The sequence below is a fragment of the Thalia democratica genome, chromosome 1 (assembly GCF_965202585.1).
Source record: "Thalia democratica chromosome 1, ktThaDemo2.hap1.1, whole genome shotgun sequence".
In the NCBI taxonomy this organism is placed as follows: Eukaryota; Metazoa; Chordata; class Thaliacea; order Salpida; family Salpidae; genus Thalia; species Thalia democratica.
Genome location: NC_139165.1, coordinates 42592583 through 42664671, shown reverse-complemented (window position 1 = coordinate 42664671; position 72089 = coordinate 42592583). Strand labels below are relative to the sequence as shown.

General features: G+C 26.8%; 6 protein-coding genes and 1 pseudogene across 7 annotated transcripts; 6 read left to right on the top strand and 1 right to left on the bottom strand.

The window, feature by feature from the left end:
* The first annotated feature begins 16976 nt into the window (after nucleotides 1–16976).
* LOC145836160 (uncharacterized) lies at nucleotides 16977–17447 on the top strand (annotated as a pseudogene).
* Nucleotides 17448–19988: 2541 nt separating this feature from the next.
* On the top strand, nucleotides 19989–20645 carry LOC145836150 (prostamide/prostaglandin F synthase-like). The gene has a single exon (XM_082943965.1). It carries the CDS (start codon nucleotides 19989–19991, stop codon nucleotides 20643–20645), a length of 657 nt encoding a protein of 218 aa, XP_082800091.1.
* A 1419-nt stretch (nucleotides 20646–22064) lies between these two features.
* Nucleotides 22065–23913, bottom strand: LOC145837034 (fibrinogen C domain-containing protein 1-B-like). Its single transcript, XM_082944834.1, has 6 exons — nucleotides 23892–23913; nucleotides 23571–23633; nucleotides 23286–23356; nucleotides 22946–23042; nucleotides 22315–22411; nucleotides 22065–22146 (listed from the first exon to the last, which is right to left on the bottom strand). The coding sequence occupies exons 1-6, from the start codon at nucleotides 23911–23913 to the stop codon at nucleotides 22065–22067; spliced, it is 432 nt and encodes a 143-aa protein (XP_082800960.1).
* A 23817-nt stretch (nucleotides 23914–47730) lies between these two features.
* LOC145842955 (uncharacterized) lies at nucleotides 47731–48818 on the top strand. Its single transcript, XM_082950432.1, has one exon. It carries the CDS (start codon nucleotides 47750–47752, stop codon nucleotides 48581–48583), a length of 834 nt encoding a protein of 277 aa, XP_082806558.1. The 5' UTR covers nucleotides 47731–47749; the 3' UTR covers nucleotides 48584–48818.
* A 157-nt stretch (nucleotides 48819–48975) lies between these two features.
* Nucleotides 48976–50511, top strand: LOC145833335 (uncharacterized). The gene has a single exon (XM_082940521.1). The coding sequence runs from the start codon at nucleotides 48987–48989 to the stop codon at nucleotides 49980–49982; it is 996 nt and encodes a 331-aa protein (XP_082796647.1). The 5' UTR covers nucleotides 48976–48986; the 3' UTR covers nucleotides 49983–50511.
* Nucleotides 50512–51308: 797 nt separating this feature from the next.
* On the top strand, nucleotides 51309–54478 carry LOC145835025 (SUMO-conjugating enzyme UBC9-like). The gene is made up of 3 exons (XM_082942593.1): nucleotides 51309–51510; nucleotides 52229–52336; nucleotides 53884–54478. Exons 1-3 carry the CDS (start codon nucleotides 51395–51397, stop codon nucleotides 54134–54136), a joined length of 477 nt encoding a protein of 158 aa, XP_082798719.1. The 5' UTR covers nucleotides 51309–51394; the 3' UTR covers nucleotides 54137–54478.
* A 1345-nt stretch (nucleotides 54479–55823) lies between these two features.
* Nucleotides 55824–59150, top strand: LOC145828846 (ER membrane protein complex subunit 2-A-like). Of its 2 annotated transcripts, none has more exons than XM_082936601.1 (5): nucleotides 55824–55960; nucleotides 56742–56991; nucleotides 57321–57552; nucleotides 57994–58149; nucleotides 58628–59150. In XM_082936601.1, exons 1-5 carry the CDS (start codon nucleotides 55865–55867, stop codon nucleotides 58758–58760), a joined length of 867 nt encoding a protein of 288 aa, XP_082792727.1. In that variant the 5' UTR covers nucleotides 55824–55864; the 3' UTR covers nucleotides 58761–59150. The 2 variants fall into 2 exon arrangements, with proteins under 2 accessions (XP_082792727.1, XP_082792723.1); XM_082936597.1 differs by having other exon boundaries at nucleotides 58625–59150.
* Nucleotides 59151–72089: the final 12939 nt, after the last annotated feature.

The following is a 72089-nucleotide window of genomic DNA, read 5'->3' as shown; positions in this document are numbered from 1 at the left end:
AAATTTTATATAACTTTTATCAAGCTTGATTTTTTAAATGATTTTTTAAATACTTTTTTAAATTCACATTTCAAAAAGTATCAAAGATAAGTATAAGTAGTGCACTAATAATAGAAACTTTTTACCTTTATATTCTTTAAGTTGCAGATTGTATACTCCGTTATAACTTATTAATGAAATTGTTTGTTGAATTCCAACCAAACTAACTTGAACGTTTTCTCCTATAGTTTTAGATAAAATTAAAAACTATAAAATGTTTTGCTTTCTAAACTTTTGATGACAAAAAGTATTGGATCAAAAGCTTAGCCTATGATAAGTTTAAAACAAAAATATAATTTATAGATTAAATTTTTACTAACTAGGCTTAGCTAAAGAGTTTCAATATAACATTAGAGTGATGTTAGGTTGTATTCTAAAAATCTAAATGTTTTAGTTATTAGTTTTATTTTATAAATTAACAGCTACAGACAAGTTAAGCTTATTTAAGATAAACGTGTGTAGTAATTTATCAAACATAATTATAAATTATTAGGATTGAAAATGTGTTTTGGATAAAATGTAACGTTTTAAGACTCATTACTGCTCAGTTTTAATACTCAAATATAAGTGTTTACTTATTTTTCTATTTTTTTAAGTTTCAACTTAAGTAAAAAAGACAACTTAATTTATTAGAGTGTACAACCTTAGTCTTATGTTACGTCTTAGTTTCAAGCCTTGGTTTAGCAAAGTTTAGTTTAGAAAGGCTATAAAACTACTAAGTTTTTAGAATATATTACATCATGAAACAAAACAACAATTGCAACAACGTAAAAAAAGATTCTTAAAATTATTGCTAAAATAGTTTAGAAAAATTAAGTTCACATGCTTGGGTAAAAATTGAAAAAAAAATTCACAATTTTAATTTTTTGATACAAAGATGTTAACAGCATATTGCAACAGTTTCATACTCTAGTTACAAAGCAAATTTGAGCACAAAAATATTTGGTCATAAGTTAACTTCTAGTTTAAACACTCTTTCGTTTCTCAACACTTGTTTTTCACGCAAAAAACTCAAATGTTACAACATAACCTTTAGTTTTGTTTAAAAAAATCTAATTTGGATAACTTGTTTTAGTTTTTAGTAAAATTAATGGGTTTTTGTAGTTAAAAAACAAGATATTGTGTTACTCTTACTTTAACTCATTTATATATGTTAAAATAGACACCATCAATTATTTTATATGCTTCAAGTGTTAAAGACATTTTTAAGCTCTGCATTTGTTTTACTTTACTTAATTTGAAACTATAATAAAGTTTAAACAAAGGGAAACCAACTCTGGTGTAAAAACAGTTTTAGTTTTAGTGTTTATACAAAGCTTACTAAAGGTTTTATACAAAATGTTACCATCAACTACTTTTATATGCTTCAAGAGTTAAAGACATTTTTAAGCTCTGCATTTGTTTTACTTTACTTAATTTAAAACCATAATAAACTTTAAACAAAGGGAAACCAACTCTGGTGTAAAAACAGTTTTAATTTTAGTGTTTATACAAAGCTTACTAAACGTTTTATACAAAATGTTGTTTACTAAAAACACTGTTTACAACTATGTTTCAATTAAATAATAAACAGTTTAAAAAATTATATAAACGTTGGAACCTTAGCGTAAAGGTTTTTTGTAAACTGAATTGGATTTAAGGTATCAAACTGACGTTTTGATCTACTACTTTATATTTCAAATAAACGTGGTTTATAGAAAATCCATTAATATTAAAACAATGTTAGAAATTTTCTGTTTTAAAAACTAAACTAAACAAATTGTACAAAAGCCAAACACAGAAGTTATAAAAACTAAACAAAACATAACATAACACAAAAACATAGTAAAATAATTAAATAATCCTTGTTAATAAATTAAAGCTTTTTTGTGAAGGATATAAACAATTTTTTAGCTACTTGTTATGTGTAATCTATAAAAATAATAAATGTTTCTTTATAAAACTTTACATAATATACGCACTTAAAGTGCATGAACCTTTAAATTTAGTTACACAAAAAATAAACGTGTGTTTTTTTTTCGATGTTTTAAATGCCTTAAAAATCACTTTACAATACTTTATACATCACCACATGTTTTTTTTACAAACAAATCAACTGTGTTACTCAAAAACACAACTTAATTGTTTAGCAGCGTTTTACCATATCAGTTTTACAACATAGTTAAAATTTTTGTTAAAATTTTAGTTAATATTTTAAACTTTACAAGTTTTGTATTTTCAAGACAAACCAACTTACCTCTTACAACAAAATCAGGTCCGACCCTCAACCCCTTCACACCTCCCCTCGGTATGTTGACGACTGTCGTGCATTCCGAAGCGTTTCGCTTCTCGGGAACGCAAGAGTTTATTTCTGTTCCGTGAGCTTGTAGAAAACCGATAAGGAGTATGACGCAACAAAGTTTTAACTTTATCATTTTCTAAACTGCTGTTTTAAAATTACATAGAGTAAAGTATTTGAATAACTCTGACTAAGTAATTTGAATTCTTTTAGAATAATAAAAACGGCATAGTTTGGATAAAATAATATCAAAAAACGTTTTGAATACAATAGTGCAAAAACAGAATCGAAATAAATAAAGTTGACATGTTTAACTCTATTTTCAAACAGAGAAGCATAAAAGATTTTCATCTTAAAACATGACCGCAGGGCTTTTTGACAAGATGTGATGTTTATATTACGCTTCTTTCGAAATAAGTGCAGGAAGGCTTACAGTAATTTTGTATCAGTTTCAGCAATCTTTTTTATCATTGAGGCTGAAAATTTTTGAAAGAGTTATCGACGAAGCATTTTATTTCTGCTTGCTTGCAAAATCTGTTACAGTTTTTAAGACAATACTTTTAAGTCAAAGTGAGAATCGAAACAATATACTTTGATACTTACTTGCTTCGAAAACAACTTTCAGAGTTTAATTAAAAGATAAAACTATAATCTTTATGTAATGCTACATATTAATTTGATTAACTGCGAATCAATGTAGCAAGTTTTGCATGTATAAACAAACTTCAATATTTTTTTTCATCTTATAAAAGCTGCTAAGTATAACTTTGATATACTATTACTAAAGTTAACCTTTTTAAAATGCACAACTCATAAAAACTTTGCTTTGACACTTTGGTATCAAAAATAAACATCAAAATAACTAGAAGCTGATAGATGAAGCTTTTTTAGTGTAGGTCAAACATCTAACTTTTGCTAAAAAATAATTGACATTAAAAATAAAAACATTTCTTTTTCAAAAACAATAAACTTAAAGTTGTGTTCAAAATTATTCAATAAATTTTATTCTCAAAAAAATGTTGTAATTACATTGGTGGAAAACTACTGTTTTACTTTTCTCTTCTCGTTCGTTCTTTTTACTTGATTCTTGTTGGGCTTTATGTTAAAAAATAAGTTGGATGAACAAAAAACTTGATTTTTTTCATAGTTCTAGAAGTTTAAACGCTAATTTTTGTTTTAAATTTAATTCTTTACCATGCAACCAACTAATTACTTTAAACTTTACTAAACAAAAACAAAAATATTTATCCAACAAATTATTATTTTCTTCTTTTTAGCTGTAGAGTAAATAAATTTGAAAATTATTTCAACCTTGAAACCTGCATCTAGTTTTGTTTTTATAGAAATTAAATTTAAGATTAAATTGCTTAAAAAGCTTTAGTATGTGAGTTAGAATAAGCTAAGTTGCTGTTTTAAAAACATACTGTCAGCTAATTTGTTTTGTCAATGATTTAAACACTTACTTAAATAGTTGTTCATGTCGTATTTTACAAACTAATTATTTTAGTAAACTTATACTATCCAAATTATTTTATTTTAAAATTCTTGGAAAGTTTTAAGCTAATTTTTTATATAAAACAACAGTATTAAATATAAAATTGTAATAAAGCTACAAAATTTTAAATACTTATTAAGGCTTTTGCAGTAAAGTTTTTTTTAAGTAGTATAATGTTACAACCATTAAAAGGTATTAATTTAAGTAAGTGTTTTGCAGAGAATTCCTAAAAACTATGTTAAATTAGTCGAGATAGTGTGAAGTAGTTTTGCCGTCTTTAACATAATAAATTGAACATACTACTTTTTTGTAAATTGTCTTACTTTAAAGTTTTTCAACTAAAAGCTTGTATGAAAATTAAAAAAAAACTAAACAAAACAATTTCATTAAAACAAACAGTACAACAAATAGACATAACTGAGATTGAAGCAAAACATAACTTAGCGTAAGACTTGTTATAGTTGAAATGTTTAATAACAATTTTGAACATAGAAGAAAACAGCATTTTTTACTTTTTTACAAACCATTTTATTTGTGTTGTTTAGTATTTTTGTATGTATATAAGTCTTCAAAGTTCAAACATAAGCTATATTGACTCGTAAACAGTTGAAAAACGTTCTGTTTTTGTACTGCAAAAATATTTTTTATGTCTCTCCTTATTTGTCTGTTAGTTGAAAATTTTTTTTAATATAATGTAACATAGTAAATACAATGGTTTCCTTATCTTTTTAATCTTTTAAATGCTTTTTTCCAACCAAAAACTATCGTACGTTTAGAAACTTTATCAAATATACGGTTTTTTAACTGTAAAAGTGCTTTTTATATTGTGTTATTGGTAGTGATAATGCATATTCTTAAAAGTAACGGTATGCAAGCTGTTTGTTAATTAAAATTTAAATGTTTATATTGATACATATTTTAACTTTAATAATAAAAAAACCATTATATTTTTTTCAAGTACCAAGAATCTTCTACAACTCTAAGCAAAGTTTAAATCGCTTTTTAAGTACAGTAAAAAGCATAAAAATTTGTTATATTAGTTTATTATACACACGGATAAACCAGTTCAAGTAAATTTTCAACTTATAGGTTCTGCAATCTTCGAATTAAATTCAAGTTTCAAACAAGCCTAACATCTGTTTATATCTGTTACAAAACCTTTTAAGTTGTGATGACAGGAATAATAATAAAAACAATAAAAACATATGATGTTTATGACATCAAAAACGATTTCAAAGTAATAAAAGTTGTCAATTAACAATACTGTAGAAAGCTTGTCTTGCATGCACTTAAACAAAACATGTTTTCAACTTATGAACTACAATTCTATTCTAAGCTTATGTGTAAATTTTTTAAAATCAATATACTAGTAACATTTTTTTTTCTTTTTACCATATACCAAACAAAATACAAAATGACTTCTTAAACTACGTCAAAAATTTAAGCATGTGTAAACTAATTATTTGAAATTAGTTTTTAGATTACTACAGCACTGTTTAATTAAAAATTAGAATGAAAGTTTTACCTAAGTGTTTAGCTTTTTTAACTAATTAATATTTTTTCCTAGTAAAATAGTCTATTTTTAACCAAAATCAAAAAAAAAACATACATTTGTTTTTGTTAAAATACTTTCAAAACACCATACTATACTTACAACTTTTAAATAAATCAATTTCTGGTTCATTTATAAATCAAAATTGTAATTAAAAATGAAACTAGCATGTTTATCAAAATTAAAGTACAACTACCTCAGCTGGAAACGAAATTAGAATAATTTGATTTACCTACATAAGGGTTTGTAATTAAATAAAGTGATACGTTATAAAGTCGATAACTTTTTTAACTTTTTTTTTTCTGAAGTATTCTTTAATAGCTATATCTGTTTGTTTAACAAAGTCTACTTAAGAAGTAAATACTGCAAAAAATAAGACTTAAACTTTAGTTTATATATGATTTTTTTTTAATTGCTTCAGTAGAAACAAAGAAACAAGCAAAAAAAGTTTCATCATTTTTACTACTTAAAATCTTGGGTCTTTTTTTTGCTCAATTTCTTCTTTATATTTCTTGTTTGTTTTCTTTTCTTTAACTATCACTGTTGCCTCTAGCCTTTACCCTTGGGCATTAACTTTTCTTTAGTAACTATTTTATTAACATATATAAGTTATATATGTTAATTTTTACTATCAATTCTTTAAACTTTCACAGTTACCCCTAACCCTTACCCTTGGTCGGTTTTTTTCTTTTTGTATTTATTTTTTTATTATCATATTTTTTATCTTTTTTTTTAAAGTTTTTATCATTTACTCTTATTATCTTTTATCCTATCACTGTTACCTTATCCCAGGGGTCGGCAGGCAGTTGGTACTCACGGGCCAATTTTCAAGTTTCCAAAATCTTCGCGGGCCGCAGTTTTAGTTTTAGTGACACTAATAAAAAACTTTTGTTTTTATTCAGTTTATTATTTTTAATTACTTTTAGCTACACATAGAATACCTATTAAAATTATACACATTTAATTGATGAATATTTTCATAGACTAATGTACTCAAGACTTAACAAACTATGTACTGTCTTTAAAAATTATAAGAATAACTTGATATGTTTCTTATTTTACTTAAGGCCTAACTCTCTATAAAAACCAAGCTTGAAAACCATCTATAAGTCACTTTTATGTATTGTTTATAATGTCAACCACTTTTTATATTAAAAAAAAATTAAACTCTTAAAAATAGTTTTTGCATTTTAAATAATTTGCACTTTTTAAAAAGTTCAGTAAATAGTTTAAATTTAATAAATTTAGAACTTATATGTTATGTAAAGAAGTATAAAAAAAATTAACGCAATTTATGCTTAGATACTTTAGTAAAATACCTTATTAAAAATTAATTTGTTTTTTACATAGTTGTCACTTTAAAAGCAAAAAGTCTGAATTACATAAAACCAGCCTGAGTTTATTAAAAGTTAAAAAGCCAAAAACTTGCTTTGAAAAAACAAAAGCTTTAATACTTAACTAAAATATCATCATACAAAAGTAGAAAATATTCAAAACAACAAGTAAAAAATTATAGTTAATCAACTTCCATACAGTCATAAACACTATTCTGAGAATTCAAAATGTTTTAAATAAAAATTTTACACTCGCACCTAAGTTTTCTTAAATGTTTGAATAGGTTTAACCAAGTGTGAGTTTTTCAAATAGTTTGTTTTGCAACTCTGTTTTAAATAAAACTCACGAAATAACGAAGTTTTTTGACAGCGAAATAAATCTATACAGCAAAAAAAGTATTGTTGTAAGTCAGCTTGAATGGACAGTTAAATTTCTTAAATATTGTTGACAAAAGTAAAAATTTATTAAGCTATAAATGAAGTAGAAAAACTTATTTTTTATTAATAATTGTAGCAATTATTTATTGATCTATCTGCAATGAATTAATTGCTTACAAAAAAGAGTAAAATAAAAATATAAGACGATTTATAAGAATCACAAAACGTTAATTAGTAGTTGTTGCGAGAACCGAAAAAAACAAATCGCTCAAGTCAGTTTTAAGAAAACACATGATTATCTTCAGTAACTACATACTAAAGAGAAAAAATTGTCAAGGTAAGTTATTAAGAAGCAAAAGTAAATACTTAAAAGGAGACACAGTTCAGATTTCAAAACTTTTTCAAAGAACTTGTGTTGGTGGTAGTAAAAGTATTTTGTTAATTTCTTCAGTGACAAAAAAAAAACGCTTTTAGGCAATTTCTGATATTTCAAGTCAAATAAATCAAATTGGGACTTTAATCGATCTATTAAGATGAAAGTAAAACCAAATGCTGCTCATCTGAGAATATTTATTTCATGTATTTTTACTAACTCATGTCCTATTTAAAATTGTGGTTTAAAAATAAGCATCTCTGTACAATGGTGTGGTTAGAAATAAACTTAAAATACACAGAAAACTTCTAAAAAAATCAAAACGTGTGAAACCAAAATGAAATAAACACTATTACTTATTGTTTTATTATTCTAAATATTTTTGTGTACACTCAAATATAACAAGTAGTGTTAAAACATTTATAACTACATGTCAAACAAATTACTATGGTAATTTCTGTATAAGGTTTACATATATTTATTAAGAAGGTTAAGAACATTATACTGCGAAATCATATGAATCTGATTAGTTACAAGGGGTGTTAAAGATAAGAAAATTGAAACAGTTGGTCATTATACTTAAAATTACCATTATAACATATTTTGTAAAAAAAAATTTATTATGTTTTTTACACATAACATATGTCAAACATAAAATATTTGTGCTATTTTTAACTCTTAGAAAGAATGTAAACAGTTTCAGGGTTGCCAAAGGTTTTTAAGATTTCTTTTCCAGGTTTTCTGAATTTCTTCTATCTTTTGAAAAGTGCAAGTTTTGTAATCTAATTTTAGTATGAAATTTAGTTTAAAGTAAAAAAAACTGTCTAAAATAGTATAGCAACATTAAAAAAATACTGTTAGACGATTTTAAATGTGTTTTTTAATAAATTAAATTGTTGAGAAATCTTTTGTATAAAGTCGAAGTTTCATTACTTTACATGTAAAAGTTGTTTAAAAATCAAGGTGTTTTCGAAAATTCTCAAGTTCCAGATTTTTTTGCCTAAACTGTCAAATTTCTAATTTGTTTCAAAATTCAAGACTTTTGAGCAACAATGATTGTTTACATTTATATGTAAATAATAATAAACATAAAGCTTCCATTTATAGCAGCTGCAAGACTTAAAACTTAACATATATCATAATTAAAACCAAAAATGTGAAATGAACAAAACATACATCATAAGTTTACTTTGCCAGTCTTCAAAGCAAAAAGTCCTGCCTGAGTGATCAATAAACTATCCTTACATTTGAAAATAAAACAAACAATTTAAGGCAAAAACTGAAATATGTCTAAACTGGCCTGATGTTTGAAAAGTTTATAAACTAGTCTGACTTAGTCTGAGTGTGTGGCAATGTTTTGTTTATTTGCTTAAATTTAAACTATATTGATTGATAATAAACAGACTCAACAAATTTATTATTCCTAAATCTTGTTTCTTTAAATAGTTAAGTCTAAAAAAGAACATCTGTGTATATAAGTTTGCAATGCAAAGAAATTAACTTAAGTTTCCAAAAAGCTTTGTTTGTAAAATAAAAATGTATACTTGATTATCTTATATTAATTGTTTTAAATGTGTCTGACACCTTTAGATATTTTATGTAAAAACAATTATAATCGAAAATTATGCTTAAATTGAACTAAATCTAACTTAAATAATGTTTTCAAAGTGGTTTAAAAATGAACTTCTCTGTACATTGGGGTGCATAGGAATTAACTTAAAGTACACAGAAAACTTATACAACATTCAAAATATTTAAAATCTAAATAAAACAAACCTTACTTTTAATGTTTTTTTGTACACTTAAATACATTGATAAAATATAATAGGTATAAGTTACATATTAAACGATATGTATAAACTTTCAAGAAATGACATTTTTGTCAGTTACTGTGCATTACTTTTGTAAACAAGGGAAAACATTTGCATTTTGTTCACTTACTTAATAAGTGTTATATAAATAACTGAGTCCAAAAATCTTTAAGACTGTTTTTTCACATCATAATTTGTTATGGCAAGAAGAAAGTTATTATAAAACACAGCTCGAAGGCTAATCTGTCTTTTTTACTTGTTTAATCCAAAGGAGTGAAGCCTTTTAATTGTTTCAAAATGTTATACAGGGAGTTTAAATGAAACAAATCAAATCTAAACAAACTACAGCATTTTTACTATAAAAAATTATACTTAGAATATATTTTTGCTCAGCGGGCCACATTTACATGCTCGCGGGCCACAGAATTTTCTTTCGCGGGCCGCATCCCATTCAAAAAATAAACGTGCTCGCGGGCCGCAGATATACTCTTCAAGGGCCGCAATTGGCCCGCGGGCCGCAGTTTGCCGACCCCTGCCTTATCCCTTACCTATTTTTTTAGTTTTTTCTTTTTTTCTTTTTTTTTTACTCTCGTTTAAAAGTAATCTGAGCAAAAATTATTTTAAAGCAGTTTTTATTTTGCTTAAATATATCTGGGGTCATTATTTTATTTGTTAAAAGCTAGGGTATTTTTTTTTACTTAACCCGAAAAAACTAGTAAATATCAAAATAATTAGTTGTAAGTAGATAATAAACAAAAAAAATTGATGAAAATATAATACTATTTTTATCAGTAAATAACGTTTTGTTGTAGTTTAGTTAATAAACTAATTAAAATTCTTTGGAACTTACTAATTCAAACTATAAAAGATACTTTTTAGTAATTTTATTTAAAACACTTTTTAGTTGTCGATTTTTTACGACAGACTTGTACTTAAAAAAAATAGTTAGAAGCATGTTAGCAATCACTCAGCAACTACTTAATAACCATAAAGTTGTTTAAAGTTTACAAGGACTACATTTTAAAGATTAAAAAAAAATTATTAAGTATTTACTTATAGACAAAATAGCAATTTTTTGAACAAGAAAATGTATTGTAAGAATATAAACGAGGTATCTATAATACTTTAGAAATACTTTAAAATAGCTTGATATAAATGTATAACGTTAACATTGCATTACTACATACAAACTTATAAAAAAAACCAACTAAACTGTTTTCACGGGCTGCCAATATAATCAAAAAAGTAGATTATTAGTGTGTTTTTTTATTAGCTTAAAAAATATAGATCTATACTAAAAATCTTTAAAATCATGTACAATATATTTAAAAAAACAATTTACTTATACAAATCAAATTTAAAAAAAAAATGTATTATGAAATATGTTTTTTTTTGTTCAAGAAAAGTTGTTTTGATTTTTATTAGTTAAAAACATTTTCTTAGAAAACTGTTAAGAACGCTAAATTTAGCCTTATACTTATTTTTTTCAAAAATTAGTTAAAACACAACTTACTAAATGCTTGTATGTCAACAAATATATTAAGAAGAATTTTTTAAACATTAAAGTTAGGTTATAAATTTTATGTATACAAACACTTTTATTATTTCGCAACGATATTTTTCTACTTTAAAGCTAAAAAATCCACATCATCTAGAAACATTGCACATAAACCAATATGTATTAAAGCAAGCATTAATACTTAAGGTTAAAGTTACAAACTTAAACTTTAAATTTGTAAAACGTAAACATAAGTAATCAAATAATTTTTAGTTATTTTCTTAGTCCTTAATTAGTTAAAAATTTATACTTTTTTATTACAGCTGAAAATTTATTTTAAAACTAATTTGTATAGATTTATTGTTGTTAAACATTACACTATGCTTATAAAAATATACTTAAAAAATTATTAGAAAATAATATAAATTTAATTCTAAATTATTAGATTTTACTTGTTCAAAGTCGAGGCTGCTCTATTAAAATTAATTTAAAGCGCTGAACGACAAAAGTAACTACTTATTACAAAGTAAAAAACTAATTTTAATAACTTTTATATGTCTTTTGTGTTACGTTTCTTGTTTTAACTTTTTATGCTTCGTGAAGTATTTTTTATAATCTTAACATTGTGAAGCTTATTCCCAAAGAATGTTACTTAATGCTTACTAAATCTCTCTGAATATTCTATGAGGTAAGAATTACACGTTTCGAAACTTGTTTAATTTACCACCGATTATAAAAAAAGCTAAGTATAACAAAACGAAATTTTAATGAAAACTTTGAAAAATAGTATAAACTTATTTTCAATAAGCTGCTATGTTAATTTTATGATTATTTTGATTTTTGTAGCTAAACAAAACAAAAGCTGTTTTAAAAGTTATTTGAAAAACACTACGGCTCATGAATATCTGATAAATTGGATATTGGAAAAAGAGCCACAATTGACCCGTCAACTTGAGGTTTTGATCACATTTATTCAATGTATAACATATTACAAATAATTGTTTGATATACCTACATTTTCAAAGCAAAGTAAACTAGCTATTACTGTTTAGCTATTATCCAAAGTAAATAAAATAACCAAGGAAACTTTTAAACAAATTAACCAAAGACAATTTTAAACAAAGAAGGAAACCTTATAGTCAAACTCTTTCTGCTTACTCAGTTCTGTTATATTTAAAAATATTGAGATTGCTTCTAGTCTGACCAAATCAATGGAATTTGTACAGTTGTAAGTAATCAAATCTTGATAAATCATAGTTCTTTGCACTATTAACGTTGTTAATCAGGTGTTCTGCTATCGAAGATCTTTTTTGTCGCATTTATAACAGCTTTCGTCTTGTTATTAGTCTTTTCTTATAAATTTTAGTACAAATTTCGGTATATGTTCATTTACTTTCGTTTTTAAATGCCTAGATATTTGTCCAATATATCTTTTTTCTCAAAAGCACTTAAACTTGTAAATAATACAACTTTTATCAAGGTGGGATATTGTATCTTTTAGTTTCAATCTGAGAACTGGTTTAAAAACAAATATTACTCTAGGATTAACTCGGTTATAATATAAGTCGACTGTGTTAATTCTTGCACTTTCTTCTCAAATAGATATGAAACGTTACCTAAGTATGGTAATTTAAGATCCGCAGAAAGTTTCTCCGGTCCAAACATTTTAGGTTTCTTACGATTGTCATCGTGCGACTTAATGACTCTTCTTATTAGCTCTGATGGATAACCATTTCCGACTAGAATTTCATTAATCTTCTCTCTTTCAGTCTGAAGCATTTCAGGAGAACAATTCATACAAGCCTGATTGTATAGGGTTTTTATCAAGTTTTTTTTTTCTTGGTGCAAAAAGATTGAAAATACAAATATTGTCCTGTAAAAGATGGCTTTCTTTACACACTGGTAAGAAATTTCTCTTTCCTCCTTTTAAGTAATATATCCAAAAATGGAATTTGTTCATTGATTTCTACATACTTAGTAAATGAAATTTTTTCATGTAACATGTTTAACTTACAAAACAAAGCCTCATTAATTTTCTATGTTTGTGAAATAACTAAGCAATCGTCCATGTACCTTAAGTAAAGAACTTGGGATGATAACTCATCAACCAATTTAGATTATAGGTACCCCATAAAGATATTAGCGAAAGTAGGCCCAAGAGGAGACTCCATAGCCACTTCGTCTATTTGACTATAAATCTTATTATCAAAGCTAAACTGAACGTCGCTTGTAGCTATTTTCATTAACTTTATAAAACTTATTTTCTTGATACTTAGTTTTCTTAAGCTATATAACACATCCCGACAAATTTGTATGACCTCATCCATCGGGACACTTATAAAGAATTTTTTCACATCAAAGGAAGATAAGAATGTGTTTTCCGGATTGATATTCCTATTCCGTTTAATTACTTCAAAGGAATCTTTGACAACACAGCGTGAATAATGATTTAGTACTGGTTCAAGTAATAAGTTAAGAAACCTTGCTAGCTTATGATGGGGAGACTTCGTCATTAACAAAATTGGTCTCAAAGGAACTTCATAAAACCTTGGTCTTATTGAGCCTATAGGTTTAATCTCATTAAACGTTTCTTGGCTTATTTCTTTCCTGAATACCAAGTCTTTTAGTATATCAACTATCTATTTTACAATTTTTTTAGATTGTCAAAATTCATTGCTGGTCCCATTTTAATAAATTTTGATTTATCATCCATTATTTCAAACCTTTTTCTCAAATACTCTGTTTTGTCAAGAACCAATACGCCTGAACCCTTATAAACCTTTGCTAAGACGATTTTATCATTATTTTTAATATTTCTAATGACTTCTGACATTTCATTCGTATCTAACATCAATATTTTCTCTGGTTTAGTGTTGGCATAGTTGTGAGCCAATGCTGAAAGATTAGCTTTAAATTTCATTACCAACTTTTATTGGTTTAAAAGCACTAGTCTGTTTCAAAAAACTTTCGAAACCCAAACATGACAATTCTTTATTTACATTTTTTAGAGGAATACAAAAGTTCAGTCCATAAGACATTAATTTCCTATTCTTCAAAATTGAATAATTTGTCAAGTTACGATTCATGCACCCTTAAAAAAATTTCACCTTTGAATACCAATTTTGTTAATGACGAACAATGACTAGCAATAATTTAGTGTCTGAGCAGATTTAAAGAAGATTGATAAAGTTAATGTAACTTATATTTTAAATTTCCAGTTATTTTATATCTAGCAAAGTTTTCTTATAAAAAGTAAAATACTTACTATTTTGAAGTAAATAAGTTTAAAAAAAAAGTTCCTAAAAAAATGAATCTAAACATGATTAAACAAAAAGATTGGCATCATACAACTTGTTCCATTTCTTAACAAAACAAAACAAAAGTTTTATTTGCTTAGTATGTAAATCTAAAAGATACGATATACAAAACAAATCGAGTTTATGTTTTAAAAAAACTTAATATGAATAAATTTAAAAGTATGTTATATTTATTTTATTGAACAGTACTACTACCTTCAACTGCTTTAATTAATAAATACATTTATAATTACAGTTATTTTAATATTTATTACTTTTCCTCATTTCAAAACAAAATATCTAGCTATGGGTAAGCATGTTAAATATATTTTTTTAACTTACTATATTTTTTTCCTTGGTATTTTTATATCTAAAAGAGTTTTCTTTGCGATTTATGTGTGGGATAAAATTTAACGTGTTACTTATGTAGATAGCCATTTATAAACTTCATATTTACTTTTAATTTTTAATAGTTTGAAAAGTTTATTGTAAACTAACTTACAATCGGTTAGAATATGTAGTTGCCAGATAATTTTTATTTGCTTTGCTCTTTTTAAAAAATTTTATGAATAAATCTTGAAAAGGAACTTTTATCTAATTATTTGTGATTCAAGCCGACCGGCAAGAAAATCGACCAGAATCGCCAAAGTGCAGCAGCTCGTTTTTAAGGCGACCGAGTTATAAAGCAGCACTCATGCTATTGGTCTACAGCGAGTTCCGCGTGGGGGCGGTAGTCGTGACAACCGGCGGTGAGTTTAGCGCAGAGTCGAATGTGCCTCTTGCGGCTTGACTGCGCGAAGAGGGTGGTCATCCCTAAAATTCCATGTCTTGGAGGGTAGTTGACGGGTGAGTGAGTGAACGGGTGAGGGAGTGAACGGGAGTGCGAAAGCTGCAGGCTCGTTTGCTCAAGTGGAAAGTTCAGGAACGAACTGCCGCCCGACTCGCTCGTACATTTAGTTAAGTAAAAGTTTGATAAACTAGGCACTTGTCAAATTTTAATATCTTAGTATAAAGTTCATAAATTGTGTTGATTTAAATTAAATTCTAATCCACTTATCCAGTTGTACTACTTTCAAGGTTTAATTGAATAAACTAGGCTTGTGCTAATTTTATAAAATATAAGTATTGTGTTGTGTTCATAATTTATAATTATCTAAAGTTTTTTTTTATTTCAAGCAGTCGTAGATTTTTTAAATTTTAGTCCATATAAGAAGTTTTTAATTTTAGCATTTGATGCAGTTTTATATATAAGTTCCATTAAAAAAAAAGTTTCGTTGTTGTTTTGTGTTTTTAAATATTTATAGTATAATAAACTTAAGCTGGTTACCTATTAAGTACAAAAAAGGTATACACAGAGTCTTAAGTTTAGAGTACTTTTTGTTCTTTTACTTTTTTACAAAAAATGTTAAAATTAAAATTACATTAAACTTAGTTATCAAAAGGCCTGGCTTAGTTTTTAAAACTAGTTTTATTTTATATATATTTTTTAAGAGCGGTAAATAAATTATTTTTAACTTTTAATTAGTTTTTTATTTATGTTAACAAGTCAATGTTTTATGAAAACATCTTTAGAAATTATTAACCATATAGTGAAATATAAAATCAAGTTAAGTCGTATTTGGGGTTAAAAATTCCAGTTAACTATTATTCATACAGTTGTACATTTATATATCAACCAAAATTGCTAGTAGAGCTTAAAACGAAGCTGTCAAATTAAACAACAAACCAAACTAGTGTTCAGAGCTTTCATCATTTATTGAAATTTTAAATAATTTAAACAAATATATCTTTTGAAACCAAATATAAATATTATTCAAAAGATAAAGTCGTTTGCATAATAAAAAATATCAATAAATTATGAAAGATTTTATATAGTGAAACTCTCAATATAAGAAAGTAATTTTCCTGTAAAGTATTTACAAAAAACAATGAAAAGATTTGTTTTAAATACCTTAGAGGTGTTATTATCAAAAGTTAAACGAGTACAATTAGCAAACTTTAGCGTATTTTAAAAATAACTATAATTTGAATGAGCTTTGTAGAAAAGTTATTTTTAAACCTATCTGTTTAATATGGCGAACTTTTGAAAGGTTTTATTAATTTTTTTGTTGTATATAAACCATGTTTCACAAGAGAATGATATTAAAATTAGTCAACACTCTTATTCAAATGGCTAACTGTTGCAAACGGATAATATTTTATCAGTATTTTATTTTATATAAATCATGTTTCGCAGGAGATTGATATCCAAAAATAATAAACGCCCTTATTTAAAAGATAGTACATATTTAAAGAACATAAAAACAAAAATTATTGCTATAAACAATAAATATTACTGTAAAATATTGAAAACTATAAATAGTAAGGCCAATTAACCATAACTGTTTTCTAAGAATTATGTCATCTAACAAAATTATCCGCGTACAGTATTTATATATTAAAAATGTTTTCTTATTTTATAAGTAAAATAGCTTGAGAAAAAAAAGTCGCACTTAAAAACCATAAATCATCACTTTTATTTTTGTTTTTAATCATTAAGTTTTTGTGTTTTTTCAATTAAATATTTATAAGTTCAGTAGACAAAAGTTTCCCAATTAAAATGATTGTATAAAAGTAATTGAAAATTCTGCTCATTTTCAGAGTGAAATATTAAAATATTTAAGTATCAAAACCGTAACTTTTGCAAGATTGTTTTTTAAGTAAAACAAAAGTAAATAAGCATAAACTTTATAATTATAAACCTTATTAGCGTATTTGCTGAATGTTTTAAAACAATATTATACAAGCTACAAGCTTGAGAAAAACTGCAAATGTTTGTTTATTTTTTTGCACACACTAGATTAATAATTAACTAGCTAGCTGCCCGGGCAAACTTACAAGCGCATTTATCACTTCAACTTTACCGATACAACAGCCAGCGCAATGAGCTTCTACGACTTTTCAGCAAAGTCAGTGGCGGGAACAAAAGTGGACTTTTCGGTTTACGCGGGAAAAGTTTGCCTGGTCGTCAACGTGGCTTCCAAATGAGGCTACACCCAATCGGATTACTCGCAGCTCCAGGACATGTACGAACGCCTCAAGGATCGAGGACTGAGGATCCTCGCTTTTCCGTGCAACCAGTTCGCCGAGGAGGAGCCGGGGAGCGACCGGGAAATCGAGGAATTTGCGGTTAAGACCTACGGGGTCGGGTTCGACATGTTCTCGAAGATCGACGTGAACGGGGGGAATTCCCACGAGTTCTACGGCTTCCTAAAAGGTCTCAGGAAGGGGGGCGCACCCATCGAGTGGAACTTTGAAAAGTTTTTGTTCGACCGCGAGGGTAATTTTGTTAAGAACTTTTTGCCCGACCAGCAGCCGAAGACTTTTGAAAAGGACATTGTTGCCTTACTATAATAGAAAACATTTTATTTGCTTTTTGCTATTTTTCATTGTTAGTTTATGACGGCAGCGCTCGAAATGTTTTACTGAGCGCTGCTTGAAGAAAAGTGTTCGAACTTTTTGGAGTTTTGCATTTCTTTTGCGAGTAATTTTTGCAAATTTTAATTAGTTTAACTTTTTAACTTGGATTCTACTGAAAGCAGATATTGTTTTGAAAACAAAACTTTTTACTTGTTATTGTAACGTTTTTTTAAATAATTAAATTAAACTTGACATTTAAAAAAATAATCGACTGGTGTTATTTTAGTGTAAAAATATTTACTAATTTAGATAATAGTTTAATTAATAAGTAAGTTGTAAATTGAAATTTATGAACAAAGATTTTATGGTATCATCTAATATGATAGTTTGTTTACCTTAATCTGTTAAGGTATCATATAATTTACTAACATATTTACAGTTTAGATAACATAACGCTGTACTTTTAAAAACAAGGTATCTTATAATCATAATAGTTTTACTGTAGTTTACAAAAATTTAGTAAATTATTCAAACATAAAGTATTTCTTAAGCAAAATAGTTACTATCTTTAAAACAAAACAATTTAAGTAATGTTGTTTAATGTTTCTTAATTTGTAGTATCTGTAAAATTTAAGTTTAGGTTGAAATTAAACATTTAAATACATAACATAAGTTCTATTAGTAAAAACGGTAATTCTGTCTCTTTAAAACTTTCTAACACTTTAAGACTTCTAATTTATAAACCATATTATAAGCTTTAAACTAAATATTTCATCTAAACTTTGAACTATAGACTATTTATTCAGACCTTGAAACTTAAAATTAAAATTATAGTTATATTAAAGTATTTAAATTAAATGTTCTATTTTAAATCAAACATTCAAATTTGCTGAAAAACTTTAAAATTTAAAAATCCTTTAAAGAACCGTTCCACTCTGTACTTTGATAAAAAAAAATATAACTTGGTAAAAATTATTGACTTTAAAATGAAAGTTTAGTAAACCGACATACAAATTATGTACTGCAACAATAAACAAATAAATCGTTTCCGTATTTTTATTAAACTATTATGCTTTAATAAAACTATTTTTAGCTAAAAGAAATCAATCATTAATTTGATAATCTTTATTTGCCAAAACAAAATATAAAACTTAAAAAGTACTTTTTAAATTACCTGTTTTTATGTAAGATAGAAATTTAGCTTCTCTTAAATTAATTTAGCCGTCATCAATAAAAATTATCACCTACTTAAAACTGCAATCGAAACAACTTTTAAGTTTTTTTTAAATTTATTTAGGAGCATAATTACATAAAGCCTTCATCAAAACTTTATCCAAAGCAATGTTGCTACACGTTAATAACAAGTTTCTTAATCTTTGGTTAGAAATGAATTTCGTTTTTTCCTTCCTCAGATCCAAGATTCAGTTGATGAATTTCTTTCAGGGTAATCCCCTTCATCAGGATAATCAGGATCAAGATCGTCCAATGAGGAGCTCGTGTCTCTCTCGGGCTGCGAGTAGTCGTTGCTAAGCACAACCCTGGGTTCGTCGTCATGGGGCACGTTTTCGCAGGGGCCGTGGCACTCGACGGCCGTGACGTACTGGCCGGGGACCGACAAATCGCTCCTGACCCCGCAGCTGGTTTCCGAAGTGCTTTTCGTCAGATAGGTGGTTGCCATGGCGGCGACGGAGCAACCCACGACCAGACCTATGGCGATTTTCGTGGACGTCGATCCCCCTTGATCCGCGGAAGCCGCGGTTGCCATGGTTTTAACGACATCGCCGACCTGGTGATCTGCGACCGAACTGACTGTAGAAATTAATACAGATTAAGTTTAAAATAAAGTAGAAAATATTTACTTATTTATTTGCGATCCATCTTTTTAACTGAATACAAATAATTTCCCAACTAAAATCGATAAACAACATTTTCAGAATAAAAACATTTTATAATTTCTATTTACGAAAAAATTTAAAAAAATAAAAGTCTTTTTGAAACTTTTATGTAACTAATAATAATCAAAAAATGTCTATAAGTTGAAACTGAGAAAAAGAATATCTTTACAAATAATTTCACATTTCAGATTTTTATTATTTAAATTTACGTGCTAAAGTATAATATAAACAAAGCTAATTTTAAAATAAGAATATTAAAAAGTCAGAACTTGTTTTCAAAAGTTTTGCTAAGCTTGAACCCTTAAAAACATTGAAATTTTAGAATTTAAAATTTAATTTTTTGTTCGTTTTATCAAAAAAAACTTACATATTTTCTTAACTTCATTGGAAAAGTCGTTAATACCTACATCCACGTAGTTAGACGGCTCCATTTCAAAAAACAAACAAACTAGATTTTACAACACAAATTTAGACAAACAAGAACAAAAACGATTGATGAATTTTATTTGAAATTTTAGTTGTATACCATGCATTGTTGCTTGGCAACTAATAGATGTAAAATCTAATTAAAAAATTGATCAGTTGTTTTTGTTCCTCTTTGTCTAAATATGTGTTGCTAATATTTTTTAAGTTTTGGAAAATGTGTAAAAAGTCTTGCTTGTTCGGTTCGAATGATCAAAACAAACAAAATTACGACTATGTGAGCAAAATAGACAAGCTCACGATTTCTTCAGTCGCCACGGACGAGACGGTCTTTTTCGGATCGCTGTGGGCGGAAAACGACGTCGTGATTTACTTTTTGAGGAGGTTCGGCTGCCCCCTCTGCAGGTGGATCTCAAACGAGCTGAACGGCATCAAGGACATCCTCGCTGCAAACAGCACCAGACTTGTTGGAATCGCGCCGGAAAAGTTCGGCCTGGAAGAGTTCAGGGAAGGAAAGTACTTCGACGGAGACCTGTACTTGGACGAGTCTAAAAGGTCCTACGCGGAACTCGGCTTCGCGAGGTTTTCGCTGCTGGGATCGTTAGGGGCCGCCGTGGCGAAAAGCACGCGGAAAATGGCGAGGGAAGCGAAGGGGAAGGGGATAAGCGGGAACGTCAAGGGCGACACGAGGCAGCTTGGAGGGATGCTGATTGTGAGGAGGGGCGGGGAGCAGGTTTTTCATTACAAGCAGGTGGAGGCGGCCGATTACGTTAAGAACAGCGAAGTTCTGAAAATTCTCGGCATCGACCAGCAAGTGGAAGACTCCGAGCAGCCCGCTAGAGTGTGCGATTTGGAAGCGAAGGCGTGTGATTAAAAATTTACTCTGAAGCCACCTCAAAACAGTCATGAGTGCATTTTATTTTTTGTAAATATGTTTGTTTTAAGTAAGGTCTTTAGCAGTTTAATTTAGTCAAAAAAGAGTTTGTTGGATCTTTAAAAAGCTTAGCACTTGATGTCGATGATTGTGCTATGAGTTATTCAAATGTTATAAGGTTAACACCAAACATATTTTTTTAATTAGTAGCAAATTTTTTGTTATAGTGTCACTTTTAATAAAGCATAACTTATGCAAAGAAGAAAAATATTTTATTATGTACAGCTTGAAACTAAGCAGTATAGTTTTAGAAAATGTTTTAAACGTTTACATTTTGTTTATGAACTTTATTGACAAAAAAAAAATGAGAACAAATATTTCCTGAAAGCTCAGTATGTTGTGTATTTGGTTCTTCATATATATTTGTGCAAACTGTTTATATTCAAATAAAAGCAAATTATGAATATACTTAGCTTTTAATAAAACTTATACTACATGTAAATACATTTGGAAACTATGCGTTTTTTTTTTGTGCATTTAGAAATTATTTACTAAACAGAGCTCACTAGCTACTTTTATAATTTGCTTAATGTATTTACTATTTTGTTCCATACTTTTGTATGTCTTGTTTTACTGTTGAGTTGAGTGTTCTGTACACAAATGGGTTTTAAGCATATTAAGCATAGCCGGTTTCAGCGGATCTGTTATTATTGTCAATTCACTGAGCTCTAATTTTACAACAAACTGACAATGCAATGTAGACTTGTTTTCAACAAAAGTTTAATGAGCACATAAAGTATTTAGTTTCAGTTAGATGCAAAAAATATCACATCAAAATTAATAATCTGCTCTGAACTTCATTTGAGTAGTTTTCAGCGAGTAGTATTGACCTCTAAATTTTTCCCATGTCATTCCCTGTCCGTAAAACTCGTTTTCGCCAGATAGATACAAACCGTTCAGGTTTGAATCGTGGCATGAGTGATACCACCAAGCCTCCATGTAAGCGTTTACACAGTTACCACCTGCCTTGTCTTGATCCACGTCGAAGGCCGTAAATTTTGCGTTATTTGCGGGTTCCTGATCATTGAACGAGTCACCTAAGTTATTTATTAAAAAAGTATTTATCTATATTTATTGAAGTTATACCTTGAATTAAATTTCTTTAGTTAATCTAACTATTTATTACTATTTAAACATTGAAAGCTCATTTAGCTACAAAAAACTACATAAAATGCTTCAATTAATATTTAAATTAAAACTTTTAAGCTTTTTATTTTTTTTCAAACTTATCCTACAGTAAAATTTCACTATCTACTTTATAGAGTCTTTCTTTAAAAAAAAAGAAGACTTAATCTACAGAGAATAGTAATAAAAAATAAAGATGTAAAACAAAATTTTAGATAGGTAATTCTAAACAAACTAATTTTTACCTGCGTCTCCAAAATAAGAGTTACCGTCAAACGACATGACATAACCATCGCCAGGACCTAATGAAAATTTTCTGCAAAAAAAATTTTTTTGGTTATGCAAATTTATTTAGATTAACTGATTTTAAGCTTAAGTTATAAAGTTTTCAACTACTTTTTTTTGGGCCAAAATTGATAATGATTTGCATAAAATATCTTTAGATAGGGTGTTTGCGCAATTCTAACAAGTAAAAAATACAAACTTGTAAGTTGCATATGCAGAGTTGTCATCGAAATCAGTCATGTCAAAGCGAAGAGTGTGGCTTCCGCCTTTTGTAAGTTTGTGTATGTTTTCTAAGCCTAAAAATTATGTATGAAAAAAAAGTTTCACATAAGGCTAAGAGTGCAAATACTTATATAATATCTAAATGGAAAAAAAATCAGTTCATAAGTATTAAAAGTAGTTTAAGTTGAGTTGTTTATATGATATTTTGGTATATTTTCATATTTTTTTTAGTAAAACTTAAAATCATTAAATTATAAGAGTGAAGTTTTTGCTATATGCATGCATTAAAAATCTGTCAAAATAAATAAAAAAAGACTTTATCATTAATAACCTAATCTATCTTTTCATAATTTTTGTTTCATGTTTTTCTAACGTAAATTTCCTATTTATTTGATCATAAAGATATGTTTCTATTATTTTCAAATTTTTCAAAACATTAAGCATTCATACATTATATTAATTTTTATTACCATTATGACAGCCTATAGTTTTTTAAATTAATAAACATTAATTTGTTTTACATGTATGTTTTCCGCCAAAATCTATTTATAATAAAAAAAGACATTCAGCATATTTAAAACAACCGTTTAAAGATTTCTAGTACTTACCTAACCAAAATTCTCCAGTTAGTTCTCCAAAACCTGATCTGTAGTCTTCAAAGCCACGATAAAAGTTTTCTACTCCAGATTCTCTTCGCTGAAAAACCTACAAAAAAGTATAAACAACTGAAGATTTCAAGGAAAAGTAACAATAAAAGTATTTTCGAACAAAAACCTAAGTAAAATGGAAATTTTACTTAAATTACATTTGCATGTTTACGATAATTTGTTGATATTGGTTTTTATAGTTGAAAATTTACACTTTACAAAATGCTTAAATACTCGAACAATCGCAAAAAAAATTATAAATATGCATACATGTATAAAGCTCAGTACTTGTCTAACTTACAGTCCAACCACCCTGATCCGTTGCCATGTCACAGAACACCCGAAGTCCCTGGTAACCGGGTTCCGGGTTCGCTTAGGGGTGGGTAGACCGTGTACTCACCACTTCTGGCCGTAGGACAGTAGTACTTGAGGTCCAAGCAGTCACGGGGTCTTTGTAGTCCAGCTGAATGCAACAACAAAAAAATAATCTTTAGACTTATAAATGCATTGTTTTTTATACAAAGCATTTAAGTTAAATTTAATATATTTTTTACAAAATTTTAGTGTATACAAAAAGTGATTTTACCTATACAGGTGTCGGCTACGTTTTTAGTTCCGTTGTTTTTGTTTGGAGAAAACACCGCACCACCTGTTGTTATATTTTACAATATCATTTGAGTTAATACTATTAATTTATCTTATAGTAGAAAACATAAAAAAAACTTAAAATAAGCTTTAAAAATTATATTCTTTTTTTTAACGTGTTTGTGATTCTGTTTATTAGTATTGTCTAATGTGTAAAACTTTACTTATTAAAAAAACTAAAAGATTTACTTGTAAGCTTTCCTAATAAAATCAATGAAAGTAGAAACATATTCGTTATTCCACAGCTTCAGCTATAAAATACTTTGTAATTGAAAACTGGTCATTACTTATAGGTTAGTGTGAGAAAACTCGCATATGGTATGGTAAAATATTTACATTCAAAATGTTACACAAGATGTTATGCAACTTTTTTTATAACTAGTTGCATAACTATCATTGCAACTATTCCAATAAATAGGTTTAAAAGTAAACAAAGTAGTTCTTACTTATAATTTGAAAAACTGAAAATTAATTTCGATTAAGTTCACCATTTACAATAAGCTTCAGTTAAGACTGTAGTAAATTTTATTTACTTTCTGCGATAGATATTTTTAAAAGCAGAAAAACACAAAAATTAATTTTTTTGGCTAAATGAAAAATAAAACAAAATTTAACTTAAATATTTAAACTCTAGTCAAATAAATGTATATAATGTTATATGTAGAATAAACGGCTGAAAGTCTTTAAATTTTTATGCTTGTAAACTACCTTTGTTTTCCAGCTAAGCATAAAAACTGCAAAAGTGTGTTTTAGATAAATATATTGAAAAACAGACAACCAATCTAATATAATAATACTCATACACTATTATATTACTCGTACAAAATAATACTAATATATAGTAAATTAGTTGAAGTTTATATAAATCCCGGCTTATTCATTTTAAACTTAAGACAAAAAGTAAAAAGATGTTTTGTTTTACACTTTAGAGTAGATAATGATTAACTGTTAATGATTAACTATCTGCTAACTACGTTTATATTCAGTTTTGATATAAAATTAGTATAACTTACAATGATAACCGTAATTACAAAACTAACAGGTGTTAGGTTTTGTAATCAAATTAAGATTTAAAAAAACAAATCTTTTTTGCGACGTAAAAAACTAAATTATTTTCAATCTAGTTAGTTAGAAAACTTTTTTTTAAACTTATCTCATACATTATTGTTAAATCTTTTGAATATACATTAAATTTAATTAATCATTTTGTACTTAACAAATAAGATTTAAAGCTTTAAACTTCCAATAAATTTCTTCAACTAACATTGAAAAAATACAATCGAAACAGTACAAAACGAAGTATAACAGGTATCGCGTCAGTACCCTTCACAAAATTATACAAACTAGTCTATTAACAATTAACTGATTGAAACCACAATAAGTCAGTTATAAAAAAGAACTTTATTTATATAAGTACAAAGTTAACTTTGTCTACATAAGCAATACTTTTTTTTTTCTTTTTACATAGCATAGAATTGGTTAAGTATTTCAAAACTCGATTAGTCTAATTAAGTCAAAACTATTCAAACGACGTATTTTCCATAAATTATTGATCTTGTCCACCAACTATAAAAATTGCCCACCTCTACCCTAGAGTCTTAATTTGTTGTGCTAAAATTTATTTTAACTAAAAATACACCAACTACTGTAAAATTGTTTGAATGTGAAAAATTTTATGTTATTCAAAATTTATTTTGTTCTCCCTTTGATTGACGGGTTTTTAGAGTATTTCTTAGATACACTTACAAGAAAAATAGTTTGTCAACTGTATAAGGTTGTTTATTTTCCAATGAGTTTTCGTGCACTTTTTTCTTGGCTATCCTATTAGTTACATTTTATTGATTTAGTTTAAGAACCATTGAATTATTAAAAACGTTAGACAAGTATTCAGTTATAAGAATATAGCTTTGCAATAATTTAGGCCTGTAAGAGAAAATTAATTATCCTACTTAAGTCCGTTTCTCGTTGGTTTACCATGACATGAAATGGTTTAAACATAGATTTATTTATTGCTGGATTTAAAGCCAATATATACTTCTCCGAATAATTATTATTAAGAAAATATTTTTTTGTACTAATAGTCATACTACGTCACTTATCATTTCACATGCATTATTGATCAAAAGTATTTTCAACCTTAAAAATTTTTATAACTTTTGATTGATTTTAATCTGGAGTCGTATTTGACATCTACCAAAACTTGAATTGTAAAAGCAATATAGCTCTTTTCTTCTTTTAAAGAAGAGAGAAATATTGTTTACAGTAGTCACTGTTGTGGGAGATAAGTTAGAAGGTTTAACAGTTTTACTAACAAGTCGATCGACTAGAACCGCAAATAACCAAAAACTAATTTAAACAAAAGTTTACAAAAAAGTATAAGAAAAAATACTCTTTAAATCTTGTTAAAACTTAGTCTGCAACCAGAAATAAGTACTTGAACTTTTAAAATAGAACTTTTTGGCATAAGCACAGAACTTGTTTGAATCATACATTCTGGAATGATTTTATTACAAAGTTTAATTCGTGGCTCGTGCAAAAAGAAAAAGGTTTCAAAAATTAATTGTTTTCATAAACTATTTCGTAATATAATTAAAACATCTTTAAATTTTTGAAGATAAATAGTTTTAACTATGGTTTCATATTTTTTTGTTTTTAGGTTACTTTAATAATAAAAAATCATATAATACCACTTACAACACTTAATTTTTTCTAAAAGAAATTAAATAATCGTTTTATTTAGTTATAGTACAATTTTATGTTTGTTAACAGTAAAGAAATTGATATTTAAGTTTTTGTTTTGTGCTATACCGTATAAATATACAATTTAATGGCGGTAAAACACAATAATAAAGTTAAAGTTTAAAAAAATATGCTCAGGGTTTTACCAACAAAACAAAATCAACAATAATTATTTCAAGTTTAAATAAAAAAAATTATTGCCGCTGTTGATAAAAGCAGCCATGTAGCTGAAGGTATCCTTTAGTTTGAAAAAATCAAACACAACCAAAAAAAAAATTATCTTTATTTTACAGTAACTAAGCATAAAAAAACACTGGTCCGGTCAAAAAAAATATGTTTTAGCAAGTTTCTGAATAAAAAGTAGCAACAATTACTTACTAGTGATTCAATAGATATATATATATATATATATATATACAGATACATATCAAACTTATATCACAAATCTAAATAGTCTTTTTTATTAATTAACTATCATACAGCGTTATTTGTACATAATTTACTTTTATTTTTGTGATATACAAAGAAATATAAGTTTATCAAACTTTTAGAATGAATTTAAAGTTTCTTATAATTTTTAAATTGAACCACTTTAGTTGCATTTTTTTTAAATCAAAATACTAATATTTATACATTTAGAGCAGGGTTTCCCAAACGAATAAATTCAATTCAATTACGAATAAACAAATTCATATATCCCCAAAAAATTACTTTTTGAAGAAAATAATTTAAGGGAACTTAATTTTATATAAGTTGATGATAAAAATGACTATTAGACTTTAAATTTTCAAATGTTGAACAAATCTGTTGTCAAGTAAGTGTAATATAAATTATTATTTTTCAATGATTACTTGATTAATTAATATCAACTATATAATATAACTGTTTAAATATTTTAGTATTACAAAATTAAATTAAGAACATATAAAAATAAAAATAACAGATTAAGAATAAATTTTGTTTTTCATATTTACTAAAAACTTTATAGTGTTTTTGTAAAGATCAAATATTATTTTTTACATAGACAAATTGTTAATAAAAGTTTATATTAACGCCATTAGTAAAACAAATTTTGATAAAATATAGTATAAAAACTAATATTAAGTAAAATTATCTGTGTAACTACAACTGAGCAAGAAATAAGCTATGTATCTAACAGGCTGTCTTGTTTAAAGCAATCAACATGTTTGGAACCCATATGAGAAAACGCTCAGATCGAAAAGCGTCGTACCTGAAAAAGATCATGGGCACAAAGCCGACCAAACTGTTCAAGTGTAAACTAGTGAAAAAGTCTAAAATGTTGGCCAAATATTACGCTTCCAAGTGGTATTACCCAGATGAATACTTCTACAATAAGGAATACGAAGGCCTATGGACGGATGTTTGTGAAGATTACCCTCCCCTTCTACCCGGGCAGCAAGCCATATTCAACTACGGCAGCGAAAACGAGGAAAACGCCGACAAGTTCTTCGTTCCCTTCTCGGGCGAACTTGACTCCGACGATGACTGCGAGATTTGCTTGGAAAGTGTGACCAACGGCATGGAGGTGAGCAAGATGACGCGCTGCGTGCACAAGTTTCACTCCAAATGCATCCGAGAAGCGTGCAGAATCTCCCAGCGCTGCCCGATATGCAGGGTGTGCGGGCCTAACATGGAAGGAAACTGCCCGCCGGGCCGAATGGTGTGGGAGGTCAGCGACGAGCTGAAGGGAAGGTTGGCGGGCCACGAAGACTGCCGGGTGATCGTTATCACGTACACGATGAATAACGGGATTCAAGACGACAGGCACCAGAACCCCGGCGCGTACTATAACGGGATACTGTGGACGGCGTACTTGCCGGATAACGCGCAAGGCAACCGCGTCCTCGAGCTGTTCAAGCAGGCATGGAAGATGAAGAGGACGTTCACGATCGGAAGGAGCCTGGCGCTCAATGCCGACAACAGGATCACTTGGAACGATATCCACCACAAGACCAGCATGAAGCCAAACGATGAGTTTGGGTATCCTGACGCCACGTACCTAAAACGCGTCGTTGAAGATATGAAAGCCATGGGAATTCAGTAGAAGAACATTTAAATTAAGTTCGCGTGATTATTTGTTTATAAGTTATTAGAGCGCGTGAACAACTTGTACATTTTTAATATAATCAAGTTTCTTTTATATCTTTAGTAATACCAATTACTTGCTGAAAAGTTTCAATTTGATTTGAAAATAAAATTTTGGTAAACGTGTACTTGTACTTGCATAACATTTTTTCTGCAGTTCTGTGCGTCAGCTTGTGTTAATTTTATAAGTTTGTTTCTTTATACATCTGTTTTTTCAATTTCAATAAAGAAAAGAAAAATTACTGAGTTTGTTATATAGCTGGCAAGTACTTCTTATAGCTTAAATACATTAATTCATGTCAGTTCATTCAGTGACTTCAAAAATTAGAATATTTTATCTGTTAAGTTCAGTCATCTAACATATTAATACAAATTATATATAATAAAAATAAATGCTTTAATTTTTTATCAACATCACTCAAGTTGCTTTGTTTGAATTACATATACACTAGGGTGCTTATTTACATCTACTTTTGATTTTCAAGCTGACTTTTTATGTTTTGGAAATATTATGAAAACACTCTTAACAAATTTTAAGATAAGTTAAGTAACTTTCTCAATGCAAAATGCATAGGATCCGAAAATTGCAACCTTTGATTTTAAGCACATTTTTTTTACATGTGGATAATTTTTTATACTAAATATTCCATTCAAAATTGCAAAAAGTTTTAAACATATGTACAATATGACCTTTTCACAAACGATTGATAATATTTATTAAGGCTAACAGTTTAAACACCAACTTGTGCATTATCTAATACTTTTTTTTTAAGGCTAACAGGCGAAAGTATACTCCTTTGAGGTTTATTGCATCTCCAAACTCTATGTAGTCAGTTTTAGAAATTTGAAACTATTGATAATGGACACAATATTATAATATAAACAATAACAATATACAATTGCAAAATTTATTTTAGAAATAGATAAAACCACAGAATTACTAAAATTAAAAAAAAAAAAACAATAAAAACTTATGTTAAATGTAAAACACTAAACAAAACGAGCCTTAGATTTAAATCGAATCATACAAGACATAGTTATGCGAACGATTAAGCGTTAGTTGTTTCAATTCGGTTTTAAATTTAACAATAAACAACTAGTCAATCGCACGAAACATCAAGCGCGTCCTGGGAATTGCTTGCTGACCGGCAAAACCAATCCAGCTCATGAAACACTGCGCATCTTCAAAGTAGTCATCGTAATCCTCAACTCCGTACAACCCATTGACATTCTGCGTGTAGCAATCAGTGTACCAATTGCCGTATCCGCAGTAGTAATTAGAACAGCTCTCACCTATCCAACGGTCATTGTCGTTGTCGTATGTCGAGAAGGGCGCGTTGTTATGCGAGGCTAAAGCATTGCCTGAAGGATTCAAAATATAAACTTACTAGTTTAAAAAGTATGTTTTTTTTTCTTGCCTAAACAATATTTATATTTTTTGTCATATAAAAAAATTACTAATCAATTTAAATTAAATGACATATGTGTTTTTTTTTTTGAGTGTTAAAGTTTTTAATATCTAGTAATCTTCCTTTGATTATTCACCTTGAACACAGCCCAAAAGCTTGTGTTTACCAGGAAGTGTAATTATGGTAACTACTAGTCTTAACAAAAAATTGCAATATGTACACAACGTATTATAGTTAAAAGGTGCACATTTGATAGAAAAAGAGTACTCAAAATAAGTTGTAGAAAACTTAACCTGCATTGCCAGTGTATGATCCACGCTTGAAAGACAACCGATAGTTATCAAGCGAACTCGCTATCTTAAAATCTCTGTAAGAAACATTTTTTACTCACCGAAAAACCCGGTTGTTTCATTTTGATATTGATTAATAAAACTAACTGATATTTAGCCCATCCATTCTCGTTATCGAAACTTGTCAAGTCAACACGAAGTTCGTGCGTCCTGTTTTTGGTGAGTTCGTGGACGTACTCTAGTCCTAAAAACATATTAAATAAAAACTATTTGTAAATTGTGTTTTCATTAAACTAACCAAGTACAGTAACAATCGTTTTGATACAAAACGTTTTGTAATAGTTAAAAACTTAATCTATATTTTGATTTTTATGGTATCAGAAGTTTCAAACCACTTATTCTTGCTGTCATATGTTTTTAAGTTGTTATCGGTTAAACTTAAGTATTACCCCTTTTACATTTGAATCGAAAAAATTGTAATGCAACAAACCTAGCCAGAACTCTGAGTGGAGAGAACCGAATCCATCCGCATACTCGTTCCAACTTCTTTTAAAGCTAACAGCTCCGTTGAAACGACTTTGCAGAACCTTTTATTGTATTATTGTTAGGTAAAACTAAATTTTACTTTTCTAAATTTGTAGTAGAAACTACAATAGCCGATAAAATTAAAAGGAAGAAAAAGCTCTAGATATACGAAATGCAAAAATCAAATCACGCACAGTTTTCTTTATTGGTCATACACTTAAAACTGTTCTTAGAAAAAAATTGAATAAGTTATAAAAAATAGATTAAAGTAGTATATCTAAGCTAGATTTATTTCTTACTTAAAAATTATTATAAAATTAAATATCTTAATTTAAACATTAATCTTAATTATAATTTGTCATTACAAAGTATAGTATACAAGTATTAAAAAGCTTTTTATCTAACATAATTGGTATAAAATGAAACAACAGTAAAATTTTACTGATATATACAACTATGTTGAAGTACTTTTATTTACATAACAAGCCCGAAAAAATTGCCGTAGTTTAAAGTTTTCGCGATATAACCGAGCAAACAGAGAAATGAATATTTGTGTCAGTTGTTCAAACAAAATTACGAAAACTTTAACTCTATTTATAAAAGATAAGTAAAATACTTGTAAAGTTTTCTTTCTTAATTCTTTTGAAAATAAGTGTTCAGATTACTTGTTTGTAAATTAAAGTAGTTTCAAGCTGATTTGTATTTTAGAATTAAAGATTTTTTAGTTAAATCTTTAATTTTTTTTAATGACTCCAACTTATTTTTATCCTCAATATAAAACAACTAATATAGTTATCTTTTGTTGTTAGCCACAAGTAAACCATTGATATTGTATACATATGTACAGTTTTTTTAAAATTTTGAACATAGTTTTCAAGCAATACAAACTTTAAGATAAACAAAAAATAGTTAACTCAACTAAATTTAATGCTTTTATTTTTAATCTTTTTTTTTTGTTCAGAACAAAAACTATTTTTATCAAAAATTCCAGAAAATTAAAAAATATAGTTTTTAATTAAAAGTTAATAAAACTTTAGTAGCTAGCTGTATTCAAACCAAATTGCGTATAAGTCTTAATAACATTGAAAACTTTAAAGTTATAAGATTTAAACTCGCTGACAAAAAATAAAACCTTTTATAGATAAACTGTAATGAAATGTGTTACAATTTTTTTTTTAATACAAGCTAGGTAAGTCCTTTGAATTTAGCAGTTTACCAAGAGTTACATAAAATCAAACAAACAAACACCTTTGTGTTTTTTCAACTCGAAAAAAATTATTTTTAGCAATTACTCAAAAATATAAAAAGCTGTAAGTAAAATACCTTAAATAGTTTGTTTTTTTAGAGTAGTTATTAGAAGTCAATCAAAAAAAAGTTCAGTTTACTAACAATCCAGCCTCCGCCGTCAACCTCCATCTGACAAAACACATCGAACTTCTTACCATCCTCAGTGGTCAGTTCGTACACCCCTGACTGGGAGGTCGGCCATTGGCTTTTGACGTCCTTGCAGTCTTGCTTCGGGTGAGTCACTTCAACTGTGGTGTTGTGTTAGTTTTTTGAAAATAATTGAAACTATTTGCGCTTGCAGGTTTCCTTTTTACTTAAAAAAACAGAAACGTTTTAACTTCTTCATTACTTAGCTTTTTTCAAACTATAAAAATAACAAAACAACGAGCACTAAACTATCAATACTGTCTCGAGTTGTGTCTAAGGAAGATTCAGTTGTTAGCTCAGGTGAGGTGTAAGAACCTTGTTCAGTTTTCGCAGCTGTGACAATTTAAAAAGGATTTAACAGCTTATCTCATATGAATAAAAGTTATATTTACACGAATAGCCTTAAGCTTTTTAAAATATCAAAATAACAACCACTCTGTTTAGTTGTTTCAAAGAACCCAAAGGTTGTTTCAGGAAAAGTTTCTGTTTCTTGTTCAGTTTGAGTTTCTTCAGCTGCAGTTTTTTATTGGTTAAAACATTACAAAAAGGTTTAAGAAATAAACATTAAAACAAAAAAAATGTATACAAACTTTTGTTTTGAATAAATGACACGAAAAACTAAAGTGTTTAATATCAAACTAACTACTACTCTTATGAGTTGGTTCAAAGCCAGATGAAGTTTCGGTAAAAGATTCTGTTTGTTCCTCAGCTTCAGTTGTTATAGCTGTAATTTTATTTTTATAACAGTTATAATATAAAGCATTTGAAGTCACTCTACATTTTCAAGTAATTCTTTTTTAACAATATATTTTTAAACGTTTCCAAACTTTACAAGTGATTTATATAATATTACTTAAAATAAGTTTATTAGGTAACACTTGAGTTTAAAAAATAATATAATAAGTAATTAAATTATATTTTTTAAATTCTTTACTTTATGTAAATGTAGTAAGTTCTTATGATATGCTTATAATTGCCATATGTAATCTTTGTATTTAAAGATTAATTCTAAAGCAATCGATTATTTTAAGGTAATACAAAGTACGTTTTATCTGAACAGAATTTAGATAAAGTTAGTATAACTTTTTCTTATGAGTAGAAACTGTGTCTTTTACTAACATGAAAATATTATACTAATAGTTTAATCTAGTAAATTAATTTCAACAAAAAACTCCTAGTTTAAAAAAAATAAGAACTACTCTGTTGAGTTGTTTCAAAGAACCCAAAGGTTGTTTCAGGAAAAGTTTCCGTTTCTTGTTCAGTTTGAGTTTCTTCAGCTGTAATTTTTATTGGTTAAAACATTACAAAAAGGTTTTCAAATAAACATTAAAACAAAAAAAATGTATACAAACTTTTGTTTTGTATAAATGACACGAAAACCTAAAGTGTTTAATATCAAACTAACTACTACTCTTATGAGTTGGTTCAAAGCCAGATGAAGTTTCGGTAAAAGATTCTGTTTGTTCCTCAGCTTCAGTTGTCATAGCTGTATTTTTTTTTCCGTAAGATCAATTTAGTAACAAGTACACTAAAGCTTAAAGAAATACATAAAAATAGAATGTTGTGTATAAAAATTTGTTAAACACTAACTAAAACTGTTCCGAGTTGTTTTATAAGGTGTTTCAGTTGTTAACTCAGGAAAAGTCTCTAACTCTTGTTCACTTTCAGTCGTCAAAGCTAGAAAACATTTACAATTTTTTTGTAAATATACAATAATATCAAAAAGAATACATTCTTACTAAACTACCAATAGTTAGATATGAAACTTCTTATTAAAAAATAATAATGTGCTTTAACAACCTAAAAATTATTTTGATTTAAAAAATAATAATACTGTAATTTGTTTCACTTGTTGTGTGGGGAAAAGCTGTTGTTCCTTGTTCATTTGTGACGGCTGTGATAAGCGCGCGAAAACCACTCATCGAAGTGTCGCAATCGCTGCGAAACAGCACCATCAGTCGGTTGGTGTTCGTTTTGTAAGTACCGACTGCATTGACTTCATTTAGTAGTTGTTTTGAACCATCGGTTTTGATAGACAGAAGAGAAATTATGTCAAACTCGTTTTCAGCATTGAAGTCGGTAACTTCAACTATAAACTGATGATCGTCATGACATTGAAATTACCATCTACAAAAAGTTTTCAGTATAAAACTAGAGAGTAAGTTAAAGTTTTATAAATATGATAACTACGTTACTTAAACTTATTTAAAGAAAACTTTACAAACTAAAAAACAGTTTATTAAGAAGTTTTATGTAAGACTCAATACTGACTTATGTTTTGAGTTGTTGGGGTACCTTTTCCAACCAAAATTCGCTGAAGTAATTGTCGTAATGAAGTGGCTAGCATCATTTGTGTTTAATTCGAGAGCCGCAAAAAATTTGTTGACTTTTTTGAGATGACCACCAACAGGCCTGTATGCGGAATAGAAGTTGGCAGTTTCGTCGTGATCAAGGTGTAGCTTCGCCATTCCAACTTCCAAATTGTCAGAAAAAAGCTCCTCGTCTGTTTATAACATAAAAAAGAATTAACAGGCTTCAAGTTTTTAAACATTGTTTTTGTAACATCTAATGTAAGCGAAAATTTACTACTAAAACTCTGTAACAAAATACTGCAAATAAAAAATGTTAATGTTTTTTTCGATATGATACAAAATAATTGTATGTTATGTTTGTAAATCTTAAAAAAGTATTAAACTTCAGCATTGATCAATAATAGTTTTAATATTTACATATATATTTTTTACCATTTACAACAGAGTTAATTTCCATAACTTTTGGTTCTTCAGAGTAGTTAGAATTTTTGTTTTTCTCTGCGTGTAGCTTTATAAGTTCGGAATTCTCATCACTGAGATAAAATCGGAAAACAACTGAATTTGGTGAGTTTCCTTTGTTTTCAACCTCTATTTGTATGTCGTCATATTCATTTTGAAAGCTATCGTATTGAATGAACTTCTAGTAATTTTTTTTAAATCGTATTAAATAGTCATTTCCAAAATATATACACTTTTATTATAATCAAGTGTTTGTTAAGTTTTATACTCGTTTAGAAAACAGAGAAAACAGTACAATTTGATAGATATATTTAAAAAAATTTATGTCTGTTTATAAAAAAAGAAATACTTATAAAAAGTTATATAGTTCAACAAAAATGTTTAAGTGTTAAGCTCAATAGAATAAAGAAAAAGACATATTCTTACTAAAAACTTCCCAGAAACAGCTCGGTGACTGTCGACAGATAAAATTTTCTGAGCATCTACATAAGTTGAGAGTAAAAGAAGAACAAAGAATTTAACAAACTTCGCTTCCTTGCACATACGTTTTGTTTTATTTTTTAAAGGTAAAACTATATATTTTTGCTGCTTGAAAGATTTATTTATAACTTTAATTTGCAAGTTAACCGACCATTAAAACTATAAACTTTAGTATGTACTACTATTTTTTTTTACTATAATTGCTAAACTAAAACTTTTTTTTTATAAACAACCAAAAGCCTTTATTTTTTTTTATACAATAAAAAATACGTTAATAATTAGTTAAATTATTAAATTTCACTATGTCAAGTTTTAACAAGTTCACTTTAGTTGACTGTACTTTGATAAATACTACTCCATGTTTATTAGTTTATCTGATTTAAATCTTAAAATAAAAACAAACTTCACTTTTAGGTTATAGTATTGAAAGGCAATGACAATTTTCTTATTTTTTAATCTTTTGTTAACCGCAACCTATAAAATCATTTTCTGAATGTTAGGTTGCAGTATGCTCGCTTTTATAGAGTTCAAACGCACTTGAATTTATTAAGACAGCAATAAAATTGTTGCGAAATTTGGGTTAGGCTTGGTACTGGCTCAATACATATTGACGTAGTTAAGACGTGTTGACAGGTTGGCAATTATAAAGGTCACCTTGTAATGATATATAAACTTTTTTTTAACCAAACAACATCATTTTAAATAAAGTTTTGCTGACTAACTATTGTTTATTTGTATGAGCAAGTGTTTTACAAAAGTATTTTTGCAACTTACAATTCAACCTATATATATTATGCTGGCACTTTTTGTCTATTTATAAGTTTGTATTTATTGTAAAAATTTAGAAATTTACTTTAAGCTGTTTATAGCTAAAACCTTAAAATAACTCGACTAAATGATTCTAAAAATTTCAAAACAAATATTTTTGTAATTAAAAGGACCAAATTATTTTTTAAACTTATAAACTTGTTCTAAACTATAAATAAATTACATCTTATAGTAGTTTGATTAATTAATTATACAAACTATTAAACAGATACTTTTAATAGTATGTTTAAACTTTTAATTAAGCAAAAGTATTTAAGTTCCAATACTATCGATACAAATTAGCTCGTTAATTTTAGAAAAACAAACATTTAGGATATAGCTTTAATAGTTTATTAATAAAAGTTTTTGTATTTTAACTAAACTTTATATTTATTAAACAAAACTAATTTCATATCTAGTTTCATAAATTCATATATAAGTTCTTTAAGATACTTAAAATTATCAATCTAGTCTATTAAACAGAACTTAGTTTAAATTTAGTTGTATTAAATTTAGTCTAATAATTTTAAACAATATTATTTATTCAACATATTAAAAACTCTTTAGTATCTATACGTCTAATAAAATTAACTATTATTGTGGACTTGTTTTATAAACTTGTTTTAAAATTAACTGTTTTTATTTAATTTTTTATTTTGATTGTTTTTCATAAGTTGCATGGCCGCTATTTTGTTTTAAGTTTAAAAGTAAACGAAACTTTTTAAACATTTTTTTTCTTATTTAAACGGTCTTTAAAGTGTTAAGTAACTTAAATTGTAAACTTCATATTACTGGCCATAAACAAATGTAACTTGCTACAAAACACGTAGTTATGTTTGGTTTAAAAACAAGCGTATCAAATGTTTTATTTAAGACAAATATTTATTAAATATATGTTTATCAAATATTTATTAAGCACTTGTAATTGCTTAATTCGATTGTTTAAATGACCAATATTTTATTTGTTTTCAGCTATAAGGAGCATTTTTTTTGTTTTTACATAAGCTTGGTTTCTAAGAAACTTAACGGGTTTAAAAATATACTTCTTCTGCAGTACTGTAATTAATTAATAGTTATCTAAGACCATATAAGTATTAGAATTGATAACTTTTTCTGTTAGTTATTTGTTTTGAGTCAACTCTGCGGCGCAGTTCGTTTCATACAATACTGTTATATAAAAACTCTAAACATGAGCTGTAAGGGTTTTTCTATTAAAAATTTTAAACTTATTTCTGAGATACAGTCTTTTTTTTTATTAGTTTCTATGTGTCAGCTGAAGCATTTTGCTTTTAGTTAATAACAGCATATAATTTTAACATAACTTTTCAAAAAACACGCAATTTTTTCTTTTTATTATAATAACGTTTTGCTCTTACTAATAGCTCGTTTGTTACAATCAATCTTTAATAGTTTTTTATTTTTATAGTTTATTAAAGTTGTTAAAAAAAAACAAATGAAAAATTAATAAACAATTATTAATTAAGCTATTAGAAACTTGAGATATAGGGATCAAAGCTACTTAGCTTAACAGGCTTTTCTAAAAGCTTTTATTCTTCTAAATTTATAGTCAGTCTATTAGTTTATACAACAAAACCATACTAAATAGTTGCTTTTTCATTATATACTGATATTTCATGACAGTTTCTTGAATATTTCTACCAAAAAACTATTAAACTTCGAACTGAAAACATTTTGTTTGTTTAAAACACCATTTTTAAAAATTTATCTATCTTAAACCTTGGTTGTTTTTGAAAAAATTAGCATTAGAAAAGTTTTGTGCTGCTAAGTAATTGTTTTAGTATTTTTGTTTATTCAACAACTATTTTTGTCAATCTTTCTATAATTTGTTACTACGAATTTTACTAAACTTTATTTGGTCTATCAAAAAAAAAACATCAAATGATATAAATATTTGTTGAGCATGAAGACGATTCCGCTACTTATTCTAAATTAATACTTAAATTTTGTATACAGTAAATTAATTTCTCCAGATACTACTGTAAACAGGTATATAAAAATAAAACAGTTCTATAGTCTAGTCTAGATAATTTTAAAACGTAGAAGCATAAATTGTTTTTAAAGCTATTTATTCCACGAGCAATTCTTTTGAATTAACATATTTTTCTAAATAAATAAACACTCTTTTATGATGTAAGAATACTGAAACAGTTTTACAAGTTTAAAGTAATTATTTTACTATCAAAATTGTAATTTTAACCTTTTTATCTCAGAAAAGAAGAAGCGGATAAAAAAATAATATTTTGTGCAACGACAGACAAATTGATGATTTCTAACTTATTGAAGTCAATGTGACGCCTAAAACACCTTCCTAGGTTATTATAACGATGAAAAATTTAAAAAAATTACAGTTTTTTCTGGCAACTTCACATATAAAAGCAAAGTTCTGATTAATTTTTTTATTTCCATACTTTTATTTTACTTACAGTTTTTAAAATTTTGGAGTTCTTTTGTATTATTTTGTATACTTACATATATTTTGATTATCAAGTACAAAATAAAAGAGTATAAGAATTAAAAAAAAAAAACGTTTAAACGTACCTTTAAGCCTTTTTTGCTTTTATTTATATTTTTTTAACTATTTTAGAAAATTACACATTTATTAGTGGTTGCTAGATTTAAAAAAAAACTAAAAGTTATTTTTTTGTTTATATACTATAACTCGATCTCTATGTGTTATACCAATTTATTTAATACTTTTTATGCTAATCTTATAAACTTTAGTTTTTTAGATATACTCGTTTTCTTGACCGAATTTTAATATGGGTAGTTACTCTCATTTTGAAATAATTTAAAAACTAATTAAATACTTACTATGTTTATGTATAGCTTCGTTAACTACTGTTAAAATATTTTGATTTTTTAAGATTTTTTGGATAAATATTAAACTAAGTACGATGTTTTGTCATTGTTCTGCGCTTAAAGTACTTTACAAAAAATATTTTTATGGTTTTGATATATATTTTATGTTATATATGTTGTTTTCTGATGATTTTGTTATACTATACATTTTTTATTTTGAGGAAAATTTAAAAGATTATGTTTTGTACTTGAAATTTCTTAGCAACAATGTTTTGTAGTTTTTAGTTTTAGTGATTTAGAAAAAAAATGAACTGACGCATTGAGCCAAAATTGTCTATCCTACCTTTTTTTTTTTCTTATAACTTAAACAAAAAAAGTTTTGTTATAATGATTTACCAATAAAAAAAGGAATTTTTTTATTGTACAAAATTTTTATAAAACTAAACAGTGTATAACATCAAAATATTGTGTACTTTTTACTTTATAGATAACAGTAAATTCTATTTGAATAAGAATTATTCAACTGATGATCTCATTTGATTTGGTTAAAGCGAGTGAAACATTGTTTTGTTAATAAAATTTCTAATTTTTAATTAAATTCAAAATATAACCAAAATATTTTTAGGCATAGATATAATTCAGTTTCAAGTTTGTAACATTTTACATCTTATAATAACTTATAAACAGCAGGGTGACTTACTCGAAATCAGGGTTTTTCGAAGTCGGCAATATCGTTTCTTCTTGTCTTATTAATAGTATTAAATGCTACTTAAAAGTTGTTGTAAAAAAGTTATAGTAACATTAAAATTTTTGATCATTATAAAACTCGACGATTAGAAAATGTTGTTTGTTTTAATATTAAGATACTAATAGAAATTGCTTTTGTTATTTAATCTTCTATAATGTTTTAATTAGCTTGTTGATAAAGAGCTCGCTTAGTTATTTTAAGTATAGATGACAAGTAGCTATAAAACATTTATAACTGTTCAAAAATATAGGTTTAATCGTTTGCTAACAAAAGATCCTATTGAAGTAACTTCACTGGAATATAAGTAAAAACATATTTTACAGTAATCTTCCTTTATTGTACCAACATATGTTTCTGTGTGTTGATTCGTTAACACACAGAAACATATGTTGGTACAATAAAGGAAGATTACTGTACAATTTGTTTTTATGTAAAACATTTATAGTTATATTGCACATATGTTCTATTTAAATTTGTTAAATTGAAACACTTTCTACAGTTTTAAGCGTTCTAACTGTATTTGTGCAAATTAAATATCAAAAAAAATGTATTGATGATTCTATTTATTATAAACAAATAAAAACTTATTTAATACATTCTCTTTTTGAATTAAAATAAAAAAATAAAATGGGAATATTGTTCTTTAAATAAGCTTATAAATTATTGAATAAAAAAAACATTGTTTACTTGTTTAATATGCATTTAGTGTGTTAATTTTTGTTTTTTATGTGTAAATAAGCAAACAAGTAAATTAAAAAAAAAATGGATAAGTTCAATAAATTGATTTTTTTAACAAATTTAAAAATAAACTATTTTTTTACTGTCCTGCAAATACACTTTATTTCATACGATAAGAATTTTATTAAAAATTACTTAAAAATCTAAAAGAATAACTCAAAGTTTTGAATTTTACAGGTAGTTTAATTAAGACTTAAGTAGTCGCTGAGTTTTTTTTTACTATTGGATATTTCTTAAGAAGCTATGCGAATTTTATTTTACTACTGAGCTTAAATGTGTAGCATCAAATAATATTTGCTAAAAATAATTAACTTGTGATTAAGTTTAACTGTTTGCAACAGGGTTACTCAAAGTGGGCAGTACTTAACTTCTTTTAGGAGTAATTTTGGCTATTAGGGAACAACAGTTAGATAAAGGGGCCGATTTACGATTGTTTTTTTTTAATTTGGTTGTAAGAGGCGCTTATGAAAATTATTTTGAGAAACACTGATTTAGAGCATATAAACTTTCTTATTGACAATCACGAAAGATTTTAGGTCCACAACCCAGAGGTGAATGTAACAAAACTATCATCTGCTAATTTTTCGATTTGAAATTTATTAGTTTTAGTTTTTCTTATCATTATATAAACAAAAAAATTAACAAAATATCAAGATATTTTAACAATACCTTAAAAAAAGAAAAACTTTAATTTTTAAACTAATCTAAACCAAAAAATTAAAAAGTTGCATATTTCTCCTCAACAATTTTAGTCTCTTACAAATTCTGCTTGTTCAATTGTAGTAAAAACCCCCTAAAACTTAAAATAAGTTTTGGCCAACTACTTAAATCTGTAAGTTGTGTTATTTTCTAGAATGCTTATTATTTTGAAATTATCCTTCAAATTACATCTATGCACCAATGCTGTTTGCTGTAAGTGCCAACAAAATATTTCTGTAAAATCATCAATTGTACAGCAACAAATTGTAAGAATTTTTATTTGTTTATGTGTTGACCACTAGGTTCTGGTCTTGCAATGTCTAATTTATAGAGTTTTTAAAGCTGCTATCAGGCCTCATAACTTAAATGGGTTATTTCATTTAAAATGTTAACATTTTTAAATGATGTGGTTTTGGTTTGAATATAAAAGATAAGGTACTATAGTAGAAAACATTTTGGCTACACTATACTCTGAGTTATTAATGATTGCAAGTTCAAACTCTTTTTTTTTATTGTTTGTCTAAAATATAAGTTTAAGTTACTTGGATTAAATACATCTTAATAGTTTAATTTAATATTGTCAGTATTTTACCATAAATTTAGTCTGTACAGTAGTAAATTTTTTGGAAAAAATCCTTGAAATTTTTGAAGAAATAATTAAAAGGTTTAAAGTTTATACTAAAATAAATAAATTAAAAAGCTTTTATGTCTAAATGCAAAAAAAAAAACACTTAAGTCAATTTAAAGGCTGTACAGAGTACATTGTTGTAAATTTTTGAAATATTAATTTATTTTTGTTTATTATTTATTACTATTACTATTTTGTTATTTCAAAATTTTGTTTAAAAAGTACTTGTTTTATTTTAATTGCAGCATAAAACTTTTTTTTTGTATATGTGTTGGCTGTGGGTTTTGAACTTGCAAAGATCAACTCAGGAAGTTTTCTTAGCTGCTTACCCCTACTCCATCAGGCCACTAAACTTAATTAATTTAAAAACAAGTTACAGAAGTTATTTAAAAACCAAAAACAATATATCTATGGGTTGTCACAAACTTAGGTTAAATCAAGCTAGTTGAAGTTTTTGTAAAAACTCACACTAACCTCAGCAACTATTTTGAGGTTTTTGAAAAACTCAGGCTAATTTGCATACTTCATTAAAATTAAGGTTATAGTTTTGATGACTTTTTGTATGTTTTTTTTGTAAAATTTCCATTTTATTTTTCAAAAAATCAAGAAGTGCCACCTTAAAAATTTCTTTGAATAGTCTTAAATTGTGCACAATGTGTAATTGTGCACAATGTTGAATAAGCTAAAAAATAGCTATAAACTCTAAGGTAGTATATTTTGGGTCCCATAGAGTTTGCATTAGGGTGGTTTTCAGAAAATTGAGTTCTGCCAAGGTGAAAAATTCTTCAAATCATCTGAAACTTTTCACAGGGTGTTTTTGCGGTATTTGCTATATGTAAAAAAAAATCCAGCTGAAAACTCAAAGGTTGCCACACTTATAAGCACCCTAAGTAATATAAGTAAAAAGATATTTATAAATACAACTAACACAAAATTTCAGCATATTTAAAATGTTATCTAGTAATTTTAAAATTATTTGATTAAAAAATAAAATAAAGTAGCTTTTAAAACTTAATAATTAAAATTTTAATGTGTTACATATCAAAAATCTAAAGCAATATTTAAAAGAAAGTAATAAAAAAAAATGACATGGTCCTCAGTTAAAAAGCATCTTTGTTAGTAATTGAAATGACATTCACAATTATAATTAAATAGTTATTAAAGTTTATTGCAAACAAAATACAAAATATAATTGGTAACCAACACATACCAAAAAAACCTTTTAAACAAGATAAAGTCATGTAACAAGGAAAAGAAATTTGATGATTTAAAAAAACTAAATAGTAGTTCAGCGATTGGCCAACACCTGATTACTAATCCTAAGTGTGTCGAAAACTATAAAGTGGATAACTTCAAAATAATATCAGTTGCTTGTAATGAATTTCACCTAAAAACTTTAGAAGCTATATACATTTTAAGCTTAAAGCCAGATCTCTGTAAACAAAAGAAATTTGTTTATTCGACCATTTTGTTTAATTCGTTGAACTTAAATTAGTTGATTACATTTATATTATTTCTGATTAAACGATTGCCTTAATTTGTTAATTATTACTATTGTGTTAAATTTAATTTGTTTTCTTAAATACTTAGTTTTATTAGTTTTTATTAGTAAATCATTATTTCAGCTTGTTTTGACACAAAAAAATACTGAAGAGCGTGTCCGAAAAGTACTTCTATTTTGTATTTTGTTTGCAATAAACTTTAATGTATAAAAATTGTGATTTTTATAATGGAAAAACCATTATTTCAACATAAATAGTTATTGCTCTTACATTGAAATGTTTTAAAAAGTAAACTAAAAAAGTTCCTGTGAAAATAGTTGAAATGTATATTAAAGTGTGTGGACCTTGAAATTAACTAAATTTTTTTTAATACTTTTTTTAACATATGTTTTTTGAGTATTTTAAGTAAATACATTTTTTAGTAATAGATTGCCAATTAGAACTAAAAATATTATAATAATAAATAAAATAGTTTAGTTTTTTAATAATGCTTTTATTTAAGTTATTGATACATAAAATTAATACTATTATTGTGTACATAAATTAATTTTTGTGTCAGGGTTCTGCCTTTCCTAGATTTCCCTAGGTTTTGCAATTTAAAAAAAAATCACTAGGTTACACTAGATAAAATTGAAAAACTTGTAAAATTCCCTAGATCAGGGTTTTCCATAATTTTTTTCATAATTCCACTTTAAATGAAATAACAAAAAGCTATGGCACCCTTTAATAAGAATTATCAAAAAGCGTCCCTTAAATACACCTAATAAAACATTTTTTTTGCTTGTCACCATCAACTACAAAAAATCTAGCTTAAGTTTCAAATTTTGGCCTCATGACCCCCTGTGGCTTTTTATGACCACCTAAATTTTGCCCTAGTTTTTACTTTTTTTTGTTCCTGGCTAAAACTTATGTGATAATATATGTGTTTTTTTGAGTGTTAGAATTAATTCATGTCTGAAATATCAAATTGTAACAATTAAAGTTTAAAATTTATAACCTGCATATAATTAATTCTTGACAGTTATTAATTTATTTTTGATACTTGTATCAAAAAGTGCTAGTGTAATTATTTAATTTATCTTCTAATGGTTGGTTTATACTAACTTAAGTGGTGATATTATTATTAAGTTTGTCAGTAAAACGTTAGCTTGTTTTATTATTTTTTCAGAAACTTGGCTAGTTTTTTTGCATAAGCTTAAATGAGATTAATTAATAAATTTTAAACATTTTGTAGTTTTTTGTTGTATAGTCTACCATTTATTTTTGTTAAACTTACATTATTCTTTTCAACTAAAATATAAAACTTTTTGCATTGTTGCTAACTAGCTCTACAGAATTTTTTTTTCAAGTACTGAATTAAGATTTGTGATTATGAAATAGTCACTTAAGTTGAAAATATTAATGTTACCTAATTATTGTGGCTCATTTTATTATTAAACTTTTGATGTCAATTAGCTAACAAATAAATAATTTTCCTTTTTTGCATAAACTTTAAAAAATCTTTAATAAAAGTTATGAACTAAAAGCTTACTAAAAGGCCATTTATGTTAACAACATCAAGAAATAATATCAAATCTGAATTCTTCACTCATGAAAAGTTAGTGAGTATTTATAAGATTGCAGAATTTTTGTACAGAAAAATAAGAGTGATAAAAACATAATTACAAACAGCTAAACATTTTGAAAAAAAACCAAATACTTTACACTACTTATATCCTTGCGTAAGCGTTGTATAAGTTCTAACTACAATTGAAAAACCTAAAAAAAAATCATAAAATACCGATTACACTATTTACACTATTACGATTATACTGATTTATTGCTTAGTTGGAAGCTTTCATTTTGTATGATAAAAAATTTAAAGCTTAAGTGAATATAACCAAAAAATATTTTCCAATTTAGTGCTTTAACACCATATGGGGGGGGGAGGGTAAACCATGTTTTTTACAAGTTGATCTTATTTTGTAGAGTTGTTTCTAAGCTTGAAGATGCTTTTTATTGTTTTAAAAAAATCAAATTATTTTTTGAGATATGGCCAGTTAAAGTTGGGCCACATAATAGGCTCCCTAAGAGAAGGGAAAACTTAAACAGCAAAAAAAGACTATATCATTTAAAATCTATTTCCTCCTACATTTTTCAAGCAATCTTCTTCAAACTTTCACAGTCTAATCTTTATACAATAACAAAAAAGCGTTACTTTAAAATTAAAAAAAAACACTTTTTATTTTGACTTTTGTGATAAAATTTTTATTTTTTTAAACTACTAAAACTCTAAAGTAATGTTTTTTCCTTTTTTTATAAGGAACGTTTCCTGAAAATTTTAAGAATATTGCTTGAAAAATGAAGGAGGAGATAGATATTTAGTAAATTTTTAAATTTCCAAGAAATTTGACCCCAAAAAATTTGCGGTCCATACGTTTGTATCCAATACTTTGTATTAAAGTTACAATATCTCAAAAGTTACACAATATTTTTAAATTCTATAAAAACATGCTTGTAGTTTGTATTTAAAGCTTTCATTTAAAAGCCAAAGTTATTTTTTGTAAAAAAAATGTCGGACCCCCCTATGGCCTTAAATCAAGTTTTGGAAGTTTTCATTTTGTTTTATAGAATGATTTATATTAACCATGTAAAATATTAATAATTATTAATCTAAAAAAAACTAGTTTATAAAAGTATATAAAATTTAAAAAGTTGATTTAAGATAAATTAAATATAAATTTATTAACTTAGAAAAAAGTATTAAATGCAGTTGAAAAAGTAAGTTAGAATAGTAGCTTTGGCCAGTGGTTATCTAAATATTGAATAACCTGTGCACAGTAGATAGCTAGAAAAATGTTTTTGTGCACTAAATAATTAAGTGATGATGTTTCATATCCAAAATTTACAATAATTGTGGTTTATTTGTAATTTTAACATACTGAGTACAAGAAATTATTTAAAATTATCAAAATTAAAAACTGAGAATAAGCTTGAATAAAAAAACACATGCCTTTTAATTACTTATAATACTTATTAAGTTTTGTGTAAATCAAATAATTTTTGTAAACACTACCTGGGTCTTAAAAAGAAATATTGATTTTAGTGCTCATGTTTCCTAACTACTCACATATACAGCAGCAGGGTAGCTGTCAAATTTGCACGAGCGTACAAAATTGCATAAATATACTTTTGTACAAAGACACTTTTGCACAAGGAGATAAAATTGCACAAAAATAAAATTGGACAGGGACATTTTGGCACAAGTTGAATTTTTTTTTAATTTTTGATAATTTAGTTTTTTTTTTTTTTTTTTTCTTACTCTCACTGTTACCCCTAACCTTACCCTCGGTTTATAAATTATTTTTTTCAATTTTACTTTAAATTTATTTTATTTATTTATTTTTATACTATCACTGTTCCCCTAACCCTTACCCTTGGTCAGTATTTTTTTTTTAATTAAATTATCTTTTAGTTTTTCTTATCTTTTTTTAAATAATTTTTCTTTTTTTTGTATTTTTTTACTCCAACGCAAACATGTAATTTGTGCACTTGTGCAATTTTGTTCTTGTGCAATTTTGTCTTTGTGCAATTTAGACCCGTTCTCCCAGCAGCAAGTCTAAAACCACCTATTAGTGTTACACATTTTTCAAACTTGACATTAAAATTAACAAAGTATTTTAATTTTCCAATACACACATTTTTGTTTTTAAATTTTAATTGTAATTCTAATAAGTTGTGCAATGATTGCCACTTTGTGTAAAATTATAAAATGTCAACAAGTGTGATGTTCTTAATGGGCCAGGACTTTTTTTGACAACAAAATTGTTTTATTTTAAATAATAGGTAAAAAATGTTTGCCCTAAAATAATGAAGTCTGTTTATCTTTAATAATTTCTATGCAAATTTATTTATTATTAATTACTAACCTTTTTTTTTCTGTAAAATAGAGCTAATCTATTTTAAATCAAAAAATCCTAGATAATGTTGTTTTTATTAATAGTGTTTTTTATCATTTGTTTATTCAGCAGATAAGTATCATAGCATTGTATCTATAGTAGAATAGATCATTATTACAAGTTTAGAAATCATAAGTCTAATGAATTTTAGAAATTAAGATTTAATGATTTTTATTTATTTATTACTTTAATTCTTTATTATTTTTGCTAACTACTAACTCCATAAACATAAATGAATCTTATTTGTATTTTTAATTAAGAAATAGCTTTTTTAAAAATTTAATTTTTATTCACAAAAAGCCTCACAGGTTATAAATACATTTTTTTTGAATAAATATTAATTTTTTTAAATAAATACTGGTTGTGAATTCAGGTGTTACTTAAATATGACTTTAATTAATAATATGTCAACAACAATATTTATTTTTGTATTTTTACTATGGTCTAATAATCTTTGCAGTAAAAAAATTACATAATAAATACAAAATGGGTTATCACTCCAGCTCTGATGACTACTACAGTAGCAGCAGGTCCAGTAGGAAACACTCCAAAAGAAGCAGGAGGAGATCAAGATCCAGCAGCTCTGAAAGGTCAAGAGACCACAAAAGAAGAAAGAAGGACAGGAGGAGCAGAAGGAGATCAAGAAGCTCCTCAGTAAGCAGCCGGGACAGCCGTGATAGACACCACAGAAAGTCCCACAAGACCCACAAAAAGTCCCATCAGGTTAAAAAGACTTCTGATGCTGTGTTTGGTAAAAAGACAGGAACTATGATGGATGTTTTTGACATTGAGCCGGGTTTTTCAAAGATGACTCCCGCTGAGCAGGCCAAGATCAGGGTGAGAAGGGCTCTGGAGTCTGCCAACAAGACTAAGTCTGACATCACTGAGGAACAGCTGCTGGACAAGGTCATTGACAAGAGCAAGGACGCTGACATAAAAAGCCAGATTTCCCGTCACCAGCAAATAAGCAAGATTGAGAACTTTTCAGACAATGATGAGTTTGTGCCATCTAGTTTCAAGACAAAATTAAAACCTATTGAAAGCAATTACAAGCAGAGAGAAACTAATCACGAGCTGGCAATATTTGGCCATTCTTCAGTGAAGATAAGCGCAGACCAGTCTTTGAGTCGCATTGAAGCTGTCAGAAGAAAGAAAAAAGAAGATGAAGAAGCACTTTTGAAGGCAAAGGATTTTGTTGATTTTATGAGCAGGGATTTCAAGAGCATTGTGTCTGATAAGTTTAGGAGGGAGGAAGATAAAATAAACTCTGACTGGTTCTTGAAAATCAAGCAGCTCAAAGTTGAACTAAACAATGTTTAATAATGAAACAATATATACTAAAACAAATAATGTTTTATAAAAACATCATAAATGCTTTGTTTTTAACTCAGTTTGTTTTTATACAACTTTCTAATTAAATTTGTTACTTAAACTCTGAACTGCATAATAATAATTTTGTTTTAATTATTATGTAGCTAAATTTTTATAAAAATTTCTGTTACTATTTTTCACGAGTTAGTCAATCTAATAGTTTGAATTATTTACAGTTACATTGTTTAAAAAATGCAGCAATAGAAGTTTTACAAAAACAATAAATAGATAATGTTTACAAGTTTATAGCAATTTAAAGTTTTGTAATAGTTAACACTTTTCATAAGTCATTCTCCAAAAAACTAGTTGACAAAAATTGATTATTTCAGATTTATATAAAAAGGAAAATCAAATGGCACCTTCAAAATACACAGATGAGGAGAAAATGCTCCTGGACCAGTTTAAAGTGCTGAGGAAGGTCAAAAAGGAAGTGCAGGAAGCCAGGCTGCAGGTGGTCAACAGGAAAAAGGCCAAGTTGGAAATGCAGCAGAAGCAGTCATCCAGCAACTTGAACACACCCAACCAAGTCAAGAAAATGCCCTCTTCAGGCGCCATGCAAGCCTTTGCCATGGTCTCCACCATGAGAAACAACAGAGACATACTCAGCAAAGTCTCCACCACCCACAAGCAAGCTGCTGCCAACACGGAAGCAGCTAAGAAGCTTCTTGCTGCCGGCTTGCTGAAACTGGGTGAAGAAAAAAAGACAACTTTCAAGCCAAGTTCCAGGGCAAAGAAGAGATTGAACAGCGATACCCCAAAAAGAGTCATCAGACCAATTGTTCCAGATGATGGATCTGGAGACGCCCCACCCATAGACAAGCAGAGATCTGCATCAGTTTCTCTGACTCCACAGCCCTCATCAGACTCCCTGCCGAGTCCTCCAGTTGTTTCAGATGCTGCTGGGGACAGGGCAGACAACACTCAGAGGTTCAAGAAGAAGTTTTTCAACAAGTTTTCAGGATTCAACTCGAGGGGCTGTGGCCCCAAAAGAACTGGCAACACCATATACGTGTACTGGCCGGCAGAAATAACCCACAAGCAGCTTGAGGAAAAGTTTTCAAAGTTTGGAAATATCATAGACGCAAAGCTGAAGCCTTCACCAAAAGGAGTCAGCGGCTTCATATCATACGACACATTCGAGGCAGCAGAAAAGTCCATCAAGGACATGAATGAGATGCCGATCGGGGACTGGAGGCTGAAGGTGATGATTGCCAGGAACCAGCCCCTGCTGGCAGTGGCAAAGAAAAAATGGAAGCAGCTTTCCATGAACGTGGACAGGAACGAAAACGGAAAGAACGCCGGAGAGACCAGGGACCTGATTGTATATGATGACGCAGATTGCTTTTGAGTGACATTTTTTTGTGATTTTGTAAATAAGTTTTAATTCTGTGGTTGCTGAGCAGGAAGGGTTGTATTAGAAGAAACACTGGTTGTTTTAACGTATAGTCGATTGGCTTGAATATGTTTTTGTTAGTTTGCTAAATTGACAGTTTTTAGTGAAACTTATATAGCATGCATTCGTGTTCTGCAGTACTTGCTCGATTTTCTGTAATTTTTTATTCGATAAAGATATTAATTTGGTATCACTTGTGTCAGGAAGTTAAAGAAATGGGCGATAAGGTAGTAATAATAAGGTGTTTAAAAATTAATACTGAGAAATTTTTGCAAGATGAAGTAAATTTAGTACACTTATTTTGAATCATTTAGAATTTTTCAACATAAAAAAGAAAATTGTGTATAGTACTGTTTCAAGTTAGTGTACTTGATTACTAACTTACTATTAAATAATTAGCTTTTTCACAAGTGATGTTTTATACTCATTTTGTAGATGTATAAACAGTTTTTAAGGTTAATAAATAGCATTAAACAAGATAAAATTTTGTAAATTCTAAATTAAGCTAATTATACTTGAAAATTTGTTAAAGATTTTAACTCATATTTGGTTTGCACAATTTGAATTGAATTGTAAGTAGCTGTGGTTAAATTTTCAGACTTTAAAACTAAAGAAGTTTCTGTGACTCATTTTGAAAACTTATTTTTTATAAGATTGATATATGAATGTATGTGATTTTATTTTTGATGTTTTTTACACATTGATTTTTATAATGTTGATATTTTAAATATATTTTAATTACAGCTTTTTATAAGTTGAAACGTTGTTTTAATTTTTTAAACAGTGTGGTTTGTTAAAATACAATCAAAGTGTTTTTTCAAAAAAAGAGTTTTAAGTTAATTCATCTTATATAAACTCTTACTGCATTTATTGTTCTCAAAAGCATAAAGGTTGACATTTTGAGTATTAATTGAAAAAATTATTCAAAAAATCAACATTTAAAAAACACTTTTTAAGAAAAAAGTCTTTTTATGATCTTTGTTTTTCTTAATATAGGCTATAGTATTTCCAACTGAAAGTAATGTTCTAAGCTGAAATATTAATAGGTAACTAATATTTATTTTGAAATCTTTTTTTATTTTCAGATTTTACAGATATGTGAACCTCAAATTTGTAATAAATTATTGGAATTAATATTTTTATACATCAATTGAAATTAATCTAGTTGAAAATTCTTGCATAACTAAAATTTAAATTGTACCTATATATTAAAATTTTGCAACTGACTTTGTAAATAACTAATTACTTAAATAGAAAACATAGCAATTTTTAACAGAGTGCTATGAAAAACGATTGACCTTACTTTTGAAATTGTTGAAGCAGTGGTCTATTTTAATACGCTTAAGTGGTTTACATCAAATGAAATTATGAGCATAGCCGAGCAACGCCTGGCCCAAGAAAGGAAAATGTGGCGGAAGGACCACCCCCACGGGTTTGTAGCCCGTCCAAGAAAGACATACAACGGCTCACTGGACCTATTCAGGTATAAAATATCAAGTTTATTAATCTAGTTCATAAATTTGATCATCTATTTTGTCTTGAATATAGAAATATTTGTCAAAGTCTATCTTTTTTGAGTTTAGAAACACTAAATAAACATAAAACTAGGTAGAAAAATATTGTTTTTGAAATTTTTTTTGTCTAAAAATGTTAGGTTTTCTTTTAAAAAAACAAACTAGTAAAATTTAAGTTAATCAAGTCAAAAATTCTTCCATAGCTTTGAATTTTGGTAAAGTCTTCTAAATTATTGTTTTCTAAACTAAGCTTTTCATCAAGCATTAAACTACAAAAAAATCTTCAAATTATTATTTTTTAATTTAGACAAAGAAATATTATAGTCAAAATGTTTTTTTCTTTACAGATTAGATTTTTTAATAGGATACAAGTTATAAAGTTTGAACTTAATCAGGTCAATAACTTTTCCACAACTTGAACTGTATTAAACTTTTCTAAATTATTTTTTTTTACAAATGTAGAGTTGTTTTCCAAACATGAAGCTAATATGTTTATTTTAAACTTACTATTTTTTATTTAAAAATAAATAACTTTTGAATACAATAATTTAAATAGTCTATAATGTCCACTAAGTTTGAATTTAGTAGTTCTTTTTTCAAAAAATAAACAATGCAATACATTCTCAAGTTTTGCTTAAAAATATTCCATGTGTTTAGTTTTAAATAAAAACAATAGTTTTCTTCCAGTTGGAAGTGCGTGATACCGGGTGTGAAGAACACTATATGGGAGGGAGGCAACTACAAGTTGGACGTAACTTTCACCAGAGACTACCCCCACACCCCTCCCACCTGCAGGTTGAACAATTTATTTAGTTTTATGCAATCAAAGGTATTAATATGTATTGTTGAACTTCATTCCCCCTCTTTAAGCACAAAAAAACCTTAGTGTTTTATTGATATATAATATTTTATTTAATTAGGTTGTATATAAAAAGTTTTTAAATCTTCTAACACATAACTATACTAACAAGGGTTTCCCAAACTTTTTTCAAAAGGTTAAATTAAGGAAATTTAAAAAGCTATGGCCCCTTTTAACAAGATTTCTCAAAAAACTACCATTAAAACTTTGCACAATACACAATATAATAGTAATAAAACGCCCAAAACTTTTTTTTGCTCTTCATCATCAACCCCAGCATGTCTATTGTAAGTTTCAAATTATGGCCTTGTGGCTCCGCTTTTTACAGCTTATGGCCCTCTGATTATATATTTAGGGTTGCCACTTAACCTGGAAACCTGGAATAACCTGGAATTCGACAATTTTTGCAAAAATAACCTGGAAAAACCTGGAATTTAAGAAATTTTGAAAAAAACCTGGAAAAACCTGGAATTTTGATCAAAAATCCTGGAAAAACCTGGAATTTTAATTAATTTTAACATCTTCAGTGGTAAAATTTTGATTTGACACAAAAAATCCATCATATAAACAGGGTTGCCACTTTACCTGGAAACCTGGAATAACCTGGAATTTGACAATTTAGGCAAAAATAACCTGGAAAAACCTAGAATTTTGATCAAAAATCCTGGAAGAACCTGGAATTTTAATTAATTTTAAGATCTTCAGTGGTAAAATTTTGATTTGACACAAAAAATCTATCATATAAATAAGATTTTTTTGTCATCATCAAAATTTTTTTTAATTTAAAAACACATTTAAAATAATTTTACAGTATCTTTTTAATGTTTTTATACTGTTTAACACAGTTTTTTATATAGAAATTAACTTAAAACTAAAAATAGACTTAAAAATGTGTACCTTTAAAAACCTGGAAGAAATTTGGAAAACCTGGAAAATTTTTTGAAAAAACGAGTGGCAACCCTGTATATTGTTTATTAAATGATAAAAAAAGCGCTCAAAAAGTAAGGTCTAAGATTAGTCCTTCGGTTATCGAGTCGTACACCACGTGAATTTCTTTGTATTTTCTCATAATATCTAGTATCAGTTTCAAAACTACCATTAAAAACCATTAAGACCTTTTTTTGCTCTTCCTCATCAACTCCAGAATATCTGGTAAAAGTTTCAAATTATGATCTCATAACTATCTGTGGCCCCGTCACTGCTCATGACCCACCCTTTGGCCCCTTTGCTGCTTATGGCCCCTAAATTGGCTCACTCTGGGAAACCCTGCTTTAGAATAACTGATTTGAATTTAATTCTAAATTTGAAACGTCAAATAACTCAAAATTTGCAAGTTCAATCTCTGCATTTCCTCTCATTAAAAACACTTAAAATCTTTAATTTAAGTAAGTTTAGAAAACTATCAATATTCTATAATATAAAATCAGGCTGTAGAATATTTAATTTTAATTTTTCGCTAAACTTTTAAAAATAAAACGTGCAGATTCAACCCTCCTTTGTTCCACCCCAACGTTTACCCTTCAGGTCACGTGTGCCTCTCCATCTTGGACGAAAAAAGAGGCTGGAAACCTTCCATCACGCTCAAAACGGTTTTGTTGGGCATCCAGATGTTGCTGGATGAACCTAACGTTTATTCACCGGCTCAGAAGGAGGCGCTGCAGGTTTATCTGAACTCCAGAGTGGTGTACGAGAACAGGGTCAGGCACATCGCTATGAGAATGAAAAATGTGGAATAGAATGAAAAATGTTGATAAGAATAAAACTATTTAACTAAAAACATAAACACTTATAGCTCTGGAACTTTAGTAAAGCATAATAGTTTAATAGAACTGTTTTGCCATTGCATTAGAATGCTGTTAACAAAGAATATGTTAATAGTGGTATTGATAAAAAATTTAAAAAACTGAACTTTTATATTAGCATATTAGGAATTGTATTGTGAAATTTTTCAAGTAAATTTTTAGTTATGATAAAGTAATGTTAATGAAAAAATCAAACATACGATGTTAAATACTAGTAATTTTTTGTGTTGTAGACAATTGAAAAAAAAAATTCCGACAATTTTTTTTGTTTAAAATGCTCTGAACTATTTGAAATTTAAGTTTAAAGCTATAGTATGATATTTATATACCTCTATATTCTGTTTGAAATCAAAAAAGTCATTTGGCGTTTGCATCAAGTTTTGTTTTATTAAATGAGCTTATCGAAAACAAGTAATTATCGACTTTATATTTTTATTCGTAATTAAGCTTTTTGTTGTCAAGTTCCAGTAATTCGTTAGTTCCTAGTTTCTGATTTTATTTTTCAGCTAGTGTTATTAAAATTCTCATCTAAGTAAAAAAAAAAACGTAATAATTCATCTTACGTAGTTGTCTAATTTCAATGTTTTTAAACTTAGTTTAGTTTCATTAAATTGTATATGTACTTTAATCTGTTTTAAAAATATTGTTTAGAAAACTGTTAATTACGAAATCTGATTAATCAATGCTAATACTTTGATATGTTTAAATGATTAATTATCAAAAACTTTTTTGAAGTATAGTTGATATTAATAGTTCTACGCTATAAATAGATATATCTTTTAATGTATTATTTTTGTGATGATAATTGTTAGTTTACTTTATATTGATTCTTTTAACTTGTTTTTGTAATTAGTTTCAGTGTTTTTTTTTTTCTGTTTGACGGCTGTTTCCATCAGAATACTCAGGCTATCTGACTCTAAAATTGTTATTAAATCAGACTAATTTGAAAAAAAATAAACCGAAGCACAATAAATAAATCTTGTTTAAGATTATTTTTTCAAATCTTTTATCAGAGAATCTCTTATCTCAGGTCAAATTTAACATAACTTTCATGAATTTTTATCTTAAAATGTTGATATGAGTTTTAGCTTTTATTTTACTTTTTTTATATTTCAAGCCAGAACTACTTAAATGATTTATTAAGTTTAAAGAAGTATCATCTGCTATAACATAATATGCATGTAAGCAAAATTTTAAACACAAATGCAGATTTTACTTAAATTAAAAATATGCAACAAACATTTATCTACCGCAACCTTAATTTTTTGAGTGACTTTGGGAAGTATTAAAACTTTGGCTATTTTTTTCTCTCAGATTAACAACATTATTATTTGAAATAATTGAATAAGTACAAAAACACGTCATTTGACAGCCTCTATTTTCGTTTGTTTCTTTTTTATTTTAATGAACATTAAGTATTTGTTTTATAAACATATCAAACTTTGTGTTATACATAGTTTAATTGATTTAAACTTAACTTTTCATTGTTGAAATATTTTCTTTTTTTAAAAACTGCATGCACCACTGGATAACCTAAAAATGTAATGAAATAAATGTTCATCCCTTATAATTTTAATGGACTGAAACCTAACTAAATTTTCTGAAATTAAGTTGCACAATAACTAAATAATAAATGTCACAGAAGTAGTATTAGTAAAAATAATGGAGCTTTCATACGACGAATCGGTGAAAACTTTGAGAGAATGGAGGAACTCAAACGTTCGCAGGAGTAAGGATATTGTTGAAATCGGAGAAAAGGTTTGCATTAAAAAATGTTTCTATTTATTTTCAAATTCTTAAGTTTCTATTTTGTAAAAAAAAATTAAATCAAACTAGCCTATACGTAAATTAATGCATGTAAAAAATATCAAATTTACTACATTTTACGTTTTTTACTGTTTTAGTTTAATACTTAGCATAAAGTTATATATTTAGCAAAATGATTTGTTTAATCTTTAATTCTAAACGATTTTTATTGATTTAAATTAATTTAAATTCATTTTTGTAAACTCAGCTTAAATAAAGTTTAAACTTAAAACAATTTTATTTGTAAAGCTGTGTTCTATACTTTTTGAAATATCTACACCTGAAAATTGTTTCAATTGCACAAAACTATTTTTTTGCTAACTTTTTTAATACTTATAGTCGAATGTTTTTAAGTATGTCAATTAAGTTTATAAAAATTGCAAATTATTATTAGACAAAGTTCTCTTAATATTATGTGTAAATCATATATGAACCTGAACTAAACATATAAAATATAAATCACCACCGCCAATAAAAAAGTCAGCGACAATAACCAGCAGGAAGTTGTGTAAGTTTTACCACCACAAATAAAACAAGATGATCAGAAAGACCTCCTACTCGCTGTACAAAAAAAAATATAGTTTCAACAAGCAACTAACGCCTAAAAAATAATAATAGCATAACATTGCAGGAGGAAATCGTTTAAAGTCTACAAAAAATAAATGCAATAAAAATAAACAGTATGATAAATATTATATACAATAAAAACAAACAAGTACAAAACAAACGCCAGGTGATCAAAATGACGTCATACTCGCTGTTCAACGACGAGATCTGGCTGATCATGGAGCAGCTGTGCACGGCGGCGCTGGACGTGTCCAGGTTCGACGTCGCGGACGAGTGCCTGCGCAAGCTGAAGAAGAACTTCCCCTCGTCGACCAGGGTGATGAAGTTGGAGGCTATGCGGTACGAGGCGATGGGAGACCTGGACCACGCTGGAAAGATTTACGACGACCTGATCAAGAAGGAACCCACGTTGGCTGGTTTGTTTGAATTTGTAAATTTAAATTAGCAAAAAAAAGTTGTAATGAAGTTGCACCCTTCACGTTTCTCTTTTTTTTTCAAGTAAGTTTGCTAAATATCAGCTACTGTTTAATCTGTCTTGATTGTTTTCTTTAGTTTGAAAAAAAAGTTCGATATCTCATTGCCCTAAAACAAAAACAAATCTTGCTAAACTGAGCTATTGAATTTTAACCAGAAACTTACTTTATTTTGTTAAAAGCGCAAAAACATTTTTTTCACAATTGTTTTGTTACAGAACAATATTTAAAATATACCTAACCTAACTTTAGTTTATTTATGTTCTTTCCAGGACCGCGCAAACGCAAGGTGGCGCTGTGGAAGAGCAAGGGCGACACGAGGAACGCCATCAGGGAGCTTTGCAACTACCTGAAGTACTTCATGGTGGACCACGAGGCGTGGCAGGAGCTGGCACAGCTGTACCTGAAGACGATGAACTACGGCAAGGCCGCTTACTGCTACGAGGAGCTCATACTCATCAACACCTTCAACCACCTCTACCACCAGAGATACGCCGAAATCAGGTGGTTGTTTGGAAAGATAGCATAAATATATTAGTTGTTAAGTAGCTGTCGAAATATCATTACAAAGGTTTACAAATAAGTCAAGATTTTGGCATAATTTTTTTTTTTTCAGAAAAAAGTACCCTGCTTGAGACTATATTTCAAGCAATATGCTAACAGATTAGGGCTTTAAAGTTAACTTAATTTTTTAGTCTTTGATTAAATACTGTATTTTTAGTCCTTAATTAAATACTGTACTATCTGAAATGTTTCTATTGTTAAGGTTTTAAGATCAACAGTTTTTGTTTCAGTACAAATAATTTTACTAGATTACATTGATCATTTTATTAGTTATGTACATAACGAAAAATCATATTTTTTTTAATTTAACTTCAAATTTTCCTGCAAAAGCTATTAAGAAGCTAGTTAGATTTAAATAGATAACAATATGATAATAATTAGATACACTATGGGTGGAGTGGAGAACATGGAAATAGCGAAGAAGCATTTCTCGCAGGCAGTCAAACTATCCAGTAACACAAACATGAGGGCTTTGTTCGGCATGCTGTACACAAGCTACAATATCAGCAACCACAAGAATCAGAAGCAGCAGGACAAGTTGGTTGTTAAAATACACTTTATAATTATTTTCACCAAAAACTAAGTTATAGATCGCCTAACAAAAAAGCGTTTGTTAAAAATTTCATAACAAAATAATACTACGGATATTTTCAGGATTCCTAGTGTCTTTTGGGTTTCAGTAAAACTAGGCTTTTTTCAGTTATACCCTTGAGTTCTCAATACAATTTAATAATCTATAACAATAAATTTCTTGTCTGACATAAAAAGTAATTGTTACAAGATTTATAAGTAAAGGTTGTTTTTGACCACAACGAAAGTTTTTAAGATACCGAATGTTTTTAGCTTTGATTTAACTATATATCTATTTGAATAAGATTTATTTAAGCACTGACGAGGTCTTTGACCGAGACTTAGTTTGTAAAATAAATTCTTGAAAGAACGTATTCATATATCTAAGTTTTAACGTCAGTTACATAAGAATCTTTTCTATTCAAAGTATTCTCGTACACAGTAGCAAGACGCACGCAGTGTGGGCGGCCAAGATGATTCTGAAAAAGTACGAAGACTCTGAAGAGAAGTGTTGCGGTCAATACGTCACCAGCGCCAAATTGATGCTGAAAAATTTGCAGGGCGACGTCGCGCAGTAAATAGTTTCTCGTATATGTAATTGTTGTGGGTTCAGTGCAAAAATTAGTTCTTTTAGGTACTAACTTGATTTTTACGCCTTTGGTAGTAAATTTTTTTTTTACATATTTTTATTTTAATAATATTTCATTTAATGTTAGATAAATTAAACTTTTCTAAGACTGTTTTTTTTAAGTATTATAACATTTTTTTTCTATCCGAGCTGTTAACAATCTAAATAAAGTTTCTTGATTTCTAACTTTCCGTCTTTTATGATTTTATAACACATTTCATTTCTTACAGCAAAATATTTTGTAAATTTATTGTGCACTGAATTTGATTAGAAAAATAATACTATGGAATTAGAGATTTCTAAACAGTCTAGGTTATCTTTAAATACACATACGTTTTATTAGAACTATATAAACGTTTTTAGGAGTTTGTTAAAATTATTATTTTTTAATTAATTTGATTTTCGTAACAAAAATTCTTATAAAGTTTTAGTAAAAAAAGATACAATTTTTTTCTGGCACTAGTTTTAGACTTGTTTTTATATATATAACTATTTACTGAGATTCGATGAGTTTGTGTACTTGAATACTTTTAACATTAGTTGTTACCGTTTAGTTAAATTTGAAATAACTTTAATGATACTTTAAGTTAGCAATACTTTGGCGTGTTTTCAATTTGCTTTTCTGCTATATACAACGTATTTTTATATATTTTTAGTTATATATTTTATATTAAGATTGTGTTGTCCAATAAAGATTCTGATGTTTCAGTTTAATTTTAACTAAAATTTGTTTTACACATAATTTCAATATGTTATAGATACCTAAAGTATACCACGTTTTATGATATTATTTTACCTTTCATATAAATAGTTGAAAATAGTAGTTGATTTTATCAAAAGATAATTAATGTTTCATTTTTTATTATCAAATGTAAAGTAGTTTTAATCTTTTAATAAAATGAAATTATGATAACGTCACTAAATATACAAACTATGACAAACTTTAAAATAACTTATAAATTTAAAAGAGTTTAACGCGTTTTTAAATAGCAATTTTATAAATATTAAAATAAGATATTGTTTACATAAAACATCAATTATTATATGAAGGTTTTATCTCCTTTGATAAATTTAGTAATTCAGTAACTTAGACATAATAACAACTCAGTTCAACTATATCATGATGTGTGCACTGAAAACAAACGCTATCTCAAAAACTAGATACAATTTGTTGTTTTAAAGTAGTTTTTAAATAAAAAGCATACTTCAAAGTTAGTACCATTTAGATACAAATTAATATTTTAAGACATTTTTGATGCATACTTCAGCGTACAGCCAATAGACTCATTTATTCGCCTGTTGGTTACACAAACTTCTCCTTCACTTGTGTACCAACATTATGTGTTTTACTAACTCTCAGTAAATTATAGCTTTTAAATTCTAAAGACTTTAAACTTATTTCAACTATTTTTAAAAAATAAATAATAACGATATTTTTTGACACCAATAAAGCATATCTCGTTTATTAATTTTTTTTTCGAAGTGGTCTATTAGTTAATGATTTGTAAGTAAGTAATCAAGTTAAATCCAAAAGTACGTTATACAATTTAACAAACATAAATTGTATAGGTGAGACCGGAAATTGTTCTCAACAAAAAGATGCTGAGCTTTAAATTAATGTTGATTGTAAGTATTATTTTTGTTGATATTTTAACTATAAATTAAAAATAATAAGGCATTTGGTAAGAAATAATTTCTGTAAATTTCTTAGTCTCTCTAGCTAATTTAGCTTATAAATAATTAGAAAAATATATTTTATCTTGGCTCATCATTTTTAAGGGAAAAAGATGAATATAAACAAAAATTATATTTTGTTGTTATTGATTTAATCTACTTAATATTAAATTATCTTAATATTTTTGATTTGGTGCTTTATAGTTAGATAAAAATATAACTTTGTCAAAATGTTACTGCTAAAATATTCTTTATTAGATTGTTGTTGATACTATGTAGATATTCAAACAATCTTATCAATTTAACAATCAGTCAATTTCAAACAATGTGTATTCAAAAAGTCTAGATTGTTTTCTAAATATATCTTCATATAATTTTATTATGTTCTTATTTTGCTCAAAGTTCGAAAAATTTGTTTAAATTTTATAATATCTTTTTCATTCTGTTTTAAAAATATTTGTTCAGTTTTATTTTGAAATAAAAGCGACCAGAAAAAAAGCAACAAATTAATAGAAATGAAATACATTTTCTTGTTGATATCATTGTTTCTTTTCACTCCCTGAAAGTATAAGCTTATTATAAATTAAAAGTATAAAGTTTTAATTTTATTTACAGGTTTAATTTTTGTAAACGTACTAACACTATTATATTATTTTTTGATTAGAAACAATTTTTTCTAGGTAAAAGTGTTAAAAGTATTTCAAAAGTTTAACAAACAACAGTATTAGTATAAAATCAAACAATAATAAATTCTTAGCCATTTAAACTTCTTAAGAAATATTCAATGTAAGTTGAATTAGTTTTTATTTGACTTTTAAGTATTTAATAGCCTTTGTATTTTTAATGTTGTACTCCAAAATATCAAGTTTAAATTTTGAATTATGGCCTTATGCTCTTTTCCCTCCTTTGCAAGTTATGTTGCTTTAATTTTTAAAGTAGTCTAATTTAGAAATTTCTGGTCCAGTGTAAGATTCTAACTTATCCGTAATATCTAGTATATGTTTCAAAACAATCTTTAAACCCGCCTTAAACCTTTTATTTTGCTTTTCATCATAAACTCCATATATCTAGTGTTTATATCCGTAATATCTAGTATAAGTTTCAAACTGTATCCTACTATGGTCCTTTAACTGATCACGCACGGGCCTTTTTACAGCTAATTAATCTTTTTAGAAACCCTGATCAAATGTACAAAAAGTTTTTTAATTTAGCTAAAATTGCAAAAAAAAAGGTGTTGTTAATCTAAACTAGTTATAACAAGCGACTGCATACTACCTTTATGTTGGCAGTATTTTCCGTAGTAGCCTTCCAAGCAAGCACATGAGTAGTAAGGCCAGTAATTATGAGCAATACAACCACTTCCGTTTTCACACTTCTGACTTCCTTCGTCCCATTCATTTGGATTTACCTGGCATATCGCTAAAAAAGCAAAATAATGTTAAGAGTTAGAAGATACTTTTTTTCAATCTGATGTGTTTTGTACCTTAGGATAGAAATTAAAAGTTTGCATAGTCTTTTTAAAGATAGACATCAAAGTATTATATTTTTTCAAAATGTGAAAAAAAATCAGTACCTTTTCAAAGTCATCTTTAAAAACTTACTAAAGTTTTGTAGTATTAGTATTTTTAAGACCGCCGAGTAAAAAAAATTGTAACTGAAAAAAAAATTCTTCTTAGTATTCAATATTTGATTATTTTTCTAAGTTTAGTAACCAAAAGTTTACCAGAATTAAAAAAAAAATTAATAAAGTAATATGTTTTAAGATGCTTCAAAAATAACAATAATTGTTAAATACTGAATTTAAAAAAAAAAAGTATATTGATCAAACATTTTGTACTTTTTTTTTAATACTAAAGATTTATGTTTTTTTTATCGTTGTTACATTGCTCTATAAAATTTAAAATAGTTTATGCTTATTATTTTACAACTTTAATATAAATTTCAAATTATCACCAAGCATCTCACTTTATAGTCAACAAACTTATTTTGACTAAAATAACTTAGTAATTATTAAAAATAAACTTTAGAAATAAACACAAAAAATAAAGTACTAAGTGAAGCTATTGTTATTAATTGCATGAAAGTACCTTCAAAAAATAAAATTTAATTATTTTTTAAACACTTTGGAAAATAAAACTATGCTTTGTAAGAAAACGATCTAAAATCGTATAAACAAATACTATCAAATTATCTGGTTCAGTATTAAATACTTAAATAATTGATTTATTATACTTATTATTACATTCTTAAAAGTGCATTTATACAAAAACTTGCAACAATTTTGCATGTACAAAACAAGACTAAGAAAAACAAGATGTAGATGAACAACAATTAAATACAATTATTCGTACTTTTTTTTATTTATTTGTTACATGTTTGGGTATGGAGGGTTAGAATATAGTTCAGTTTAGATTAGAAAAATATTAAAACTATCAAAAGTTTTATTTCGATACCCCTAAAAGTTAGATCACGATTTGCATACATTCATTAGACGATTTAAAATTTCATTTTTTCAAAACAAATCACCTTTTCATCAGAGCAATAAAATGTACTTACTTCTGCCACGGTCCGAATACTTCAACCCTATACTTTGCCAGCAAAGGCGACTAGGGAAATTAATTGGAAAATCTGGCACTGAACATATTCCGTTGCATAGAAGCGGAGTGCACTTGTCAGTGTTCGAGTTCACGATCACGTTGTAATCACTGTTTTTCATGAAATCTGTCGTCTTGTTGTCAGGTGTCTTTGAGTCGGCTGAAAGAAATGAAAACTGTTATACTAAGTCATGGTTAATTGTTTAGCATTCATCTAAGTTTGTGAGATAGTCTTATTTTTCCATTTAACCTAGGTACTAACAAAACTTTCTTATTCTTTTCTTAAAACTTTATAGACCTAAAAACAAAGTCTTAATTAAACTTTCGTTTTTACAAATAAACATTAACACTCATAAGCACAGTAAGTATCTAATATCATTCTTAAGTTTTTAGAGTGTAACTTAAAATCATACTTTTTAATTCACAATGATCTCCAGTAAATCCGATATCACATCTGCATTTATAAAAAGGTTCTTCAGTTGAAATCAAGCAACCTCCATTGTTTTTACATAAATATTGTGTGTGGCATATATCTGAAACAAAAATAAGTTTGTTTAATTTGAAATAAAAACACATTAGACTTTTAATTTGTAAATTTTTTATATCTGCTTAAACATTAAAAAAGAGCATATATAGATAAGAAAATATGTTAAAAATCTTTTTTAAAGTACTATGGTATCTTTTTTTTTGTAAGTGGAAGTTTTCTATAAGATAAACTTATTAACCTTATTAAGTCTATAATACCGTTTTGAAAAAAAAAGATATTTTAAAATCTTCATATTCATTCTTAGTAGAAGCTAATCAACACAAAACCTACAAAATTTTAAATGCAATTTATTAAGCTTTTTTCCAACTCTTACATTAAACATTTTATTTTAGGTTATACAAAAGTATTTTAAATTCAATATTTAGATAGTAACAAAAAGGTTTTTAATACTTTTTTTTAATAACAAAAAAATAGTTTTTAAAGAGTGAAATAATTTTTATTGTGTAACTTTTTGATAAAACGAACGTTTACTGCAATGATCATCACCAGTCCATCCCCCCTCACATTTACAATAACTTCCATGTGGGTATATTTCTTCAAGTTCGGGGTTTCCCTTAGTTGAAACACAATTTCCATATACACAGGTCTGACTATTACACACTTCTATAGGACTCCAAAATACTGGTGCTGAAATTAGTTTATTTGCTGTTTTAAAAACTAATAAATTAACTAAGATTTGTTTCATTTAATTTAAAACAAAATGTAAACCAATTTTAAATTATTTAATCCAACTTACGTAAAGTCCACCATTTTCTTTGTTCCATTTCTATAAGAGAAATTTGGACAGCTGTAACCGTACTACCATCCCAATTCATGTCTTCATAATTGTAAGCGTTGGCATTTATCCCACCACATTTGTTATTACTATCTCCAAACCACCAGGAATTTTCTTTTTCTTCAGCACAGTCAACATTTTTATTATAACCGCTTTTTGAATTTATGTTCACATTATTTTGATTTACATCGAATGTACTGAATTCTGCTCCACGAAGGTGTTTTAATAAGTCACCTAAAATGTTTAAATTAAACATTTAAAAAAAAAGAAAGTTTAAGTTTATTGTTATTATTCTATTTAATGGCTTCAATAGCTTGGTTTTAACGTGTTAACAAACAAATTAAGATTAACTTACGCTGACTAAGCCACTTAAATGTATAATCATCAGCCTCAGTGTATTTAAAAAAATTTAAATCATAGATTGGTGCTTCTCCCAATCGAAACTGGCTGAAAAAAAGTAGTAAAAAATGTACTAAAAAAAATTTTTAATTCTTGGTGTTTTAGTAAGTGAAAAGTGTTAGACTTGATTTTTTTTCAAATGAAAAATGTCTTGGTTTAACTTTAAAGATGAAAGCAAATAGGTATAACTTCTTTAAATTTTAATACAACATCAACAAAAATACTTATAATTTGATTTGAACTCAATTCCGCTTTCATTGACCCATGAGATTTTTAACAAGTAGAGTTTATCACGTGACATCATGCTATGAATTTTTTTCAAACCTAAATAGTATACGGTATACATATTTTAAATGTTATACTAAAAAATACAACAAAAAACCAAGTAGTATTTAAGTATTTTGATAAAATATTGACAACATAGTATTTCTGCAATACTCTGCAATTTTCTAGACTACATTAATATAAAATTTTAAGAAGTAACTTTAATAAATATAAGCTAACAACTAACCTAGCCAATAGTTTCCATTTATGTCACCAAAACCGTTTTCAAATTCTTCAAAAGTTCGGTTGAAAGATATATCAGAGTTTAGTCTGTTATGGATTACCTGCAATTGGTCAAAAACCATTCATTTAGAAAAGATTGACAAATTTTATCACGTCATTCAAAGAAATAAATTGGTGATTATTTCAATAAAACTCACATTGTATCCGGACCACGCACGTTTTTCTGGTTTCCAGTAATAATCAAGCATTAAACGTTTGTTGCAAAAGATTTCGTAAGGATGGCCTTGTTTATCAGTGAATGTGAATACTTCTTCGACTTTCGTAAAATTTTTAAATTCACAACTTCTTGGTGCAATATACCCTTAAATTTTACGTAATTAAAAAACAAATATACGTACTTGATTATAAGTTATACGTAATTTTTTTAAATATACTTTGCTAAGTTCAACTATTATGTTTTTTCTTATGCTCTATTATTACCTTTGTTTTTTTCTTTTTCAAAATAACAAAAAACTTTTCTTCCAATATTTATGTTTTCATCTCTATACAGTGAAAATAGTCCGTTTTTCACACTCTGATATTTATTCAAAATAGATGCACAGTCTTTTGGACGAACCATTTTCTGTTCTGTAAGAATGTTAATAATTTTATTATTCAGAAAATTTACGTGCTTTTCTTCGCTAAATTAACTTTCTGAGAAGTTTATTAAAAATATAAACTAACCATTTTGATTAAAAACTTCCTCCAATTTTAGCTTGCTCGCTTTGAAGTTGTGCTGTAAGTTTCCGGATAAGTAGGAAACTCGGTCAAACTTCCCAGTAAGTTTCTGACCGTAAGAAAATTTCATGACCAGTAAAACAAATAGTAAACGAATATATTTCTTAACGTACATTTTTAATACTGCTAACATAGAATCTGTTAGTATATAAAAAAATTAAATTTTTTTAAACAAAAGTAGTTTACAAAAAATTGTTTTTATTTAAAATAACACTTTGTTTAAGTATTGCGCGGAGTTGTATTTGAAAAACTTAATTTTTGAAATTTAAATGTTTACAATCTTTAATAACGTTTATGACCTATAATACAATAGATCGATTGTGTTTTTATAGAGAATAATGTTGTGTTACTTGTTTTATTAAATCTTAAAAAGTTTTATTGTTTAAATAAAACACGACATACATTTAATTTTTTGCAAAATTAGTTATATCATTGTTTGGTTTTAAGACATTTTCGATAACCATTAAAAGTATGATTAATCATGTATTGTTTTTATTCAAATGATAAATTAGCTTATGATAACTAAAATAAAACTTCACATATGTATTAATATAATTTTATTAGATAAAAAATAATTAAATGAATGTAAAGCTTGAAATAAGAATAATGATGTAAAGTTATAAAATAAACAAATTTTTACTTTTTTATTTAGAACTACTTAAATTTACAAAATCAAATCAAATCTTTACTTTAGATTTTACCGGGATCAAATAGATTTTAATTTCTTCAAACAAGTTTTTTTGTCTGTAGAAGTAAAATACAAAGAATAAGGAACTTTTTGCAAAACGGAAAGTTATACTACAAACATATAAAAATCTCAGAACAATTATTAAGTACAATAGGTTTAGCTTTTAAATGTATAAGGCTAAAAATATAATTTTTGTAATATGAGTTTATGCCCAAATATGTAGAAGTTGCTTAACGATTACTGTGCCTTGTTAAGAACTTATAAAACATTCTTATCTATTTTTTTACCGTCGTTTCACTTTAAAAATCTGATAATAAAGATATATGACGGTTGTATTAAGATAAAATGAAAACTTTTTAAATAGTCTTAAATGTAAAGTTTAAAGTTAACATTATATAGATATATAAGTATGTTTATTGATTTATTGAAGAATTATGTACTTTTTTATGGTTATTTTTGAATTTACAATAACAGTTTAACTTATACTATTAGGTTCAAATGCTTGTAACTAAAGTTTAGTGTTTTTAGAGAAATTTTAAAAGAATATATAAGAGTCTTAACTTATTTTCAGTTGTACAAACTTTTAATAACTAGAACCATAAAACTAGTATTTCATATAAACTTGTAATTTTTTTATGTGAATTTTTGATAAAGCAATTCTTAATAAAAAAGAACATAAATATTATATTTAACGTTTTTTTAACTCAGGTAAGAAAGCAAAAGAGCAGTACAAAATATTAATATTGAATGTCCTTTCAAAGTGTTTATCTAATTGTTTTAAGTATAAGTTGTATTATATAAATAATTTAAAGATTTTATAAAGAAACAATTACATTTTATACTTAAATATATTTACGTTAGTTGCCTTTAAAGTAATTTATTTGAAAAGTTTTAAGTTTGTTAACAGACCATTATCAAACAATTATAAAATGAAAAAAGAAGTAATTGCTTCAGCTTTGATACTTATATTGTTGAAAGTTAAACAATATAATTCATGGTTGATAAAAGGTTAGTTTTTTTCATTCATAACTTTAAAATTAAGAATTAAGAGGTATCACAGTCTATAATTCTGATTATCATAAAAAAACATCAGTAGCTTCAACAAAATTTAATAACTTTTTCCAGTTAAATTAATATAATTTAAAAAAGTGTTTTTTATTAAATTACAGTATAAAAATAAAACAGGTGTCATAAACAATAAAGTAGAAGTTGTATTTCCCAACAACGAAACGTTTTTAATTCCAGTAGATCATGTTAACATAGAAAAAACTTTAGGTTAGTTATTTTTTTGTATACAAAACTTAAACGGATACAGTTTCGATTTTAAAAACAGTATTATTGTTGTTAATAAAAGTTAAGCTCTTTATTTATTTCAATACTTAGTATAACATGCTATATAATTTTATAAATAAATTTTTTTATTGTAATTTAAAGCTATTATAAACCTTTTTTTTAACTTATTAAAAAATAGGACATTTCTGCAAGAGAACAACTTCAAAATATAATTGTTTGAAATTAACTGCTTTATTTCCAAATGGTAGCCAAATAACACACCATAAATTAGTTGGTGAGTTTAAAATTTTTATACCCCTTTTTAAAGTATAATGAAAAATAAAATGTTAACAATTTGTTTAATATCTAATATACTACTTTAGAGCTTATGACATATAGTAAAAAGCTATCTTTTTATTTAAAGCTGTTGCTCCAAAGGTTAAAAATTATTAAAAGTTGATAAACTAACAAAGAACTAGAAAACAAATTAGGAAAGTTTTGAAACAAATTGTAATGTTACTATCTAAAATATTAAGTTATCAAAAATAACACTAAATACTATAACTAAATATATAACTAGTACAAAATCTATAAAAATTGATACTAAAATTTTCATCAAAATGATTTTATGCGATTCTCCAACATATTTTTATAAGCATAAATGAATAGACTTTTGAAAAACTAAACCTGATTTGTGTTACCTAAAAACAAAACTTTAAAGAAATTAGTATTTTTTTGGTATTTAGAATTTTATCTACCTTGAAAAAGAAAAAAAAAATCTGAAATATATAACTAAAGAATTAAAAAACAAAAAAAAATTGCAAAGTATTTGATTTATTGAAGTGACGCACGTTTTTCTGTGTCTAAACAATAACAAAATCCACGGAGTTTTTTAGAGAGTTTGTAAGTCTTTTGTTCCTAAGCCCGTAAAAAAATTAACAAAACAAAGTATCTATTTTAAACATTCTGTTTATTTTTTAGAAGCTTGCGGGAGAAGTTTATGTTTGTTTGGTCAGTGCATTGACACGTTTTCTCAACGTGGCCAAAATAGAAGGTGCCATTGTTACAACAGTGTCAGCTTCGATAACAAGACATGCGCAAGTAAAACAAAACTTTACAGTTGTTAAAGTATTCTAGGTCTATCTATATTTTAAATAAAATAAATTTACTTGTTACAAAACATAAATCTACAAAAGTATATTCCTTATCATTTAGTTATATACTTATTAATGTTTCAGAAACGAAAGTTCATTCAAAAGATACCATTGATATATTTAAGAACAAAGGAACAGTAGAAGGTAAAATTTGAAAATTTTTACTTATCAATTTTTTCAAATATTAAAACCAAAACTGTTCACTTTATGATATTTATATTTTGCTAGGATTATATAAGTAAATTTTCAATCTTTAAAGTAAATTGACTTTGTAACTACAAGGTAATATCATTTTAGTAGTATAACAACAATTGCTGAAATCATTAATAGTAAACTTAAACAGTTATTAATCATTATAAGCTTGTACTTATCTATTCAACACTGTAAACATGCAATTAATAGTCTTTAAATATCAATAACTTTGTTTGTTAAAATTTGTTAAAACATTACGTTCGGTATATCAAAAACAGAAAATAAGGCAGGCTGGTATACATACCTCATTGTGGTTAGCAGCATACTTGTTATGTTTGTGGGAACAACATTCATAATTAAAATTTTAAAGAGATGGTTAGTTTGAAATGTTTTGCATTTTTATTGTAAATTAATTCTTTATAAATGTTAAAAGATAAGCTTACCTGCTGTTGACTGCTAGGTATTTTTAGCTTTTAAGACAATAGTTTTACTTGTACTGAAGCATACTTTTTTTTAAGATTAAAATCTGTATAAGTTAAGTAAAATAACAGATAACATAAGTTTGGTATATTATTTTCTTTAGTACTTACTTTTGAAACTTAGTTCAAGTTTAAAGCTATAAATCTTACGTATACTTTTGATTACATATGAACTGATTCTATACAGAACTTTATTTAATTTTATAAAACTATTTTTAACCTTAAACGAAATAAACTTAATATGTTGAACTTTGAATAAATGTGTTGCATTTCGACTATATTGTTTATTTTTGTAAGGTTTAAGGTGGCTCTAAGTACTTTATTCTATGTAGTATTTTTATAATTTTTTAGACTACTTTATGTAAGTACAAAACTTAAACTATGTTTAGTTATTCATGTAAATCAGTTTTATAATGTATATGTAACAAAAGCGTAAACCAAAAATTAATTGTGTTAAAAAATTAGTTGTTAAACACAAACTAAATGTTTGTTAGCCCTCAAACAAGAAGTGTGACGCAAGAACACATTGAGCTTCAAGATCTACGGGGTGTGAGGAGAAAAAGAAAGAAGTTAGCTTGCGCGTGCAGGTACAACATCAACCAGGCCTCTTTGACTCTGAACAACCCTGTATGCGAGTGCGGGTGTTCTACATAGCAATACAAGTTACAATCAAATTTTCACACTCAATTAACAAAACAATAATCCTTGTACAATAAATACTTGAAAAAAAAAACAATTCTCATGGCTTCTGAATATTTTTAGTTACAAAACTAACTAATATAAACTTGCCCAAATGTTTATTTAGAATTTAAAATCTACTGCTTGCTAAATTACCTCAAAAAAATAGAGATAATTCATTTTAAATATACGGTTTGTCTTCTAAGAATAAAACTTATTATTCCTATTTGTTCAATAGAGCCCGCATATATAACATTGATAGATGTTACTTACTTTACTGTTTTTAACATAAAGTGCTTAATTTTAAAATAAAAAATAGTTGTTAGATTTTATAGTTTATTCACTGTTCAATTGAAATAATTTGTATATAAGTAAGTTTAATAAATATTTTATACTAGCTATTTTATGCTGATATTTTTTTATGTACAAATAACAAAAAAAATCTATTTAATCAGTTTAAAATAAAAATCTTCATTAGAGGTATATAACTTCCTCAAAAAGTGGTTTTATACTTAAAAAGTGTACCCGCTTATAAAGTCTATTAGTATGTTTTTGAAAGAACGTTTCTATATGAAGTAAGTTAAAATTATTTAGATTAGATATCAAAATTAGAGTAATATTTATTTGTTTTTTCTTTTAAATATTAAAAGTATTAAATTAAAAATTTAACTATTTTTATTTGTCAGACAATTGTTTTTGGATGTTTACTCAATTTTACTTTTAATTGATAACGTTTTCTGTTATCATTTACGTACTTTTTTTTATGATAGTTTTACTGATAAAATAAGTACTTTTGTAAGTACAGTTACCGTTTTAAATGAAAACTTTAAATATATTTTTCAACAAAGCAACAAACATGATCTTTTAACGTTTATTTTTTGATTTAAAAATACATTTTAAACGTACAAACATTAAAGCATAAAAAAATTAATGAAAGCTAAATGATTCAATGCTTCAGAAAATTAAAAAAAAAATTTAAAACATAATAAAAATTGTTTGGATTAAACTAAAAATGTTATGCTTTACATAAAAACTTATTAAAACTGTTCAGATTAATTCAAATTGATTTATTGTACTCATTGATTTTATACTTTTTTTTCTAAACAAATATAAAGCATCTTTATATAGTAAAAAAAAATTAAACTATTTTGGTTCAAATGTAGCAAAACAAACAATTTTTTTAAATACAACGAGAACGTGCCTGAAAATAACTCCCAACTTGCTCTTATCTACAATTTATTTTGTAATACATTACTTTTTTTGTTGTTGTTTATAATAAGCTAGTTAATAAACTTTGTTGTGATAGTAATTAATAAATTTTAACTGATTGATAAACTTTTTGCTTGTTATAACACTAGTTTTACTTTAAATAATAAAAAAGTAATAGTAAAGACTTATAAACAAGATTTTTTACAGAATAACTTTATTTCATACAATGTTCTAGATCAAAAAATAAAAGATAAATTAAAATTATTTAAGTAAAAAAAAAATTTGAACTTTAAATGATTATTTGTAGGGACGACCTATAAGTCTCAGCGATAAT

Excerpts from the sequence above, each read along its gene's own strand:
- LOC145836150 (XM_082943965.1), top strand. The coding sequence starts at position 19,989 with ATGTGTAAAAAGTCTTGCTTGTTCGGTTCGAATGATCAAAACAAACAA.
- LOC145837034 (XM_082944834.1), bottom strand. The coding sequence starts at position 23,913 with ATGACCAGTTTTCAATTACAAA. Across the intron at positions 22,412-22,945 it reads AACTGGAGAATTTTGGTTAG|GCTTAGAAAACATACACAAA; the intron begins GTAAGTACTAGA and ends CATAATTTTTAG. Across the intron at positions 22,147-22,314 it reads TCTGCATATGCAACTTACAA|AAAATTTTCATTAGGTCCTG; the intron begins GTTTGTATTTTT and ends TTTTTTTTGCAG.
- LOC145842955 (XM_082950432.1), top strand. The coding sequence starts at position 47,750 with ATGGGTTATCACTCCAGCTCTGATGACTACTACAGTAGCAGCAGGTCC.
- LOC145833335 (XM_082940521.1), top strand. The coding sequence starts at position 48,987 with ATGGCACCTTCAAAATACACAGATGAGGAGAAAATGCTCCTGGACCAG.
- LOC145835025 (XM_082942593.1), top strand. The coding sequence starts at position 51,395 with ATGAGCATAGCCGAGCAACGCCTGGCCCAAGAAAGGAAAATGTGGCGG. Across the intron at positions 51,511-52,228 it reads GGCTCACTGGACCTATTCAG|TTGGAAGTGCGTGATACCGG; the intron begins GTATAAAATATC and ends GTTTTCTTCCAG. Across the intron at positions 52,337-53,883 it reads CACACCCCTCCCACCTGCAG|ATTCAACCCTCCTTTGTTCC; the intron begins GTTGAACAATTT and ends TAAAACGTGCAG.
- LOC145828846 (XM_082936597.1), top strand. The coding sequence starts at position 55,865 with ATGGAGCTTTCATACGACGAATCGGTGAAAACTTTGAGAGAATGGAGG. Across the intron at positions 55,961-56,741 it reads TTGTTGAAATCGGAGAAAAG|GTGATCAAAATGACGTCATA; the intron begins GTTTGCATTAAA and ends AACAAACGCCAG. Across the intron at positions 56,992-57,320 it reads GAAGGAACCCACGTTGGCTG|GACCGCGCAAACGCAAGGTG; the intron begins GTTTGTTTGAAT and ends TGTTCTTTCCAG.